This window comes from Trachurus japonicus, chromosome 6 (genome assembly GCF_045865225.1).
Source record: "Trachurus japonicus isolate A0001 chromosome 6, Traja_1.0".
In the NCBI taxonomy this organism is placed as follows: domain Eukaryota; kingdom Metazoa; phylum Chordata; class Actinopteri; order Carangiformes; family Carangidae; genus Trachurus; species Trachurus japonicus.
In genome coordinates this window covers 38,210,409-38,274,490 of record NC_140912.1, presented here as the reverse complement: position 1 = coordinate 38,274,490, position 64,082 = coordinate 38,210,409, and the positions used below count along the sequence as shown (strand labels likewise).

General features: G+C 43.0%; 2 protein-coding genes across 3 annotated transcripts; one reads left to right on the top strand and one right to left on the bottom strand.

Moving 5' to 3' along the window:
• Positions 1–3,652: 3,652 nt before the first annotated feature.
• rbl2 (retinoblastoma-like 2 (p130)) lies at positions 3,653–37,553 on the top strand. Of its 2 annotated transcripts, none has more exons than XM_085780328.1 (22): positions 3,653–3,811; positions 5,453–5,583; positions 6,809–7,009; positions 8,098–8,162; positions 8,332–8,460; positions 12,307–12,467; positions 14,264–14,328; positions 15,721–15,892; positions 17,039–17,202; positions 19,573–19,685; positions 19,831–19,934; positions 20,937–21,074; positions 21,974–22,132; positions 22,823–22,928; positions 24,503–24,751; positions 26,019–26,221; positions 29,782–29,958; positions 30,197–30,268; positions 30,694–30,775; positions 32,283–32,518; positions 34,611–34,775; positions 36,702–37,553. In XM_085780328.1, the coding sequence occupies exons 1-22, from the start codon at positions 3,743–3,745 to the stop codon at positions 36,873–36,875; spliced, it is 3,135 nt and encodes a 1,044-aa protein (XP_085636454.1). In that variant the 5' UTR covers positions 3,653–3,742; the 3' UTR covers positions 36,876–37,553. The 2 variants fall into 2 exon arrangements, with proteins under 2 accessions (XP_085636454.1, XP_085636453.1); XM_085780327.1 differs by having other exon boundaries at positions 32,280–32,518.
• Positions 37,554–54,750: 17,197 nt separating this feature from the next.
• On the bottom strand, positions 54,751–56,472 carry LOC146986669 (uncharacterized). Its single transcript, XM_085780421.1, has 2 exons — positions 55,018–56,472; positions 54,751–54,883 (listed from the first exon to the last, which is right to left on the bottom strand). The coding sequence occupies exons 1-2, from the start codon at positions 56,310–56,312 to the stop codon at positions 54,751–54,753; spliced, it is 1,428 nt and encodes a 475-aa protein (XP_085636547.1). The 5' UTR covers positions 56,313–56,472.
• Between the last annotated feature and the right edge of the window lie 7,610 nt (positions 56,473–64,082).

Below are 64,082 nucleotides of genomic sequence, written 5' to 3'. Positions count from 1 at the left end.
GTTGGACCAGAATCAACTGACAACACTACCTTATACCCAAATATATTTGTTTTCAGCAGAAAAAAGTGGTTTGGGGGTTTAGTTCCTCTTTAAATAACTCAATAAACGCTCCATGAAAAAATATTTTCTCCAGCGGATATCCTAGTTCCAACATGACTGAGCTAACTGGAGTAGTTTCATGTCATGTCCCACAACGGGAGGGTTTTAACAGCTGACGTCCTGCTGTTATCTTAGCTGCTGCTGTTAGCTGTCAGCAGCAGCAAAGCTAACAACTACGATAACCATGACTAATTACAAAAACCTGCACACAGAAATAGTAATGTTTGTTTGGTAATTCGTTTTCTAGACTTAACAAACATCAGATTAGTCAGGGCGGTTTTGGCAGCCCGGAGCCCCACATTTGGTGCCTAGACCAGTGGCTAACGCTACCAGTTAGCCGCTCGCTAGAATGCTACTAAACCCCACTTTCGTTGTGGATAGAAGAAGGACAGTTCTCAGCTGGTTTGATATTAAAACATGTTCAGGCTTCACTTTAACAGCTGGTTTCACTGTTCAAATCCAACAAACTTTATTAAATAAAGAACGGACTTGTCTCCACTGTTTCAGCTGATGATGTTCGAACTTTTACACAACTTTGAATTCAGCTTTATTTTTTTTTTAACAAAGTTGTGTCTTAAGAGAAGGAGCTAATGCTAATTGTGTTGTTTTTTTGTTTTTTTTCAACCTTTATTTAGCGTTACATACAAAACTAGAAAATGTCCCTTTAAGGTCAAGACAGAGCTGATCAGACACATGATCATCTGTGGTTGTGTTTGACAGAGACTTGAACTAAACCTGATGAAGGTGCCTGAAGCAATGGTATAAAAGTTAAAAAAGCAGCCCATAATAAGCACAGAGCTTTGAGAAAGAAGCCAACAGGGAGCAACAGGAGGAATAGAGTCTGACCTGAGAACTGGATGAAACCTGTTTGTGTGAATGAGGCTCAATCTGAAGGAGCTCCAGGCTGAAGCTGTGGATTGTTTATAAACATGTTAACGAGCTCCAGGTGGATTGTTTATGAAGTTAACGAGCTCTGGCCTGAGAATCAGACGTTACCACGGCAACTCGAGGTGGTTACCACGGCGATAGGGGCCCCCCAGGCTGAGACAGACAGAAACGTGGAGAAAAAGAGCGATTTTCTGCCTCTGCACTGGTCTTGCATTTAGGCTTACTGTGACAAAACGGTAACTCCTATCAGAACAAAACACAGATCACGTTGCTCTAAGGACTTACTGAATGATTTGGTACGATTTGGTGTTTCTACAGTAAGACAGTAACCCTAACCCTACAGTATGAGACTCGGCTCATTTTGGTCAATGGGAAAGGGGCTAAATGCCGATTGTTAGCGGGTCGACCCGCGTTTAAAAAACCTGCGTCGACCCCCTAATTTTAGTGGAAAAACAGCTTCAGAAAATCTTTGTATTGGAATCAATGAGGAGCAGAGACAGACGTGGCCGCACTCAGAGGCTGATAATTCAAATTCTGTAAATCTCTCTGGTATTTTGTCTGCAAATTTGGAAAAAAATCTTGTATAGAGTGTAAATTGTGGCTGGGAGGAATGTGGAAAGAGAAAAAATCTGGAATTTTTTGGGCTCTCTCCCACTATGGCCGTTTCATTGGTATGTTTATATGTTATTATATTAGTATGCCTATATAATTAGTTGCTTTAAAGATGTGTTTATGGTTGCAGGTTAAAACCAGTTCTGATTTTTTTTTTTTTTTTTTTAATCTTTATGTTCAACAATAAACAAAGTATAATAGTAGATAAATAATATATTCAAACTATCAGAAATAAATATGAAAAAAGACTAAAGAGACAAAAAAAAATCGTCCGGAAGATAAAAAAATATAATAATATTAAGTCGGAAAAAATCCACACAATAACAGTCCCTGGTCCCTGCAGCTATTTCATAGCTGTTGGGACCAGTGCCCGGTGCGCTTGCCCCGTGGCCCTAATAAATAGAATTAGATCAATAAATAGGAAAAAGAGAAGCGCAGACAAACTTAAATAAGGTATTCTGAATGAAATTGACAGGCTTATAAACATTTCTTCTTATTATAATCAATACATATTTATCAGACTCAAAATAAAAGTTCTGTTCAATTAAAAACAACTTAAATACTGAGGTTTAAACTATGGGTTTAAATCAATTTTAATAAATGTATCGTGAGGACAGCAGAAAACAGAAACAACCGGAAGCAGTTGTAGTGTGCGTGGTGACGTTGTCCACTATCTATTTCATAGCTGTAGGGGCCAGTGCCCGGTGCCCTTGCCCCGTGGCCCTAATAAATAGAAGCGTAGACAAACTTAAATAAGGTATTCTGAATGAAATTGACAGGCTTATAAACATTTCTTCTTATTATAATCAATACATATTTATCAGAGACTCAAAATAAAGTTTCAGTTCAGTTAAAAACAACATAAATACTGAGGTTTAAATCAGTTTTTATACATTTATCGTGAGGACAGCAGAAAACAGAAACAACAGGAAGCAGTTGTAGTGTGCGTGGTGACGTCGTCCATCCGTTTACGCCGGTTTACGCTCAGCTACGCACGTTTAGTGGGCTGGGGAGAGTTACGCTCATTCTCGTATTCGCTGACTCGGTTACGTAGCGAAGTGACGTTTCACTGCGTCGGCGCCTGCTGTCCTTACGTCGGCAGCGTCCACGCAGAACAACAGCTACAGGAGAAGAAGCTGTCAGTCAAAGGACATTTATGCACGTTTTGTTAATATAATTTGTCCTGCAACTCGAACCGAAAATCGTCCGGAAGATGAAAAAATATAATAATATTTGGCTAAGTAGGAAAAAATCCACACAATAACAGTCCCTGGTCCCTGCAGCTATTTCATAGCTGTAGGGGCCAGTGCCCGGTGCGCTTGCCCCGTGGCCCTAATAAATAGAATTAGATCAATAAATAGGAAAAAGAGAAGCGCAGACAAACTTAAATAAGGTATTCTGAATGAAATTGACAGGCTTATAAACATTTCTTATTATTATAATCAATACATATTTATCAGAGACTCAAAATAAAGTTTCAGTTCAGTTAAAAACAACATAAATACTGAGGTTTAAATCAGTTTTTATACATTTATCGTGAGGACAGCAGAAAACAAAAACAACCGGAAGCAGTTGTAGTGTGCGTGGTGACGTCGTCCACCCGTTTACGCCGGTTTACGTTCAGCTACGCACGTTTAGTGGGCTGGGGAGAGTTACGCTCATTCTCGTATTCGCTGACTCAGTTACGTAGCGAAGTGACGTTTCACTGCGTCGGCGCAAGCTGTCCTTACGTCGGCAGCGTCCACGCAGAACAACAGCAGGAGAAGCTGTCAGTCAAAGGACATTTAAATGGCCACGCCGAACCGAGCCGAGCCGAGATAACAACACAGAACCGAGCCGAGATAAGATAACAACACGGACCCGAGCCGAGTCAAGCCGTGATAACCTGGTACCGGTGCTCAGAGAGCAGCCAGCCGCCTCAGCAGCGTCTCTCCCCGGGCTCCGTGTCCACCTCCGCCCGCTGTCCGGAGCTCGGTACCGGAGCTCGGTGTCGGTCGGTGTCTATCGGTCTCGGTACCGGTTGGTTCCGTGGAGCCTCAGGATGAGCGAGGAGGACGAGGCAGCAGCAGCAGCAGCTGCAGCGGCGGCAGCGGCGCAAAGGGCCGCCAGGACCGGGTTCGAGGACCTGTGTCGGGCTCTGAACATGGACGAGGAGGCGAGCAGCGAGGCGTGGAGAAGCTACCAGAACATCAGCACCAACTTCACCCTGGAGGTAGGTAACGTTACGTTACTAGGCGACGTTACGTAACGTTACGTTACGAGCCCACAGCTCCGGTACCAGTCCAGTCCGTTAGCACCGTGGGGGGGTTAATATAACTTCTAGCTTTATTTTACAGACTCTAAGTCCAATAACAGGCAGACTGACAAGTAAACAACTTAACTCGGGTTAACTCAGGTAGCTGCTCCGTGTCGGTGCTAACGGACCAGAGCTGGTACCGGAGGAATAGAAAATAACAGAGTCACGAGTAAAGAGGGGTTTAAATATGGCGGCACACACACACACACACACACACACACACACACTCTACAGCAGTCGTTGTGAGGACACCCATTGACATAATGTGTTCCCTAGCGCCTTACCAAAACAAATGCCTAACCTTAACCATCTCTCTTAACCTAATATGAACCTAATTGTAATAATGTGAGGGTCTAAGGACAGAGGATGTTGTTATGATGCCATGTAAAGCCCTAAACTGGTGGTAAAAACGGGCTATACAAATGAAATTGCCTTGCCTTGCCTAATAACCTAGTTATTATGAAGTCGAATAACTAGGTTATCACAATTAGGTTCATATTAGGTCAAACAGCCTCGGAAGGAGTCTGAGTCTGAGAAAGAGGACCGGCCAAAATGTCCTCACTCTAATGGTTTAAAACTCACACTGGTCCTCACATGTAGCTGTACAAGAGCACACACACACACACACTGCTAACTGTCACCTAGTTACATCGTAACAACAACAGTATGACTGTGTGTGTGTGTGTGTGTGTGTGCAGTGTGTGTGTGTGTGTGTGTGTCTGTGTGTAACCGGATATGTCAGACAGGTGATCGATAAATGAACCTGTTCATTAAATCAACCTCAGGTTATTTATAGTCCCTGACAGCTGAGATCCCTCCGTGGTGCCGAGGCTCTGACCCATAGACATATAAAGATATATATTATATATCTTATATATTATATAAGATATAACCCTCTTCATATGTCTATCCTCTGACCCGCTCTCTCTCCGGTGTTACAGTCAAATAGTTCCTCCTCCTCCTTCACCTGAGACCACAGGTGTCACACAGTCCAAGTAATGTAACATATCTGAGCATTGTATTCAGTAGTAACGCAATAGTTACTTTTTCTGGTAATTAGTTACTTTAATAATGTAGTAAAACTAACTCTGTTACTTTTTGGGGAAAGTAACTAGCAACTGTAACTAATTACTTTATAAAAGTAACGTGCCCAACACTGGTCATAGCTGTATTTGCTATAATAACTGTGTCATTACTCTCTGAAATAGCTGTATAACTAGAAAATTTCCTCTGGGGAAATTTTGAAAGGGCCACGGGGCTACTGCCGGTTTTGCCATCGTTACCACGGCAACTCGAGGTGGTTACCACGGCGATAGGGGCCCCTCCAGGCTGAGACAGACAGAAACGTGGAGAAAAAGAGCGATTTTCTGCCTCTGCACCGGTCTCACATTTAGGCTTAGCATGACAAAACGGTAACTCCTATCAGAACAAAACACAGATCACATTGCTCTAAGGACTTAATGAAAAATGTGGTAGGATTTGGTGTTTCTACGGTAAATATTTTGGAGACGCTGGCAGTTTTAAAATAGTAATAACAGTATTCCCCCCCCCCCTCAGGGCAGTGAGCTGCACTGGCTGGCCTGTGCCCTCTACGTGTCCTGCCGGTCGGCCGTTCCCACCGTGGGGAAAGGCTCCGTGGAGGGAAACTTCGTCTCTCTGACCCGCATCCTGCGCTGCTCCGAGATGAGGTACGTACCCACAATGCACCTGTACCTACCCACAATGCACCTGTGCCTACCCACAATGCACCTGTACGTACCCACAATGCACCTGTACCTACCCACAATGCACCTGTACCTACCCACAATGCACCTGTACGTACCCACAATGCACCTGTACGCACCCACAATGCACCTGTACCTACCCACAATGCCCCTGTATGTATCCACAATGCACCTGTACCTACCCACAATGCACCTGTGCAGCCACTTGACCTGTGTTGGTTTCCTTAATATAATACATCCATGGTTGCTTTATCCACCACTTTCCGGAGAATGCCGCTGGGTGTTGCCATGACGATCCATTCCACCGTTACTGTATTGTTGATAGCATAGACTGGTTGATAGACATCGGCCGTGATGACTTTATTTATAATCATCACCTGATTTTAATGAGAACAATATGGACGAGGTTTTAGCTTTATGTCACATTTTCACGTCACTATATCACCGTTGTGAAGTACTCTGATGTTAATGAAGTCTATAACACGAATTGTTGAACAAACATTTTAGATTAGCTGGGGCTGGGCTAACCGTTAGCTGTTAGCCGTTAGCAGTGTCTTAAATAACTCAATAAACGGCCCATGAAAAAAATATTTTTTCCAGCGGATATCCTAGTTCCAACATGACTGAGCTAACTGGAGTAGTTTCATGTCGTGTCCCACAACGGGAGGGTTTTAACAGCTGACGTCCTGGTGTTAGCTTAGCTGCTGCTGTTAGCTGTCAGCAGCAGCTAAGCTAACAACTACGATAACCATGACTGATTACAAAAACGTGCACACAGAAATAGTAATGTTTGTTCAATAATTAGTTTTCTAGACTTAACAAACATCAGATTTAGTCAAAACGGTTTTGGCAGCCCAGAGCCCCCACATTTGGTACCTACACCGGTGGCTAACGCTACCAGTTAGCCGCTAACGCTACCAGTTAGCCGCTAACGCTACCAGTTAGCCGCTCGCTAGAACCGGTGGCTAACGCTACCCACTTCCTTTGTGGTGTGACGCAATGGATCATGGGAAAATAAAGTGGTGGATACATGAAGGTCTGATAAATGAATGAATGAATGAATTTATTTATTTAAAACAGGGACAATGCACAAAAAACATTAATCTTGTAAAACAAGAAGAGATGCTTTGAGCCAGGTTATAGCAACAATTGCTAATTTCCGCCTGTATGATGATGCCCCCCCCCACAGCCTGATCGAGTTCTTCAGTAAGATGAAGAAGTGGCAGGACATGGCCGAGCTGCACCACGACTTCCGCCAGAGCACCGACAAGCTGGAGAGGAACTTCACCGTCACCGCCGTCGTCTTCAACAAGTACGTGCCCATCTTCAAGGCCATGTTCAAGGCGCCGTCCGAGGAGCCGCCGAGAGTCCACCGCAGCCGCAAGCAGAGGTGAGACCCACTGACCGGAGACCAGGGACTAATGCCCAATTCCAATTCTATTTTTCATCCCTAGCCCTACCCCTAGCCCTTGCCCCTTGTCCCTTGAAATGGAGCTATAATTCGTAGGGGTTGAAAGTCGACCCCTACGAATTGGGACACCCCTTCAACAGTCACATCCGTCATCAGTCGTCTCTGCTGGCTTTCACATAAGCAGACGTGACGAGCTTTAGCCACAAATCTTCTATTCAAAACCACGTTAACTTAATAAAATAAAATAAAATTTAATGAAGACTGATCGGTTCATTGTGAAACATTTATTTCTTGATGTAAATGTGGTGGTTTGTGTCCGTAGGCTCCAGAGCCCCGAGGCAGCGCTGCTCTTCTGTCCAATACACACAGGAAGCTTCACTTTACATTCACACTAACTAATGCTACTGATACAGGTGTTAGATTTCATCACTGAGACCAACATTTATCTCCTAGAAATAATGTAACTACGCGGTGGTAAACCTCTAAAAACCTGCGGGTAAGTTAATTAGCGATGGTCTTTTCTCCCGGGATGACGACGGAGGTTGGCCGGCTGACCAGCTCTCAGGACGGGTGGTGTCTCTGTGACGAGCCGTTGATCTGCTCCACAGGTGGAGCTTCACTTCTCCCAAAAACATGGGAGCAAACGTCTAAACAGCCTCATGTGGATAAACCGACCGCACATTGGGATCTAAACAGCTACTTTCTCTCATGAAAACATATTAAAACTTAACAAAATGACGTAATAACAGCGCTACAGTGAGAAATAAAACAGCTGCCGGTTGCCGTGAGATGCATTCTGGGAAACTTGTCATAGCCCTCGGTCCGTAGTGTGCCCCTGAAAAATCTCCGTTTCGAGGGCGAGATAGCCAGACCACTTCCCCCTAACCCTCGTCTGAACCAGAATCGGGACACCCCTACCACTTCACGTGAACGCACAAAACGAAGGGTTAGGGCCAAGGACTAGGGCTGAGGGGGGGGGGCTGGAAGACCGACTGACCGACTCAACGGAGATGAAACCTCTGACCTGTGTGACCTGACTCTGTCTCTGTCTCTGTCTCTGTCTGCAGGCGTCATCCCTGCACCGTCCCCGAGGTCTTCAACTTCTGCTGGGTCCTGTTCGTCCACGCTAAAGGTGAGGCTGATTTCTCAGGACAGGAATTCTGTCTGAGATCTTCAGGGTTTCTTCAGCTGCATCTGGTTCCTCTTGTGACCTCCGACCCTCAGCAGCTCCTGTTCCTCTTGTTCCTCTTGTTCCTCTTGTTCCTCATATTCCTTGTGTTCCTCCTGCTGCTCCTCCTCAGGGAACTTCCCGATGATCAGCGACGACCTGGTGAACTCCTACCACCTGCTGCTCTGCGCTCTGGACCTGGTCTTCACCAACGCTCTGCTGTGCCACGCCCGGAGAGACCTGCTCAACCCCGACTTCACAGGTACAGGGGGAGGAGAGGGGGGGGGGGGGGGCAGCTGTTACACTCCTATCCTGAAAACTGTTGTTGGTTCTTGTGTATTTTACAAAAAAAACTGTTTATTAAAGCAGTACTAAGGTAGAGACTATTACGTTCATTTCTCCTTTCTAGTTCGTTGTTGGACACTCATTGTAACTATCTGAGCCTGTCAGCTTGAAAAAATGCAGGTTTATAGGGCGAACTTTTACGGAGCCACTTGCCCCGTGGTAGAGCGTTAGCTGGGCTGCAGGCTGCCTGCCCCGTGGTAGAGTATTATGGGCTGCAGGCTGCCTGCCCGGCTCAATACTGGAGCCACCTCAATAAAAGTATTATCCATCACTCACATATACAGAAAAACATATGAAAACAGGGCCCAGGTTGAAAAAAAACAAAGTTGCCCTTTAAGTGAGAGCCGGTGTCCTGCCATGCTCCTCAAAGCTGCTTAGTGCCAGAGAAAGAGATACAGACCATAATGATACAGACCCTCAGGCCATGACAGAGGTGTCATTCAACCTGTTGTAAGTCGATGTACCATCACAACAGTTATGAAAATATTATATGAAGGTTGAAAAGTTCCTTAGTGTTGGTTTAATCAGCAGAAAGGCAAGGCAACAAAAACGCCGACACAAAAGACACACGATAACGTTTTTAAAACGTTTTTCTCTGGCGTCCTTCCTCTACATCGTCAGAGTTCCAGCATGTTGTTTTTAAAGGAGTAGTGCTGTGTTTTACAACCTGGACCTGATTTCTGTCATAAAACCCGGCTGTTTATTCACCCATATACTGTAACTGTGGGACGATACTTAGATCCATCCAGAGCTGAACATGACATGATGATCTACGGATGAGCAGCCGTCTGAAAGGAGGATGTGGAGGAAGAACAAACAGCTGCACGTCCACTAACAGATGGAAACTGGTGGCGTCATAGTTAAATGTCAGCAATCAGGTTGTAAAAAACGGAAATTATCCTTTAAGTGGCGCCTGGTGCTGTGTTACTTAACGCTCTCCTACAGCGGGAGCGGCTCATCATGCTGAGTGTTTAACCTCCTGTCACTCAGAGAGGCGTAGGCTCCGCCCCCCTCGCCGTTATCAGAGCGTGAGCCTGCAGGAAGCTGTTTATCAGTCCGAGCCAAGATGGAGGAGCAGCTTCCTGCTCCTGTCGGCTGCAGGAAGTCTCTGCTGCCACACAGGAAGTGACATCACACTGTTACAGTTGGTAGATGTGGAAGTTTCATCGTCCTGTCAGTCACTGGTCGTCACGGTCACTGTTGGGCTCGTTACTGTTAAAAACAGGGTTCTTACGGATCCTTAAAAAGTCTTAAAAGGCATTGAATTCATTAAACTAAAAACAAGGCCTTAATTGGCATTAAAATGTCTTAAATCAGTTTTTCAAAAGTCTTAAAAATGTTAACACATGGTAAGTGGTATTTTATGGTTGTAATTAGTCTCAAATCTCAAAATAATTGGTAATATTTCGACATAGAGAAGTTAGTGGCGGCCGTCAACGCTAAATCTCTCACCGCCTCCAGCTCCAGAGTCAGTTTTTTTTTTTTCTGGACTTTTTCTGCATTTATTTTGAAAGGACAGCTGGAAAGAGACATTTATTTTGAAAGGACAGCTGGAAAGAGACATTTATTTTGAAAGAGACATTTATTTTGAAAGGACAGCTGGAAAGAGACATTTATTTTGAAAGGACAGCTGGAAAGAGACACAATCCAATGTTCATGTAGCAGTCACTTTACCTTGGATCACATAGGAAAGTGGGTCAAATTGTCCCTAACCCTATGTAATTGATGTGGGTTTTTTTTTTTCTTTTTTCTGCATTTGTGTTTATTATGAAGTCGGTCTTAAATTTCATTTCAAGTGGCTTTAAAAAAGTCTTAAAAAGTCTTAAATTTAACTTGGCTTAAGCTGTAGGAACCCTGAAAAAGCAATCAGTTGTAGTTACTAGTTACATTCCCCCAAAGGTTAGAGTTAGTAACTTAATTACTACATTATGAAGGGATATAATTACCAGGAAAAGTAACTATTGTATTACTTTTTTTTTTTAATATGTTAAATTACTCAACCTCGCCCCTCTAACCTCCGTTTATCTAGAACTAACCAACTCACTGTGACTTTTTTTCGACCAGTTGATGAACTGAAAAACAATGTGTAATCTATATAACATCCTACACTTTAAAGGGATAGTTCAACATTTTGTCAAATTGGCCCATTGCCATAATCCCTATAGTCATAGCAGTAGGTTCGTTACCTTTAGTTGTACAAGCCTCATCAAACTCATCAAATACACAATCCAACAACTCCACAACGCTCTGGTGGACAAGTTGTGAGCTGCACATTCACCACGCTATGAGATAATAACACAACGTTACCACACAGAGTTGTTTTAGAGGGAAATTCATGTAAAACCTCTGATGCACGTTGCCTTCAGGGACAGTTTTTCATCAACAGTCTCTGTATTTCCCTCTAAAACAACTCTGTGTGGTAACGTTGTGTTATTATCTCATAGCGTGGTGAATGTGCAGCTCACAACTTGTCCACCAGAGCGTTGTGGAGTTGTTGGATTGTATATTTGTGACCTGATCCAGCAAAATGAGTCGCAGTGACCCAAATTTCAAAATTGAGATTTTGGTATCAATGGAAAGAGGAGAAAATAAGCTTTAAAATGATACCCTAGTCAAAGTCATACATTGGATAGTTTTTAAGATATGGCGATTTTAATGATGGTCTTCCACTCACTGCTTTTGATTGAAAACCTGAGAAAAATGCGTTCAAACAATTTAGAACGTCTCTGATTTAAAGCCTTCCGTGAATCTGGCGTCTGTTCCTTACCATGTGATTACACATACCTTGTAGAGGCAACATTCAATGACCCTCGGAAAGCAGAATGTATCTATTCAGATGCTGTTTACAGCTCGTCTCTATCATAAACGGTTCAGAAGATATTTCATGTTTAGTAAAACATCTGCAAGCGTTAGCATGCTACGTTCGGTTTAGCATCGATGCTAACGCTCGGTTTAGCATCGCTGCTACCGCTCAGCTGAGCATCTGGCCCCGTACAACGTGATTTCACGTGGCTACCCTTGTTGTCATAAATGCACCATTCAAGGACCCTCGGAAAGCGGAGAATCTGACGATTCAGATGCAGTTTACAGCTCGTCCCTATCAGGTTCAGAAGTTATTTAGCCTAATGTTGTGCTCCTCTCTAGAGGGTTAAAAGTTGTAAGTCAACTTTAATCGTCATTTACGTGCCTTTCCTCAATTATCTGGACTATGAAACTTTGGGAGATTGTTTTTGAATGTCATTTCTTTGAAATTAGGAAAAAAAATTTTTTTTGAGTTTTTATTGATTTTCCACGTTATCAGCTGATTATCTAAAAATAGAACGTTGCGACTTCCGACTCATTTCGCCAGAGCGGGTCACATTTGATGAGTTTGATGAGGGAAACCAAGAAATCCCATAATGAGCCTCCGTAGCGTAGCTCTGAGCAGCTAACGGCTCTGCTCCGCCGTTCTAAAAATAGCTTGCACCGACAATTAAAGGTAACGAACCTACTGCTATGACTATAGGGATTATGGTGATGGGCCAATTTGACTAAATGTTGAACTATCCCTTTAACAGGTGTGTTATTTTATTATTTAGTGACTTCTTGAGTCGAGTAACGTCACATTTTATTGTCATGAACGGTTACGGCGTTATAACGGGGGAAACAGTAACTTTGTGGATTACTGTTACTGTAAAAAGTAGCGCCGTTAGTAACGCTGTTTATTTATCACGCCATTATTCCCATCCCTGGTCGTCATGGTAACGCCCTGCCCCCCCCCCAGGTCTGCCTGAGGACTTCAGCAGCAAAGACTTCCGTCCGTCGTCCGGTCCTCACTGCTTCATCCAGCAGCTGTGCGAGCTGCACGAGGGTCTGGTGCTGGAGGCCAAAGGAGTCAAGGAACACTTCTGGAAACCCTTCATCAAGAAGCTCTTCCACAAGAGGGTGGGTCGCTGCAAGGCATCATAGGAAATAATAAACACCTGTTACTGCAAGGCATCATGGGAAACAACCACCAGTTACTGTGAGGCATTGTCAGTGCCCGATCCGTACCCGGAAAAAGATCCGTTACAGACGCTTCTGTGCATGCGCCAGCAATGCTAACTGCTAGCCTAGCAGCAATGCTAACTGCTAGCCTAGCAATGCTAACTGCTAGCCTAGCAATGCTAACTGCTAGCCTAGCAGTAGAGCAGCTAAAAGTCGCCGTAGCACTGTTAAAACGTCACTTCATTCATTTAAAATATTTTTTTAATGCAAGAAAGTCACAGTTTATGGGGCGGTGCGTGGCGCAGTGGGTAGAGCGGCCGCCCCATGTAGAGGCTACAGTCCTCGCCGCAGGCGTCCCCGGTTCGAATCCCGCGTCGGGCAGACCTTTCCTGCGTGTCATTCCCCCTCTCTCTGCCTCCCCATTTCCTGTCTATCTCTACTGTCATCACTATCAAATAAAGGCAAAAAGCCGAAAAATATACTTAAAAAAAAAAAAAAAAAAGAAAGTCACAGTTTAGAGTCCTGATCTGTGGTCAGTTTATCCAACTGAGTTCTGTTTGGAAGTTTTGCTCCGAGGTTTTGGGAGAAGTGCAGAGCCACCGGGAGCTAACGTTAGCTCGCTGCTCGGCTCATCTCAGAGGCAGCAGCCGGCCGACTGAGGGGATCGAACCTGTGATCGACCGGTCACCCAGACGTCGTCATGCCGGTGGAGAAAGGAGCAGATTAATTTATGGTCTCATTGATTAGTTTGTGTAAATGAAAAGTGAAGCTTCAGGAGCAGAAATCACCACATTTACATCAATAAATAAATGTTTTACAATTAACTGATCGGTCACATTACATTTAATTTAATCAGAAATAGAACAGAGGGGAATTCATTGCGACTTGCTTGTGTTTTTCACAAAAAACGTCGCATGGGCAGAAGCGTCTGGAACAGATCGTGTTCCTGGTACGGATCAGGCACTGACAGGCATGATGGGAAACAATCACCTGCTCCTCTGACTGGCTGCAGGACCAGACCTGTTTTTATTGGCTCCTCCCCCCTCAGTCGGCCTCAGGCTGTGATTGGCCCAGCCAGCTGTCAGTCAGACTAACACTGCGTTCATAACAACCCGGAGGTCGGAATTCCCAACTCTGAAATTTCCGACTTCCGACATCATTGCGTTCACGCTGCAGGAACTCGGAAGAGAAAAAACATAGATACCCAAACTTCCTTTGGGTATCTATGGGCGTATTGTGGCTCATCGCTGAATACGAAAAATATATGCAGCAGTAAATGATGTTTATTCTGGAGGCAAATGAAGAGAGAGGAGACGTTACAGCCTTGATAACAGTTAAACCTTATTCCCGTCACATACGAGGAAACACAATTTCACACCATACAACAATCACAGCTTCATATAAACGTATTTCATATCGGCTACTGCAATAATACACAAAAAATATGCATTCAAACCTCAACAAATAACTTAAATGTCTAAATTCTAACTGTTTAAGACGAGGGCATGACGCCATGTTTTGATGTTGTCGTGACGTCAAGTCAGAAAGTCGGAGCTCTGATATGATACCTGAGTTTGTACGACCTGTAATTTCTGAGTTCGACGCCGTTCAATTCATTTTTTCTCGGAGCTCGTTTTATTCCGAACTTCCGAGTTGTCTTGAATGCAGCATAAGCCCCGCCCCCTTCTCTAAACCCCGCCCCTCCTCTAAGCCCCGTCCACAGTGACGAGTCGTGTCTCGTCGTGTCTCCACAGATCCTCCGAGGGAAGGAGGACAGTCTCACCGGCTTCCTGGACCCCATGAACTTTGGAGACAGTTTGTGAGTCTTCAGCTCCGTTGTTGTCATGTGTTTGTGTGTGTGTCTTTAGTTGTGTCTCTGTTTCCATGACAACCAGAGATGGACAACCAGTACTCGACCCCAGCACTTGAGTAAGGGTGTATTCACACCTGCAGTGTTAGTGCGCACTAAATCTGGTGCGCACTAAATTTGGTCCAGTTTGGGTCAGTGTGAAAGCACATCGCACTCTAATGCACCAGAACTAGTGCGGCCTGAGGAGGTGGTCTCGTCTCTGTTCGGCTCCAGCCGAACTCTGGTGCGCACTAGTTTAGGTGTGAAAGCAACCGCACTCTGGTGCGACCCAACTGCCAGGCGAACTCAACACGTTTGAGCTAAAAGGGCTCCTGTAGTCACTGACAACGGGTTAACGCAGCGGGGAGACGCCCGGTGCTCCGGTGCTGCGGAGCTCTGTCCCCACAAACGAAGCAGCAGCAGCGGGGCAGCCGGTCGCTGCGTGTCCGCTGAGTCCGCTCAGACACCGACAGGTCGGCGGCTCCGTCCCTTGTGTCCGCGGAGCAGCTGGTTACCGTGGTTACCGAGCAGCAGAGGTCCGCCCGTGTTTAACGTTTTAACCGGGAACAGGACCGAGCTGGGTGAACGGAAGTACCAAACAGAGTTATACATGCAAACAATATAGAAATAAATGACAGAGCTACTAACAACCGGCCCTACTGGAGTCTCCATCATGAAAGTTTTATCAATCAGCGCTTCCAGATTCCAACCGGTAGTCATGGAGACGTGACGTTCTCCAAGTTTGGTCCCGAGTGACAAAAAGCAGGTGTGAACACAACCGCACTAACTGAAAAATGAAACAATGTATCATTTTAACATTTGGTGCGCACCAGGGTGCCACTAAACATGTGTGAAAACACCCTAAGAGTACAAATACTACTGGTCAAAATTTACTCCGTTACAAGTAAAAGTAGCTCAGTCGACATGTTACTCCAGTAAGAGTAAAAAAGTACTTGCTTTTAAAGGTACTTAAGTATCCAAAAGTACATGCTTTTAAAGTTACTGTAAGTCAAAGTCAGAGTAAGAGTACATTTCTTATTGTCCACATCAGTGAATGACTCTAATAGTTTGTAAATGAATGTAAGGAGCTTTTAACTCTTGTTAGTGAGAATGAACTCTTTGCTGCTCAGCTGCACTGATGTGCTGCTTTTAGGGGTTAGGGTTTCCTTCACAGACAAACACAGCTTGTGTCCAATAGGATTTTAGAAAAAGACCTGAAAGTAACCAGTACTTTTCAGCCTTCCTACTAATTAACTCCAGTAAAAGTACTAATATTTGTCTTGAAAATGTATTCAAGTAAGAGTAAGAAGTACCAAAGAAATCTAATACTCAAGTAAAGTACAACCCCCCCCCCTCCTGCAGCCTGTCTCTGAGCCGGGTGTACGAGGAACACGTCCTGGCCACGGGGAGTCTGGATGAGAGGATCTTCACGGGCGAGGCGGCGAGCGAGGACATCGGGACGCCGGGGCCGTGTCTGTGTGAGGGGGGGGGCGACCGGGACAGCGCCGCCTACAGGCTGCACTCCAGCCTCACGGTGAGACACAGGCAGCCTCAAAATATATAACATCACATCATAAATCACACACCACATCCACCTCCTGTAGAGAGTTTCCTGTCAGCTGCCACAGTCACAGTTATACAGCAGTTAAAGGGACAGTCCAACATTTAGTCAGATCCTCCTCTCACCATAATCCCTATAGTCACAGCAGTAGGTTCATCACCTTTAACTAGAAAATTTCCTCTGGGAAATTTTGAGAGGGCCTCGGGGGGCTACTGCCGGTTTTGCCATCTCTGTCAACATGGGAATCAAACCCACGATCTTAAGGTCAAGACAGAGCTGATCAGACAGACACATGATCATCTTACACTGAGCTCTGATATGGAGGAGCTGTAATCACATTAGGTTACCTGTGTGTGTGTTTATAAACATGTTAACGAGCTCCAGGTGGATTGTTTGTGAACCTTAACGAGCTCTGGCCTGAGAATCAGAGGTTACCACGGCAACTTGAGGTGGTTGCCAATGACGATAGGGGCCCCCCAGGCTGAGACAGACAGAAATGTGGAGAAAAAGAGCGATTTTCTGCCTCTGCGTTGGTCTCGCATTTAGGCTTACTGTGACAAAACGGTAACTCCTATCAGAACAAAACACAGACCGTGAGTGTCACAAGGACTTCCTGAACGCTTTGGTGTGATTCTGGTGTTTCTACAGTAAATATTTTGGAGACACTTGCGAGTTTAAAACAGGGGTCCATTCTGCTTCTCTCAGAAAATCTTTGTATTGGAGTCAATGAGGAGCAGAGACAGAAGTGGCCGCACTTAGAGGCTGACAATTCAAATTCTGTAAGTCTCTCTGATATTTTGAGCACATGGTGAGAGACAGAACAAGATTGTCTACAAATTTGGAAAAAATCACGTGTGTAGAGTGTAAATTGTGGCTGTGAGCAGTGTGGAAAGAGAAACCACACCCATTATAATCTAATAATTTCTCCAAAAGTCATCATGGTCATTGATCAGGGATTGATCAAAAACTATATGACCTATCAAAATGTGGATTAACACACTAATACACAAGACTTATGTCTACTGTGTAAAGTTTAAATGGAGTCTCTAGGTGAAAGTATGCCTGGGGGGAAGACGTTTGAAAAACACTGATGATTTCTCTTTTTCGCTCTTTTTTCAGGCCTCGGCTCTGAAGGTGTCGACCCCGCTGACGGGGAGGAAGTTCGTCCAGGACAACAGCCTCTCGTCGCCCGTGTCCTCGGCCATGAAGAGCGTCGGACGTCTGCACACGCTGCTGTCGGGGACCAAACAGGGTCCGAGCCCCAAACTGGCAGAGACGCTCAGGTTGGTCCCGGTCCGACAGACACTTTGAATCACACATATTATTATCCACAGATGTACAGTCAAGCCCCGAAATGATTCATACCCCTGGCAAATACAGGGAATTTCTTCATTGTGTCAGTTACAGAGTAGTAATAGTATTTCAACTCAGATTTGACATAAATAGGACATTTTGGACAGTCTGGAGCCACGACCCATTTATTTAAGTAAAGTTACACTGTTAAAGGAGTTTATTTAAATGTTGAACAAAAATCACCATGTCCAATATTATTCCATACCCCGGTGATACCAGGACAAACAGCCATAGGATGTTGGAACAAACCGTTTTTTCAATGTTTCTGGAGGTTTTTTGACCAGTTTATTGACTGTCAGAGTTGACTTGATGTGACATTTCAGTCATTTTCATGTTAACGCAAGAATTGCTATGGCAAAGACCAGAGAGCTCAGTGAGGAGGACACAGTGTAAAAGCCAGAAAGGTGCCAGTGTCAACGGTGTAAAGTTTCAGTTTAGTTTATTTGAAAAGGGACAATGCACATTAATAAACATTGTAGAAAAAACACATGTAAATACACCCGAATTAGCTTAAAAAGCTAGTTTTCATCGCCTGTCCCTCTGCCAGATTGTACAAGGCAACCTTTAAAAAGAACAACAATGGAATAAAATATTGTACCACATAGGGTAGAACACATTCTATACACATACTAATTGTCCATAAATACATACATAATAAATACACATTTGGACAACGATAACAACATCATTGCTCACATCTTTATCATCAAGAAGTACCAAACCTTTAACACAGTGAAAACCCTCAAAGGATGATAGTGTCACCTCAGCGAGATGTTGGAAACAATCCAAGGACTTCTACCCAGACTGTCCTGAAGGAACTGAGTGCAAAGTGGAGTTGAAATTATAGTTTCATATTTTATAAGAACAAAGACGTTGAGAATGTATTCTGTATCACACACGGTGTCTGCGCAGTTGTAAAAGGTAGTGAATGAAATTAGCAAGAAGTAAGGCCATCTTTGTAACATGCACCCTCTCTGTCACTCTCTCTCTGTGTCTCTTTTTTTTTTTTTACTTCAATCTTTATTGAAATTCATCATCAATAACAAACAAATAACATTGAATTGAACATGGGGTACATACATTCGATTCAATAAGAGGATTTAAAGGCTTTGTGGAAAAATAAAAATGATAAATAAATAATTAAAAAAATCACAATGCAAAAAAAAAAAACATACATAAGCATCCAGAGCATGGGGTACAAAACACTTAGTTCACAGAGAGGATTTTAAGGTTTTGTAGAGAGTCACAGTCCGCATGGCTTTCTTGTTCGTCAGTCCTGTTAGTGTTTCAAAGTACATCCTCATTTCATTTTTAAATTGGTGGATATTGGGTTTCCTATCAGTCCATTTGCATTTATGAATATAGAATCATTTTCATTTCATTTATTAGTTTATTTGAGATGGGACTCCACATATTCATGAACATACAAAAACAATTATTTGATGTAAATATGCCAGATTTAGCTAGAAAGCTAGTTTCCATCCGTGGTCCCATGGTATACAAACAAATAAAATTACATTCAGACATTTAAAACGATCTACCATATAATGTAATAAGGTTTAACAAAAATACTTGACTTTGGTCCATATCTTTTTATTCAAAATAATATCTTTTTATTCAAAATAATATCTTTTTATTCAAAATAATATCTCTCATTGACAGCAACCTCTCATTTGAGGCGAACACTGATGCCATTTGCACAAAGGCCCACCAATGCATGTATTTTTATCGAAAGCTGAGAAGTTTTAAGGTAGACACCACTTTTATGAAGATATTTTATTCTTGTTTTATCGAGTCTATTTTAACCTTCTCTTTTATTTGTTGGTTTGGGTCCCTCACTGCTAAAGATAAAGATAGGCTCAGTAGCATAGTGAGGATGTGTGGCAGGATTGCAGGGACAAGTTTGGAGGAGCTCTCTGTTTTGTACAGAGCCAGGGCGACTAGGAAGGCTAAGATGATCCTGTCCGACCCTGTTCACCTGCTGGCCTCCCATTATAGGCTCCTGCCATCTGGCCGCCGGTACATGGTACCCAGGCTCAGAACAAATAGATTTCGGAATACTTTTGTACCAATTACTATTGGTTTTATAAATCAGCCACTGTGAGCCTGCCCCCCTTCCCCCCCGAGGCACTGGTGCCCGGAGTCTTAATGTTTGTGATTGAAATGCACTTGTTTTGTTTTGTATTTGACTTGTTTGTGTTTTGGTGTTGCTCTGCCTGTCGCATAACAAATTGCCCCCTCGGGGGATAATAAAGTTTTCTGAACTGAACTGAACTGAACTCTCTTTCTCTGTGTCTCAGGGCGTGTGCCAGAGACCCCAGTGAAGTCATCAGCCAGCGCCTGCGGGACATGTTTGACCTGTTTTCTCAGCATCATGACAGCGTGGGAGCAGAGAGGAGCGGGATGGGGAGAGGTAGGTGGACAGACACACTCTAGTCTGCAGCACGACGTGTGTGTGTGTGTGTGTGTGTGTGTGTGTGTGTGTGTGTGTGTGTGTGTGTGTGTGTGTGTGTGTGTGTTTGATCTCCTCTCACTTCTGCTGGTCGATGACATCACAGACATGGCGGTGAAGTACTTCCACCTGGCCGAGGCGCTCTACTACCGGATCCTGGAGTCCATCATCGAGAGGGAGAAGATGATCCTGGGAGACGCCGACCTGTCTGTGAGTCTCTGACCTCTGACCCCTGACCTCTGACCTTTGACCTTTGAGCCCCTCCCAAACACGACTTGTCACTGACTGTTTTCGAAACCGCATACTACCGTACTGCCTACTACATACTGCGTTAGTATGTACTGTATACTGCATACTGAATGTAGGATTCAGTCTGCTACTTCAGCAGACCGACACCGTTCACACCATAGATATATATAAGAACTAGATGACTCACCCGCAGCTGTTTCCCAATGACAAAGCGTAGCCAGTACGGCGGCCATCTTGGTAAGGTCAACTCTCTCCCTCAGAAAAAGGAGGGATTTTGGTGAAACCCAGCCATGTTTAGCTTGACTTTTCTCAGGAACGGAGGCACATAGAAACAAACGGTTTGTGGTCATTTGAAGCATAAAGTTAAACCTTTCAATTGAGCTACAGTTATGAATCGTTTTTTTAGTGCAGATGACTGGATCACCATCTACTGCACTGTAACTGCAGCCAGAGTCAGAGACAGTTGCCCGTCCTCATATGGCCGACTGTGAGCTACACCTGCGTGTAGTCCGATCCACCCCCTTGGTTCACACCACAGTAACAGTATACAAGTTTCCCAGAATGCATTTCACAGCAACCGGTAGCGGTAGCTGTAAAACAGGCTAAAAGCTGTTTTATTTCCCGCTCTAGCGCTGTTATTATGTAACTTTATTAAGTTTTAATATGTTTTCATGAGAGAAAGTAACTGTTTAGATCCCCAATGTGCGGCCAGTTTATCCAAACGACGGCTGTTTAGAAGTTTGCTCCGATGTTTTTCGGAGAAGTGAAGCTCCACCAGACAGCAGCCGGTCTGCAGAGCTGCTCGGCCGGCCAGCCTCCGTCCTCATCCCGGGGGAGAAAACCATCGCTAATTAACTTACCTGCAGGTTTTTAGAGGTTTACCACCGGCTGGTTACATTATTTTTGCGGTTTTGAATACAGCCACTGACTGACTGTGTGTGTGTGTGTGTGTGTGTGTGTCAGTGCATCCTAGAGCAGGATGTCTTCCACCGCTCTCTTCTGGCCTGTTGCCTGGAGATCGTCACCTTCTCCTACCGACCTCCAGGAGACTTCCCCAACGTCATCAACGTCTTCCAGCTGCCGGCCTACCACTTCTATAAGGTATCAATACTGCTGATCGCTTTCTATCAATACTATTGACCACTTCTATAAGGTATCAATACTGCTGACCACTTCTATAAGGTATCAATACTGTTGACCACTTCTATAAGGTATCAATACTGCTGATCGCTTTCTATCAATACTGCTGACCACTTCTACAAGGTCATTTTATTTAGCCTCTAATTTTCATTTAGCCAGTATGCTAAGTTAGCCGAGCGGCTAACAGCAAAATGTGATCAATGATTAAATGATAGAAAATGCTTCGACTACTATATATAAAAATACAAACTGAACGGACTATACTAGTAACAACATGTAGAAACATAACTATGAATGTAGAATGAGAGAGTTATATTGGGTGTAAAGTGTTAGATGTAGCTAATCTAAATACAGCAGCGCTATGGTAAAGATGGCCGCCAGAAGTGAGCGGACCGTAACTTCTTAAAGGGGAAGTACGTCACACTACGTTGTGCAAGTGGTCCATACGACTGATGGTATTGATTATTGATCATGTCTAGGTGATCTGATCGTATTGATTATTGATCATGTCTAGGTGATCGAGGTGCTGGTGCCTCTATAGGGTATCAATACTACTGATGGTATTGATTATATTATTGATCATGTGTAGGTGATCGAGGTGCTGGTTCCTCTAGGGTATTGATGGTATTGATTATTGATCATCTAGGTGATCGAGGTGCTGGTTCCTCTATAAGGTATCAATACTACTGATAGTATTGACTATATTATTGATCATCTAGGTGATCGAGGTGCTGGTGCCTCTATAGGGTATTAACTACTGATGGTATTGATCATATTGATTATTGATCATCTAGGTGATCGAGGTGCTGGTGCCTCTATAGGGTATTGATGGTATTGATTATTGATTATTGATCATGTAGGTGATCGAGGTGCTGGTGCGGTCGGAGCAGAGTTTGTTCCGTGAGGTGGTGAAGCACCTGAACCAGGTGGAGGAGTCGGTTCTGGAGAGTCTGGCCTGGACCAGCGGCTCTCCGCTCTGGGACGGGCTGAGAGCGGCTAAAGTTCCCACCTGCCAGCAGGTCAGTGAACGCACCACACACTCACAGCTCGTACCACGTTGAAAAGTCTGTGCATATCTGTCTGTGGAGTGAAACTTTGGAATAGCTTACCAGAAGATATTAAAGATAGTAAAAAATGTTGCCCATTTAAAAACAATGTTTAAAAATAATATTTTTGAAAAGTACAAAATTGAAAATGTTGAGAGCAACAAAGGGAAATAATTAACTTAATTTTGCAATAAACATGAAGTTTTCTTGTTTGTTTGTTTCTGACTGTTTTTGAGCGTATAGGATTGATCTGGGATGTGTAATGTAACCTAGGAAATTTCGACCTGTTTTGTTTTTGAGTTATGAAGGTTTGTGGATATAGGATGGTCGGTGGAGGATGTACTGTGTAGGTATATGTGTGTGTATATGTGTGTGTGTGTGTGTGTGTGTGTGTGTATGCATATGCGCCATTCCCATCAGACTGCTTATGGTTTTTATAATGAAATGAGAAATGAGGGTGCGGCAGCTATGAGCTTTGCTTCAGCCGCAACCCTCTTCGACCAGCTGTATAGAACTTGTTACTACCTTGAATTTGTTTTGTTGACATTTTGATCCTGTGATCGAAATAAACACTCATTCATTCATTCATTCATTCATTCATTCATTCGAGGTCAGTGAACGCACCACAGACTCACAGTGACAGAGTGTGTGTGTTGTGTTCAGGTGATGCCTCCTCAGTACCTGGAGCAGAACGACGACAGCAGCACAGGAAGCACCAACACTCCCGTGACCCACGGACCTGAACTCACCACCAGCAGCACCATCAAAGGTGTGTGTGTGTGGCCTTAATTGGCATTAAAATATCTTAAATCGATTTTTCAAACGTCTTAAAAATGTTAACACTTGGTAAGTGGTATTTTATGATTGTAATTAGTCTCAAATCTCAAAATAACTGGTAACATTCTGACATAGAGAAGTTAGTGGCGGCCGTCAGTGCTAAATCTCTCACCGCCTCCAGCTCCCAAATCAGTTTTTTTTTCCCCCCAATCATTCATGGTAGCAGTCACTTTACCTTGGACCACATAGGAAAGTGGGTCAAATTGTCCCTAACCCTATGTACAGTAATAGATGTGGTGACGTTTTTTGATTTTTTTTGCATTTGTGTTTATTGTGAAGTCGGTCTTAAATTTAATTTCAAGTGGCTTTAAAAATGTCTTAAAAAGTCTTAAATTTAAGTTGGTTTAAGCTGTAGGAACCCTGTGTGTGTACCAGTGTTACTCCTCTGATTTAAAGCTGATCGATACACCTATATTTCCAAAATAAAAAGCCCTGCTGTATTAGTTGGGTCATTTTCAGAAGTTCCGTGACCGTGGAGAGCGAAGGTTCGTTTCTCACTGGATTTGTTATCTATGAAGGTTAAATAGAAAATTTAGCTAGGGTGCCCCGCCCAAAAATACAGACACTTTGAGGAATTGGGGCTGACTGATTTGGGAATCACTGCAGAAGACAACTTTAGAGATATTTTATGCTATGGAGAAGTGCAAAATGATTTCCTGGTTCATAATGAATTGATGGGACCACTGACCAACACAGTTCAGGTAACTAATGGAAAAGGACATCAGCAAAGTTTGTTTCTCACCACAAACCTTGATCTTTTTGACCTTTGAGATGACTTCTGTGTGGCCTACTTGTAATTCTACTGTCCTAAACTGAACTCAGTATGAGCAGAGCTTTCATTTGAGCCTAATATTGAGGCTCTATGACGATTTTGAAAAATTGCCATTTAAAGGGCCAAAAATTGGCGTCCATCTTGAATTTGTAAAATTTTGAAAATACTGGAAGAATGTTATGTCAAAAATGTAACATGCAGAAAAAATGAATATGTGAGTATTGGGGGCGGGACTAGAATGGTTTTCGGTCATGTGTATTGTATTAATTGGATTGAGATGATGTGTGATGATGATGACTAATTGACATGCCCGAAATGAACCAAATAAATAAATAAATAATAAATAAATAAATTTGAAGGTCAAAAATAGGTCAAATCAATAAATCTACATCATTTATGAACTTCTTGACCCAAATAGTCATAGAAACCATGTATTATGCAGCACTGTGGGCCAAACCATTGAAAAGATCATTTCCAGCTTGGCGGATGGTAGCCATTTTGGATTTAGGGCTCTCAAAAATTTTTTGGGCGGGGCACCCTGGCTAAATTTTCTATTTAACCTTCATAGATAACAAATCCAGTGAGAAACGAACCTTCGCTCTCCACGGTCACGGAACTTCTGTAAATGACCCAACTATATTAGTGCAGTCTCTCAGGGGGCGGAGCCAAACACCTCATTAGCATAAAAGTCACTAATTATTGAAGATGATATTATTAATGACCCCCCCCCCCAGGAGTGTCCCCCTCCCCCACCACGCTGCTGGACCGTTACAGCTCCTCCCCCACCGCCGCCGCCGCCGCTCGCCGCCGTCTCTTCGTGGACCCGGTGGAGGGAGAGGCCACGCCCACCAGCGCTGCCACGGCAACCAAGACCCGACAGGCCAGCCTGGTCACCGCCATCCCAGCTGGGCAGACCGTGGTCACCATGGCAACCGCCACCGTCACCGCCAACAACGGGCAGACGGTCACCATACCCGTGCAAGGTGAGACACGTTGAAGGACAGGACCAGTAACAAGTAGGGGTGGGAGAAAAAACGATTCACATAAATATCGCAATATCTTTTTTGACGATTTTTAAATCGATTTGTTTTGTTTTTTATCGAATTTTTTGAATTTTTTAAAATATTGTGCAATGTGCATTTGTTGGCCTTTTTTACATCCAGAGAGTCCAGGTTTTGAAAAGGGTTTAAGTTCACTTTATAATGGAGTATGTTAATTTATAGGCATCTACAGTGTTTGTGTGCAGATAAATGTGTGGCGGCCTGGGAAAACCCGTCGGAAGTCGCTGACGTTCTATTGTGGCAAATAAAGCACTATTTCAATGATTTTGATATTTTGTGTGATTCTGGTACTTTGAACTCTCTACTACATCATGGTGAAAAAATATTTTAAGAAAACAAAACGGAAAGTACTTATTTTTATGCTTTTGTGGCGAGTAAAGCGTTTCATTTCCAGCTGATCTGCAGCAGCAGCGCTAGAGGAGACAGGTCCGTTGTTATTGTAGAGGAAACATTCAAGGACCCTCGGAAAGCAGAGAATCCCACGATTCAGATGCTTTTTACAGCTCGTCTTTATCAACAACGGTTCGGAAGTTATAATGTGTTGTTGATGTTTTGTAAAACATGTGCAAGTGCAGATGCTACGTTCTGTTTAGCATTGATGCTACGTTCGGATTAGCATCGATGCTACGCTAGGTTTAGCGTCTGTTCCCGTACCACGTGATTACACGCACCCTATACGGTCCCTTCTTGTCACAGAGGCACCATTCAAGGACCCTCGGAAAGCAGAAAACCACACGATTCAGATACAGTTTACAGCTCGTCTCTATCATAAACGGTTCAGAAGCTGTTTAATGTTTTGTAAAACTCTCGTCTTTAGAGGGTTAAAACAGCAACGTTCTAGTTAAAGCCATTTTTCTCACTTTTCAGTTTTTTGGTCACAATAGATTAAAATGCCCATAACTTTTGATCTGAGAGGGCTATCTCAGTTATTCAAACAGTTATGAATGGCTGAAAACTTCTAGTTTATGGAAATATAAAAAAATGAAAATGTCAAAATCCCACCATATGAAGGGTTTTCCCAGGCCACCACACAAATATTAAAAATGCAGACTAAAAACCGAGAGAATCGGCACTATCATAGAATCACAATTTAAATCGAATCGCCATCCAAAAAAATGGTAGAAGAATCGAATCGGGAGGAAAGCGTATCGTCCCTCAGCCCTAGTAACAAGCCCCTCCCCCTCTGCAGGTATAGCCAATGAGAGCGGAGGAATCACCTTCATCCCCGTCCAGGTGAGCGTGACCGGAGGGGGCGGGGCCACGCTGCAGCCGCTGTCCGCCCACGCTCTGACCGGCGCCCTCACCGTCCAATCAGCTGCCTCCAAACCGGCCGCCGCCAAACCAGCAGGAAGTCCCCTGAAGAAAGGCTCGCTGTCGCTGTTCTTCAGGAAGGTACGAGTCACCTCTCTACCTGTCTCACCTGTCTACCTGTCCACTTATTATAACACCTGACACACTGATTTGTTAGAGGTTAGGGAAGAAGCTAACAGGTTTAAAGGACAATTCCGGGCAAATTCAACTCAGGCTGTATGTTCCTAACATTTTAGGTCTAACAGAATGAATCTGAAGGTTTTCAGTTTAATGTCTCCTGTTTTGCGGTAGTTGTGTCTGTCCCCGCGTCGCCACGACAACAATGAATGGGAGCGGATTGAAGTTCTGCTGCTTAGGCTGTTTCCATCCCTCAAAGCCACAGACAGCGTCAGATGGAGACTCAAACATGCAGCCAGAAGTTTATTTACTTCAACAAGCCGACATGTTTGTAAAACTAGATCTAATTCAAAGTCTGGCGGAGTCGAGACCCAAGTTGACGCTCGGTGTGTTCAGGTGCAGTGGGAAGCTCCCGTTTGTGTCAGAAACACAGGAATATCAACTCTGGACTTGAAGCTTCAAGTAAATAAACTTCTGGCTGCATGTTTGAGTCTCCATCTGACGCTGTCTGTGGAAAAAAATGTACACTTGAAGCAAGTCCAGAGTTGATATTCCTGTGTTTATGACACAAACGGTAGCTTCCCACTGCACCTGAACACACCACGCATGGCAACTTGTCGGTGGCAGCGCAGCGTCAGGCAGCGCTGCCTTGCTCGCCGTTCACGGGAGATCCTAGATCTTGCTGTCACCCTCTGATCAATGGCTGTTGAACTACTGTACGTGCCCCTGGATTACGTAACGTTGATGACGAGCTGTGATTGACTATTTGACCAACGCATTGTGTTTTACTTTGAAAGGGGGCGGAAGTTTATTTTGTTGATTCTGTGTCGGACTTCCTGTCTGGTGCAATCTGCTCTGTTGAGCTTGACGCGATTTAACAACGGCTGCGTCAAAAATAGAACTGCTACGGCAGTGGTTCTCAACCTTTTTTGAACCAACGCCCCCCTGACCATACCATGGTCCTCTGACCGCCCCCCCCCCCCCCCAGAAAAAAAAAACAAAAAACAATGTTACAAAATTTCGCTTTAAACTTGTTTTCTACACTTATCTGTTACTTTATTCATAGGCCTTTTTCACTGCTTTCGTGAAGCTAAGACTCTGTTAAACATATTTCAAGCACCAAAACAGTTTGTCCTCATGACGTGTTTTCACAAGGGATTTGAAAATTTTCAAAAAGCGGACTTCAAATTTCCAGCATTTGACCTAAATTATTTATTTTTTACAGGTCTCTAGAACAAAAACTGCCCATAATGATGGTAATGATGACGGAGCTGTCCATGGTTACTTAACCAAAAGTTTCTTGACATATCAAACAAAGAAAACTATGGACTATGGAAGTTTTAATGCTCAAAATACAAACAATATCATGACGTGAACCCTATGTTGCGGTTTAAAAAAAAAAAAAAAGATTGTTGATTTGGTGCTAGAATGTCCAATTGTGCATGCAAAATTTTTTTGAGGATGCCCTCAAATCACTTATTTTGGGCACTAACTGGGGACCAAAAAGTTGGTAAACTGAATTTCAGAAACATTATCTTGGCTAACAATGTGGAACAATAAGGTGGATGTATTTCAAAAAACTTATTTCACCACTCCATATATTGATTTTTCGTGGCTTCATTGTAAACAAATGCACATGGCCATGTATTGATTTTTCGGCTTCATTGTAAACAAATGCACATGGCCAGGGACTGCTAGCAAAACAGCGGGAAAGCAGCGGACTTCCATAGTTCCTCTTTGATTAAACATTTGAAATCCCTAGTTTAATGTTACACTGCTCTCACATTTCCATTGAGGTGGCTCCCCTCCCCTAGCACAGACTTTTTTTTTTTTTTTTTTACCCCAAGCACAGACTGATGCAGGCAAGGTGCGCGTGTGTGCGTCAGGGTGGAAGAGACCACATCCATCAGAAAGGAGGGGGGTTGTAATTTTTGGAAAAAGGCAATGATGTATTTTTGAGATGGACTATGGCATTATTTGTAATACATTTCACTCAATATGACCACTGATCATAGCTAGATGGTAAAATAATAAGTAAGGTAAAGTAAGTTAAAAAAAAAAAAAAAAAATCATCCATCAAATCTGATGGGGCACCTGCCCCCTCGGTTTCTATTGACATTACGCCACTGGTAATTTACGGGCTTCCCTCTTCAAACGGGGTGTTTGTGCAAGACGGCGACGCTATATCTAAAGACCCAACATGCACCCTGTAACTATTAAGGTGGCGGCCAAAAATCACCTTGGATCGGCAGGAAAACCCTGTCGGGTAAAGTCGGGCGGACATGTGCGTGTGCTTCACCTGTAAAGACGGCGCCGCTAAAAAAAAAAAAAAAAGACGGCTCGGGTCACCTGCTCCTCGCAGGGACGAGCAGTCATAGGAGCTCTGCTATTCCTCTTTCTTCAGCCTGTAGCCTACACTAATGTTTGGCTGTACTTGGTATAAAGAATCCATCTAACTTCATTCAGTAGCCTATGGGTAAACTATACAAAGACGTGTGTGTCATTTAAGTCAGACCGTCTGACGCAGCGCTCCTGTAGTGCGCACTATGGTTGGTTTGACATGTGTGCGGGAATTTCCCGCATTATGAGTGTTATATTTGCGGGTTAAATTAGTTGAAAAGTAGGTTATTTATGTCGGTTATTTGCACTTAAAAAGTTGGGAAATCATTAAAGTTGAAAAAGTAGAGCTCAAATGAACTTTGTAGGAGCCAAGTTGTGGCGCCCCCCATTTTTGCCTGAGCGCCCCCCTCTCAGCCCTCACGCTCCCAGCGCCCCCCACAAAGTTCAGAACGCCCCCCAGGGGGCGGTACCGCCCCCGTTGAGAAACCCTATGCTACGGGTTGATAGCGCTGCGGCGCAGAGAGCCGCTGCTGAGACGAGCCGCGCCTGATGGAATTGACCTCTGGCTAAGCCCCGCCCCCTCCACTCACTCGGACAAACAGTCAACATTCGGTGACAGTTGCTATGGCAACAGCTGTCCCAGCAGGAGACATTTCACAGGAGGCAGTTGATGGTTTTTGGAGACAGAAAGATTAAATATCATCTGGAAGTCACCAAAACTTAACTTAACTTTACTGCTATGGCTGTCGGTTGCTGTGAAACGCCGATAGCGATGGGCTAATGTCTGTTAGCCTGTCTATGGGGTTTTACATTATACGTTAGCATTAAGCTAGCGGACTTTATGCTTAGTTGTGATGCTGGCTAACATCTAAACATCTCTGACAATATGTTGCCTCAAATACGTTGTTGACTTAACTTAGAACAGATGTAGACATCCTTGTTAAGTTTATCCAGGTTTAGTTGGTAGTGTTTAGTGTTGTGTTACTTCCTGTGTGTTAGTGTTGTGTTACTTCCTGTGTGCAGGTGTACCACCTGTGTAGTGTGCGTCTCAGAGACCTGTGTGTTAGTGTTGTGTTACTTCCTGTGTGTTAGTGTTGTGTTACTTCCTGTGTGCAGGTGTACCACCTGTGTAGTGTGCGTCTCAGAGACCTGTGTGTTAGTGTTGTGTTACTTCCTGTGTGCAGGTGTACCACCTGTGTAGTGTGCGTCTCAGAGACCTGTGTGTGAAGCTGGACATCCCAGCCGAGTTAAGGAGGAAGATCTGGACCTGCTTCGAGTATTCGGTGGTTCACTGCACCGAGCTGCTGAAGGACCGACACCTGGACCAGCTGCTCATGTGCGCTGTCTACGTCATGGCCAAGGTAGGTGTGTGTGTGTCTGTGTGTGTGTGTGTGTGTGTGTCTGTGTGTGTGTGTGTGTGTGTGTGTGTGTGTGTGTCACAGTGTGTCTGCTCAGTGTGTGTGTGTGTGTGTGTGTGTGTGTGTCTGTGTGTGTGTCTGTGTGTGTGTGTGTGTGTGTGTCACAGTGTGTCTGCTCAGTGTGTGTGTGTGTGTGTGTGTGTGTGTGTTGAAGTAAAGGTGTGTGTTCTGTGTGTGTCAGGTGACCAAAGAGGACCGATCCTTCCAGAACATCATGAAGTGTTACCGCACGCAGCCTCAGGCCAGCAGCAACGTAAGCCCCGCCCACAGCAAGTACACACACACACACACTTGACGTCACGACAACATCAAAACATGGCGTCATGCCCTCGTCTTAAACGGTTAGAATTTAGACATTTTAAGTTATTTGTTGAGGTTTTAATGCATATCTTTGTGTATTATTGCAGTAGCCGATATGAAATACGTTTATATTAAGGTGTGATTGTTGTATGATGTGAAATTGTGTTTCCTCGTATGTAACAGAAATAAGGTTTAACTGTTATCAAGGCTGTAACATTATATGTGCACTCATCTGCAGCGTCTCCTCTCCTCCAGAATAAACATCATTTACTGCTGCAGTGATTTTTACTATTCACTCCGAGTTGTAATGAACGCAGCATAAGACACAGCCGTCTCAATGTGTGTGTGTGTGTGTGTGTGTGTGTGTGTGTGTTGCAGGTGTACAGGAGTGTGTTGATCTCCGGGAGGAGGAGGCGTGTCTCCGGCGGCAACGACCCTCCTGACGCGGCTCTGGATCCAGGTGACGCACCACACTGATCAATATCTTCACGTTTAGTTTAGTTTATTAGTTTAATAAGGGACAATGTGCAATTACATTAATCATTAAAGGAAAAAAAGAAAAGATGGTTGCACCAGATTTAGCTCCCAGCTAATTTCCATCTGTAGTCCCTACACATGACATAAAAGTAATAGAATACACAGAATACAAGCTACTATACAAAGATGAGGTATAAACAGACACAGACAGACAATGGACAACACTTAGACAACAACATGTGTGAGGTAGACAAAGTGCAAAGTGCTTATAGCAGCATGATTATTCATAGTATGATAATAATAAATAAAGTAATAATTAAAGCAGAAGTAAGTGGTCCGGTCGTTTTCGCTAATGCTGCGTTCCAGGCAGGCTTTTGAAACCGTAAATTACAGCTTCAAGTCACAACTTACGACTTTGTAGCGTTCCAGGCAACCCACTCGTGTTTCTCCGACCTGTTTTACCTGTGAAAGTCACTATAACGGCCACTCGTAACTTCTGACCCGTGAACTCGTACCAGATCGAACTGGTACCACTTCACAGGTCGGAAAAATACGAGTTTCCTTGAACGCACCATAACAGTCCTCGTCACTACGTCACCACATTCACGGCGTTCCTTGGCTGCACACACAGCCCTGCATGCCGTTCTCTCTCCTCATTGGATAAAAACTGTAGGATACGAGAAAAGTTTTCTCCTGGGCTCAGAGCAGAGCAGAGTGACTGACAGACCCGTGTTTCAGACCAAACACTCTATAGAAGTGATTGCTGTCGGAAGATACAACTATTTAAGACTTAGATTAACACAAATATATCACTTACTTCTGCTTTAAGATAAACCATGAAAGTGGCAACAGTGGCAGATGTAATACCAACGATGGTAGTTCTCAGTTACAAAAAATAAAAAGTTAGGTTATGGACGAAATACATATTATGGAACATCTGACTTATAAAATAAGGACTCAAGAGGATCAATACTGCCGGAAGTGGGAGAGATGGACTGAATACATAAAAACGACAGGACAAGGACCATCACATTGACATTGAAAAATGATCAAACTGTAGAAGCATGGTGATCCAACATGTTCTTTTTCAAATTTTATTTTATTTTTATTTTATTTTATTTTATTTTTATTTGTTTGTATTGTTGTTGTATAATGTTTATGCAATGCTAAAGAAAAACAATAAAAAGAAAGTGTCAAAAAATAAAAAATAAAAAGTTACCAGCTATGGTGATGTGACAGGTGTATCTATGGATATCAGATGAAAACAGAGACAAGAAGTGCTAACGAAGAAGAGAAACAGCCTAATGAGTCGGACAGAGAGCCTGACAGCTCCATCTAGTGTTGGCAGCTTTGACGGCTAAGGAGCGTTAATCAACCAGCCAATCAGCTGCTCTGTGGGGACTTCCTGTCTGGTGGGTTTTTCACAATAAAAGCTCAGGTAGGAGCATGAATCACAGCTCCTCCTCCTCCTCCTCCTCCTCCTCCAGCAGGTGGAGACGTCAGTCCAGTCCCGGTCCGGTCCAGCTCCACGTTACCGACCCCCCGGCCCGGCAGCGCCCCCCCCACCCCCAACAAGCCCCTCCCCCCCTCCTCCCCCTCCCCCTCCCCCTCCCACCCCGGTGAGGAGGAGGAGCGAGGAGACCTGATCCACTTCTACAACAACGTCTACATCAAACAGATGAGACTCTTCGCCCTCAGATACTCCCCCTCCTCCCCCCCAGCCGGGGTGAGTCTCACACACACACACACACTCACACACTCACACACACACACACACACACACACACACACACACACACTCACACACACACACATATTTACAATATTAAATGTAAATTGATAACAACATTAAGATAATCACTTGGTCAGGTGATTATTTCAGGCTTCTGATTGTGAACATGTCAGTTTTACATTCTGTATAAAATGGTGATAAGACTTTAAGAGTCAGTTAAAGGAGAATTCCGGCCATTTTTGACCCCTAAATCGTTGCCCTGATGGTCACCCAGTGTTTGGGGCAAACTGGAGTTACTATGGTGTAACTCCGGTTTGCCTGCATCAATTTTAGACGCGTTTTTTGCCCCCAACACTGGGTGACCATCAGGACAACGGTTTAGGGGTCAAAAATGGCTGGAATTGACCCTTTGTTGGCCTTCTGATTGGTCTGCTGATCCACCAATCAGAGCGCTTCTCCCCATGTCACGTGTTGCGCAGCGTTCTAAGGTTGGACAGCGCTGGGATGAAACACTATGAGACCAGATAGGTAGACAGCAAAAACTACTTTATAATTTTTCAATATGGTTAAAATGTTCCTGAGGTTCCTGTAGTAGAGACTCACGATATCTGGAACGTATTGGAGTCATTTTTATCCCATTCCTCAAACCCAAGACATCAATAAACATACTTAGCTTATAACATATACATATTACTTTAACCTTCAAAGTTATATAGCAAATGTAACGTTACCGTTGCTAATGTCTTTTGAACTTTGTGAAGTTTTATGAGGAGAAACGGGAGATCGGCGGAGATTAAGAGTTAGCTAGTAGCTAACGTTAGCTAGTGTCGTTAGCTACTAGCTAGCATCGTGACCAAAACAATGATTTTTCACCACTTTTCAGAAAAGTCAATAATGCCGTTCAACCGTTCTTTAGCCACGTCTGTCTTCTATCATGACACCATTTTTCTGATGTAAGTTAATAAAAATTTTCCTTACAAGCAATTTAAATCTGCCTAATTTTCAATGGTTTCCAACTGGAGTTAACCCTTAGTGACCATTGTTTGTCCAACCTAGCAACAGTAACCGTGGAGGGCGGGACTTGACAAAGGGTCAATTCTCCTTTAACTAGCACTTTGAGATTACTGTATGAAAAGTGCTTTACAAATAAAATGTATTATTATTATTAGTAGTAGTAAATTTGGTGAATAATCTACATGAAAGACCAACGTCTGGTACGGCGCTACGGCGCTACGGCGCTACGGCGGCGCCTCGTCCTCCATCTTCCCTGCAGACGGGTCAGAGGTTCACTGTGTGCAGGGACGTGCACATGACTATAGAGGGGCAGGGGCTCAACATCAGAAAAGGGCAGTATCTACAATTTTTTCAGGCCTTAATATCAAAATAAATAAATAAAAATAAATTACAGTTACTATTTAGTCGGTAGAGAAAGCCTGCACGCCTTCAGGACTGCAGTCAACATGCTGGACCAATTTCCCAACTTCCCGAAACAGAGTCATGACTTCTGAACTGGTGGCTAAGGCTAATATGGTATTGGGTGCACATTAACATTGCAGAAAAAAAAATCATGTGAGTGCAAGTGCAAAATAGAAGTAGGCTAAGCCTACAGGCTACACACACAAAACCAAGGAATGACTACTATGACTGCTACTGTGCATATTTCAGAACAGCAGCAATATTTACAACAGCAAAGTCACAATTACCAGTAACTCAACATCTGGAAACAAATTCAAATAGTCAGTGAAATCAAGCTGAGTGAGTGATTCCTCCTGTTGCTGTTGTTGTTCACTACATTCAGGTGATGTTAGACAGAGGAGGGGGCGGGGCTTAACTCTTAACAAGCAGTTAGCTAAACAAACACAAATGAGCACTTTTCTGAAATATGACTCATATTAAACTCGTTGAATAAGTGGACGGTGACTTGTCAGAACCGACAGGAAGTGATGTTGGTGGATTTATAACTCACAAGATTCGACACACGTCGCTCCACTGTCACGTCTCATCTATGTGCGGCAGGGGCTCAAGCACCCTTTGGGCCCTATGTGTGCACGTGCCTGACTGTGTGTGTGTGTGTGTGTGTGTGCAGGTGGAGTCCCCCTACCCCTCCCTCAGGATGGGCTCCCCCCGGCGGATGCTCCTGTCCAGTAAACACTCCATCTACATCTCCCCCCACCAGACGGGAGGCCACGCCCCCTCGCCCCCCACCCCCCGGGACAAGATCCACTACTACATCTGCAGCAGCCCCCCCAACGTGAGACACACACACACACACACACACACACACACTTAGGCTTTTTGCTGTCCGAAGTTTCTCCTCATTATTCGGGAGCTTTTTTTCTTTTTTTGTAATTCAAGTTTTTATTTCTTTTATCTCTGGTGTCTGACAGTAGAACATTTTACATTTTCAGACGTCTTATACACGTTACATGTGGGGCGTCAGTGGCACAGCAAAACAGAAATAAAATAAGAATACCACATAAATGATGTAGGCTAAATGATATAAATGATGCAATGATGTATAGGGGACATATTGATGCATTCACATAGCTGGAGAACATATACAACAGGTGGATACATACACACTGCAAAAACTCAAAATCTTTCCAAGAATATTTGTCTTATTTCTAGTCAAAACAAATCTCATTCTACTTAAAATCAGACTCATCACATTAAAAAGCAGCTTGTTTTTAGACACTTTTTACTTCTTTCAAGCAGATTTTTACTTGAAATAAGTAGAAAAATCTGATAGTCTGATTACAAGCACAAAAAACTTGATTTTTCTACTTATTTCAAGTGAAACTTTGTTTGAAACAAGTGAAAATTATCTAAAAACAAGTTAATTTCTAGGTGATGAGTCTTATTTTAAGTGGAAAGAGATTAGTTTTGACTAGAAATGAGACATTTTGACAAGAAATAAGACAAATATTCTTGGAAAGATTTTGAGTTTTTGCAGTGCATCATGTTGGATACACTCAGAAAAAGGTGTTCAAGCTGTAGGATCATCAGTCATAGTGATGTGAGTCCAAAACAAGTCCCAGACTGGAGTCATAACTTCATATTAAGCTGTTTTCACCATAATGTTTATCCACTGGGAGCTTTTTCCTAAAGAAACAGAAGCGTTTGGATCAGCAGCAGCAACATAACCAGTGATTCTGGTTCACACTCCAACACAGTAGGTGGCGCTAATGCACTGTAACGTTGGTGCGCTGCCATAGAAACACAACACCAGTAGAGTGCCTGTTTCATTTGTGTCTAGTTCACGTTAGGGTTGCTAAGAAACAGCAACTCCCAGCATGCATTGCATCACAGTAGACAGGAAGTGCTCACCGATACTTCCAGCATCACCGTTCAACAACTTAGCATTTTTCTCATTGACAATAATGGGAAAAGAAGCTAGCGGCTATAAAACAATGGAGTGTCACAACCCCGCGAAACGACTCGTTTCACTACCAGAATTTGATCCATTCAGTCCGATTACGTTTGGACAGTCTAGAACAGTGGTTCTCAACGTGGGGTTAACTTTTTTGTTTTAGAAATGTTACCACTTTTTTTTTTGAAGTTTTTTTTTTTCTTTAACCACTTTTTCTAGATTTTTTTAAAAACTTTTTTGTTTTAGAAATTTCACCACTTTTTTCTAGAAAGTTTTTACTGTTTTATTTTTATTTTGAACATTTTTTACGAGAAATTTTACCACTTTCCACTATCAATTTTTTATTTTTTACTTTACTTTTTTTTGAATTTTTACCACTTTTTCCTAGAAATGTTTAAATGTTTTTGGAGAAATTGGACCACTTTTTTCCAGAAATTTCTCTATAATATTTCCAAAAATTCACGCCATTGGCCCTAATATAAAAGTATAAAAAAGTAATGTTCTTCAGTCTCAGAACAAATATTTGTGTATTTCTGGTGTTTACTTCTAAATTTGGTCCAATGGGGGTCCGTGGTCTAATTTGTGTCAATTTAGGGGTCCTTGATGTACAAAAGGTTGATATCCACTGGTCTAGAAGAGCCGCACCATTAAATTATTTTATTCCCGTCTAGTTAGCCCAGAGTTACAGCTGAAGTTAGCCAGCTAGCTCGGCTGAAGTCGGTGTGGCCACTTCCGGTTTCTTCCCGAATCTGAATCCGAATAGAGCACTGGCTGTACACCCCTAACACACTCTCCCCCCCCCCGTAGCGGCTGCAGGAGATCAACAGTATGATCCGCACCGGGGAGACGCCCCCCAGCAGGAAGCGCAGCCTGGCGCTGGACGACCAGACGTCGCCCAAGAGGCTCTGTTGCCCTGACAACCACTCGGCTCTGCTGCGCCGGCTGCAGGACGTCGCCAACGACCGCAGCTCCTCACACTGACACACACACACTGAGACACACACTGAGACACACTGAGACACACACACACACACTGAGACACACACACACACACTGACACACACACACACTGAGACACACACACACACACTGACATACACACACACTGACACACACACTGACACACACACTCCAGAGCTCAGAGTGTGTGATGTCGTATTTTATACAAGTTGTAATAATAATAATAATGTTCCCATGACAGAGCGACAGGAAACTGGTTGAACCTTCGTCTGGTGTTCAGGTCGGTTCAAGTCTTCAACCTGCTGCAGAAACAGTAGAAACAGTTATTTATCATCTCATTAGTTTCTCTTCTGTTGTTACGTTGTTGTTGCTTCCTCGTCCGTGGATTGTTGGTTTTTTAGTTTAGTTCTTATCGTTAGAATCGACTCTAAGGGCCGTGATATACTTGCTGCAAACAACGCAAACGCGAGCGCATCATACAATACAATACAATACATATTTATTTATATAGCACATTTAAAAATACAACCCAGGTTGTCCAAAGTGCTGTACAATAAAACACACAAGCAAAACTAGTGGCAATACAACTAGATGGGATACAGGTAATGTAGCTACAATAAAAGCATGCAATAAAACAATAAAACAAGAGTGGAGACATATAAAACTAAAATGCCAAGGAAAAGAGATGAGTTTTTAAAAGAGATTTAAAGTGCTCGAGTGTTTGTGCAGTCCTAATATGCAGAGGTAGGCTGTTCCACCACAGAGAATGCCCTGTCTCCTCTCGTTTTTAGTTTTGCTCTCGGTGTGGTTAAGAGCAGCTGATTAGCAGACCTCAGTGCTCGGGGGGCCATGGTGAAGAACAAGAAGGTCAGGAATTTATCAACTTGTACTTGTGCTTAGGAACGTGCGTAAATTTAAGCACAACTCTGACCAGGCTGAGTTTACACACAAAATCTAGTGGTAGAGCAGTGAAACTCCAAATACAACCCAGTGGAGTTGTCACAGTGTTCAGCAATCTCAAACTTCACACATGTTCCCTGTTTCCTAATTTAAAAAAATTCTCAATTAGTAATTTAGCAGACATTTTGAATGATTGGTGTGACAAGCTATAAAGGTATTCAGGTAGATTTGTGTCGTTATTATTCAATCAAAAAATATATTTTCAATTAAAAAAAAATTTTTTTATTATTGAAGTGAATGTTTTTTTTATTGAAAATACTGTATATTTTTTGATTGAAGAATAAAGACACAAATCTACCTTCATATAAAAGACAGCTTTTTTATTTCTCAGTGATCTTTCCTCTGACCCAACAGAATTAACAGCAGCTGTTACTTTCTCCATAAGCAGCATTTTATCTTTTGTTGGTCACACCTGCAGCATTTAGTTTTCCAAACAGTATTTTTTGGTTTGATTCAACTTCTCCTACAAGTACGTCAATCTCGGTATCAGAGAAACTCCTCTTCTCTGCCCTCTTGGCCAACGCATTAAAAACCTAAAAACTGGTCAGTGCCGACCCGAACACAAGAGGAAGGTTAAACCAACACATCAGGACTTTTATTTTGAAGTTCTGTAAAAATGGACTTCCTTTAAAAAAAAAACAACCAGTTTCCTCCTTTAGAAAGTTTGTTGTTAAGTCTGCAGGTCTGGGGTCCGTTTCACAAAGCAGCTTTAGTGAAACTCTGAGTCTGTTCACCCTGAAATGAGGCAAACTCTGGGTTTTCCGTTTCAGAAAGGGAGGTAACTCAAACCAGGGAAAGAGGAGTAAGTCCAGCCCGTTTCACAAAGAGAGGTAACTGAAGCTCAGAGTCAGTTACTATGGCAACACACTCCGTGAACCTAACCTGGTCGGGAGCAGGTTTTCTCCAACTAACCCTGAGTTTCTCCTTTTTATCTGAAGCTGCAGACTGAAAGCAGCGGCTGACAGGACGTGTAAACTCCTCAACTGGATGTTTTATTCTCCATGAGGATTAGTCTGATCGTTCCCGTTGTTCTGCACCGTCACTTTATCTGAACAACCCTCACATGACACGACACGGACACGCACGCAGAAGAAAATTGCACTTCTCTTTCTCTCTTATTTTTTTCCTAGTAGATCGATCCACTTATGGATTATTTCCAGGTGATTGATGACTACACCACATCCCCGTCACGTTATAATGGAGACAAACTTGAACATATCAAACACAACATTCGGAGTTGCACCTTCTCAAACACACAATGTTGAATAACTCTCCAGATTTCTTTTTTTAGATTAATACTCACGTATCGTCCCGCGGTTAAAAAAAATAAATAAATCCGAGCTCACGTCCATTTGCCGCTGCGACAGAATCTTTTTTTTTTGGGGGGGGGGGGGCGTTTCATACGCCACTCCACCGTGAGAAGTGGGAGGGGCGAGGCTTTTTTTTGCTGGTTGCCATGGTGAATCATGTTATCTTTGCTCCATTGATGAGGGCTTTTCATCTCCCTGTAACTCAGGGTCAAGTTACTCAGAGTTGAATGAACTGTTATCACCTGTTCTGAAAGTTTCCTGTCTCAGAGTAGATCAACTCAGAGTTCAGGATTAGACTCAGAGTTTGTTGAACCTGCTTTGTGAAACGGACCCCTGAAGTGATGATGAAGATCCAACGTCGTCTTCTGCTCCATGTTGTTGTGTGTGTGTGTGTGTGTGTGTGTGTGTGTGTGTGTGTGTGTGTGTGTGTGTGTGTGTGTGTGTGTGTGTGTGTGTGTGTGTGTGTGTGTGTGTGTGTGTGTGTGTCTCTTAATTCCGTCCGTTTCCTCCGACACAGGAAGTCACCTGAGTTGTGTTGTTGTTGTTGTTGTTGTTGTCGTTGTCCTTTACTTCCTGTTTTTACTGAACTAACAAACAAACAAAACGCAGTCGTTTAGTTTCTGTAGTTAACGAGCTTCATCGTCATGACGACACCGGTCAAAGGGCTCCGATGGATTATGTCTAGTGATTGAATCTTCATCATCATCATCTTTATCATCGTCGTCGTCACCGTGGCAACAGCAGATGACGTCGTGCCGTGTGTCTGTCTGTAAATATCTGTACAAAGAGAAGAGAGTTATTTTATGGAGGATGTAAGTTAAAGTTAAAGTTAAAGTGCCTTTTATACCCGACACCTGTTGGTTTCTTTACAAGCAACAGTTTGACTTTTAGTAGATTTTCTTGATTGTAAAAAAAACACACAAAAAAAAGATGTAATAAAACTTTTTAAAGTGACCTGTTGTTTCAGTGTGTGACCACAAGGGGGGGTACACACACACACACACACACACACACACACTCAGGACCGAGGACCGGCCAAAATGTCCTCACTTATAAAACAGGTCCCCACTCTGTTGGTGAAAAACTCGTGCCGGTCCTCACAAGGTAATAAGAACAAGAACACACACACACACTGATGATGTCACAGTCTAGATAGAATAAGACACGCCCACTGATGATGTCACAGTCTAGATAGAATAAGACACGCCCACTGATGATGTCACAGAACTAGAATAAGACACGCCCACCGATGATGTCACAGAACTAGAATAAGACAGAGAGGGACCTGTGTGCAGGGACATGGGCGCCGCCATTAGCCCAGCTGATCCATACCGGAAGTCACGACCGGAAGTTGCTCTTCTTCGTCTCTCTCTGGCCTGTCTAGCCTCTACCTGCTCTTTTTACTAAACTTAACCAACTCCTTTCTTCATTGCCTAACCCTAACCAAAGCACTCACCAACCACATTTCATTTATTTTTTCTCTCTCTCTCTCCTGGTCTGCTGTCAGCAGGAGCGGCGCTAGCCGTTAGCCTTTAGCCGCTGGCCGTTCGGCGCTAGCTGTTAGCCGTTAGCAGCGTTTTTTAAATAACTCAATAACTCAATAAACGATCCATGCAAAAAAATATTTTATAGCTCAATCATGTTGTAACTAAGATATCCGCTGGAAAACAATATTTTATTATGGACCATTGAGTTACTGAGTTATTTTTTTTATCTACATAGAAATGATATACATGAAGAAGAGCAACTTCCGGTCGTGACTTCCGGTATGGATCTGGGCTAATGGCGGCGCCCATGTCCCTGCATACGGGTACTCTTGATAAGACACGCCCACTGATGATGTCACAGAACTAGAATAAGACACGCCCACTGATGATGTCACAGACTAGAATAAGACACGCCCACTATGATGTCACAGACTAGAATAAGACACGCCCACTGATGATGTCACAGACTAGAATAAGACACGCCCACTGATGATGTCACACAACTAGAATAAGACACGCCCACTGATGATGTCACAGCTTAGATAGAATAAGACACGCCCACTGATGATGTCACATAACTAGGATAAGACACGCCCACTGATGATGTCACACCCTAGATAGAATAAGACACGCCCACTGATGATGTCACAGTCTAGAATAAGACACGCCCACTGATGATGTCACATAACTAGGATAAGACACGCCCACTGATGATGTCACACCCTAGATAGAATAAGACACGCCCACTGATGATGTCACAGACTAGAATAAGACACGCCCACTGATGATGTCACATAACTAGGATAAGACACGCCCACTGATGATGTCACACCCTAGATAGAATAAGACACGCCCACTGATGATGTCACAGTCTAGAATAAGACACGCCCACTGATGATGTCACATAACTAGGATAAGACACGCCCACTGATGATGTCACACCCTAGATAGAATAAGACACGCCCACTGATGATGTCACAGACTAGAATAAGACACGCCCACTGATGATGTCACAGACTAGAATAAGACACGCCCACTGATGATGTCACAGTCTAGATAGAATAAGACACGCCCACTGATGATGTCACAGACTAGAATAAGACACGCCCACTGATGATGTCACATAACTAGGATAAGACACGCCCACTGATGATGTCACACCCTAGATAGAATAAGACACGCCCACTGATGATGTCACAGACTAGAATAAGACACGCCCACTGATGATGTCACAGACTAGAATAAGACACGCCCACTGATGATGTCACAGTCTAGATAGAATAAGACACGCCCACTGATGATGTCACAGACTAGAATAAGACACGCCCACTGATGATGTCACAGACTAGAATAAGACACGCCCACTGATGATGTCACAGACTAGAATAAGACACGCCCACCGATGATGTCACAGTCTAGAATAAGACACGCCCACCGATGATGTCACAGTCTAGAATAAGACACGCCCACCGATGATGTCACAGTCTAGAATAAGACACGCCCACGGCCCGTTGCCCAGATACAGGACGAGCTGCGGGTGCTGAGGGACGCGGAGCGAGGAGAGGTCACGGCCCGGACGCTGAAGGAGCTGGCGGTGCAGGACTTCCTCTGATTGGTTCAACATTCACGGTTTCTTTAAAGGGACAGTCTGTAACTTATTGGGCTTTTTATGATCAAAAATCAAATCTGTCTTTCATAAATACGTATTAGATAGATATAGATATAGATAGATAAGCCCTGTTCCCTTTCAGTCGATTCACTCGGTACAACACATATTGTATGGGATATCACGCCCCCACGTGGCCTGCTGAAGTAACCTCTATTCACGACGTGGTGGTGACGTATGTGAGGCCCCGCCTGCATATACGTGCTCCACCACAGTCATCCTTCAGTTCTTACGCTCTTCACCTCGCTAAGAACACCTCTAACCCGAGTCAAGCTTGGTCTTGTTGTGGCTACTGCCTACTAGAAATTAGCTTAACTGCCCCTGTTGGTGTTAGCTGCTGCTACCCGCGGAGCGCTGATTTCATCTGCTTGTTCTGGTTCGTTGTGTCTGGATATGAGCGCGCAGCCTAATTGAGCGAAGGGAAAGTCTTCTGTTCGCCCCTGTCCTCAGGGGTGCGGCTTCTCCCTGCACGAGAAGGCCCTCCACGAAGCATGTCCAGTCTGTCTGGGGATTGTCCACGCTCGGAGAGTGCTGGCTGAGCCCGGGTCTTGTGACTTCTGTCACCAGCTCCGGAGCTCAACCCTGGAAAGGCTCGGCTCCGTCCGAGTCCGGCGACAAGGAGCTCCTGGCCGGAGACCCGGTTGAAGACTGGGCGGGCCACATGGAGTGTGCTAGCGGGTTAGCTGGGTCTGAGCCGGGCCCCTCCGAGGGTGCTAGCCAGCCGCTACCCGAGTTAGCCTGCTACCAGGATGAGGAGGACGTCCTGGACATCGGCCTGGATGTGCATGGTTTGTCGGAGGATGAACAGGAGCTGTTGTCGTCGGTTGACCAGGTCGACACGTCCTTCCTCTCACTGTACCGTCGTGCAGCTGAGAGACTCGAATTGAACTGGCCCTCTCCTCCACCGGCTCAGAAACCGTCGCGGTTCTCGGGGTTTTTTCTTCCTCCTGAACCGACGACGGTGAAGAACAACCTGCCCATGTTCCCTGATTTTGTCACGGAGCTCACCTCGACATGGAACGCCACGGTGCCCAGCTATGGACAGTTTTGGACCTGGATGGAGCTGAAAAGGCTGGTCTGGTCAACCTCCCTCCCGTGGAGGCGTCCCTGGCAGCCTACCTGGCCCCGGCCCAGAACCACAGTGATGGTCCCACTACGCTCCCCTCCAAGCACTGCAGGTTCTCCGCGTCGCAGCTGGAGAAGATTTACCGTACACAGGCGAGCACGGCCCGTGCACTGAGCTCCGTCATCATGCTCCAGACATATCAGGCGAGCGATGTGTCTGGCGGAACTCGGGTCACTCATGTCTCGTGACAGTCCACTGTCCCCTCTCCTGAACGAGGTTCGAGTTGCCACGGATTACATCCTCCGTGTGTCCCGCTGTGCAGCGCTCTCTCTGGGTAGAGGGATGTACTACACAAGCTGTAGGTTGTTCTTGTACTTGCAAAATCTAAACTAAGAAAATGACTTAGGCTCTTTCTGCAGGTCAATGCAGGGATACTCGGTGGGGGGTCGCGGGATGTACCAGTCGGTGTGTAGTGTATTTTATACCTCCTAATTTGTAAGTAATTTACCCTGAGAGTTACTTTTGTGTTTAGTATAAAAAGAGACGTTCACCGCCAACCCACATCCATGTCCCCTGAGAGACAAAGAACATCAGTGTAAGGAAGTGAGGTCTTTGGTCACTGGATTGACTGAGCTCGTAGGATTTCATATATGAATACCTGGACGACGAAGCCTCCCAGCCATGCGGCGCCCACACCATTTGACCTTATCCTCTGCTGGAGGAATCTTTCCTCTTGGGCGTTGGTGACCGAGGCCAGGTGACCTCCAATGATGTTGCAGGAATCCTGATGGACAGAGGAAGAACAAAGGGACTAAACTAAACAGATCTCAACTCACTTCACTTCATGACTCTTTTGTCTTATATGTGAATGTAAAGCTCCTCTTCTTATGAACTGATGGTGACAGACTAAACTAAACTACCAACATATCATCACTATCCAGAGGCTTTAGGTGAAGACGATCGTTTCTGTTGTAAACTTTGATGAAGATAACACAGTCAATATGAGCTATGTGTTTGATGTTGACGCTTTGTACAATTAATGGTCGTCTGAATGTAACAACAGAGAGCAGTTAGAGCAGACATACCTTAGCAGCCCACCAGGACTTGGGGCCTTTGACAAACACGAAGCAGCGAGAGCCGAGCCGTTGCCAGCCATCTGGGCAGGCTTTCCGAGTTGCACAGAGAAAGAGGAGGAAGAGAGAGTGAACTGTCTTTTAGATGGCAACATTGCTCCCACACAAGTGTGTAAGTGTGAGTGTGAGATCTGACCTGCAGATGCAGCATAGAGGCAAAGAGCCAGGAGCAGGACAGTCTTCATGCTGAAGATCAACGATTGTTCTGTGGAGAAAGAAAAGATGTTGGTTAATGTAGAGAGAGAGAGAGAGCAGAGGCATCAGCTCCAGTGAAAGAAGAGAAACCTGCAGCAGCAGTCGTACCTGTCAGGTAGATGTGAGGAGGTTTGTTCAGGTATCAGCTGATGGTGCAGTGATGACAGGAGGCTGCTCTCTTCTTATATACACACCTCAACTCCTCTGAGTCACGGTCATGTTGCAATGTGGCGGCAGAAAGTGCTGACTTTCTTTTGTGGGTAACACTTTACAATAACCATAGTTTATAAATGGTAAACAGATAGTTTACTAATGTTTAATCATCATTTATAAACAGCATATAGACCAATTATAAATGGTAAATAGATAGTTTTTTAATGTTTAACCATCATTTAAAGTTGGCAAATAGGTAGTTTATTTATGTAAGTTAATAGTTAAAGCAGAAGTAAGTGATATATTTGTGTTAATATAAGTCTTAAATAGTTATATCTTCCGACAGCAATCACTTACATAGAGTGTTTGGTCTGAAACACGGGTCTGTCAGTCCCTCTGCTCTGCTCTGAGCCGAAGAGAAAACATTTATCGTATCCTACAGTTTTTATCCAATGAGGAGAGAGAACAGCATGCAGGGCTGTGTGTGCAGCCAAGGGACGCCGTGAATGTGGTGACGTAGCGACGAGGACTGTTATGGTGCGTTCAAGGAAACTCGTATTTTTCCGACCGTGAAGTGGTACCAGTTTGATCTGGTACGAGTTCACGGGTCAGAAGTTACGAGTGGCCGTTATAGTGACTTTCACAGGTAAAACAGGTCGGAGAAACACGAGTGGGTTGCCTGAAACGCTACAAAGTCGTAAGTTGTGACTTGAAGCTGTAATTTACGATTTCAAAAGCCTGCCTGGAACGCAGCATTAGCCAAAACCACCGGATCGCTCACTTCTGCTTTAATTTACCATTAACAAGCAATTATATTATGATTAATAATGTTTATTAATTATTAATGGACTGTTTATTAACTGTTTATATAGGGTTTAAATATTGGTTGTAGAACATCTATAAAGATTAAAATGTGTATCAGTGGCACTTTGTAAATGGTTAAAGGAAAGGGAGGCAGAAATCTAGAAAAAAGCTTTGAGTTGAGTCCACACGGTTCTCATCCCCTCAGCCAGAGCAGCGAGTAGAGAAAAAACGTCTCTTTCTTACGTTTTAAAACGTCAAAATAATACGAATAAGGGCTGCTGCTCTGTGATTGGTCAAAATCAACTGTCACGGGTAGATTCTTTGCAGGCTGAAAACAGAGCCTAGGGGAGACGCAGACGTCTGATCTTTTTTCACATCACTTCATTTACATTATCCCCAAGGTTAGTGTGTAAGTTTTTGCCTAATACTGTCAAAAAAAAGCTGCCTCCCTAGCCTTTAATATTTGGTTTATAAACCATCTATAAACATAACTTAGATGGTTATTGTAAAGTTGCAACATATGTTTGTAATACTTTGTAAACGATTAACAATTGGTTTATAAACCATCTATAAACATTACTTAGATGGTTATTGTAAAGTGGCGACTTATGTTCATAATTATTTAAATGATTAATACACTGTTTGTACTGTAAATCATCAAGTGGCATTTATTTGACTTATTTTAATGGTGATCTATAACAGTGATTATTTTTTGCAAAAGAATAGGGTCTGATCATCGTATTGAACACATTTATGAGAAGTGGGAGAAGTGTCAGAGTCCTCCATGAGTCCTCCGTGCCTTCTCTGAGTTACAGCGGGGCTCCCCACAGCACTGCATGTCCATATGATGGTTGCGAACGAGGCTAACTTTTCTTTGTACAAAAAGACACACCAAAAAACATCTAAATACCTCCACACAGCTTGTCTGTAATGTCCCTCTTGTTCTTCTTCCCTTCTGTGCAAATCTCACGCGATTTGCACAGGCAGAGCACTGAACTGAGACACAATTTCGGAACAATTTCTCATATTGGGGCTTCAATACAAGAGGGACATTACAGACGAGCACTATGGAGGTATTTGGTGTGTCTTTTTGGACGAAGAAAAGTGAGCCCTGTTCGCTACCGTCATATGGATATGCAGTGCTGCACGGAGCCCCGCTGTAACTCAGAGAAGGCACAGAGGACTCTGAAACTTCTCCCAGCCCTTAGTCCACATGAGGGTGAGTAGATAATGAGTGAAATTTCAATTTTGGGTGAACTATCCCTTTAATTTTAAAGTGCAGTGTGCCTGAATATTGTATCATCAATTCAAATTTAATCATCAAATTTAAAATTACGTTGTCATTGTGGTGTTGTAATCCCACCATTTTGCCTACCACCATGTTTATCTGTGGTACAGTGTTGCATGTTGTTGACTCTGTTCATAAATGTGTTCAATATGATGATCAGACCCTATTCTTTTGCAAAAAGTAATAAAATGGTGATCTAAAAATAGATCACCATTAAAAGAAGTCAAATAAATGCCACTTGATGATTTACAGTACAAACAGTGTATTAATCATTTAAATAATTATGAACATAAGTCGCCACTTTACAATAACCATCTAAGTAATGTTTATAGGTGGTTTATAAACCAAATATTAACGATTTACAAAGTGCCACTGATACACATTTTAATCTTTATAGATGTTCTACAACCAATATTTAAACCCTATATAAACAGTTAAAAAATAGTCCATTAATAATTAATAAACATTATTAATCATAATTTAATTGCTTGTTAATGGTAAATTAACTATTAACTTACATAAATAAACTACCTATTTGCCAACTTTAAATGATGGTTAAACATTAATAAACTATCTATTTACCATTGGTCTATATGCTGTTTATAAATGATGATTAAACATTAGTAAACTATCTGTTTACCATTTATAAATGGTTAATAGACCATTTATAAATGGTTAATAGACCATTTATAAATGGTCTATTTACCATTTATAAACTATGGTTATTGTAAAGTGTTACCCTTTTGTGTTTTGGGTAACACTTTATTTGGTAACACTTTATTTTAAGGGGTCCTTGTTCCTGTGTATCTACCTAATTAATTACATTGTAATTACCTATGTAACCGTATGTAATAACATGTACTAACATTGTAAATACATTGTGTATTTTGGTGTACTTACAGGTCCTTGTTACACTTGTAATAAGAAATGCTTGTTACAATACTTTGTCAAAGTGGCCACTCTCTTTAGGGAAGGGGTACATCTGCAAGAAAAATGGGTGAAACCACAACCCATGTTGCCTGGGCAACCTTTTCCATCAATCTTCCTCCTGCCTCCTGAGTCTTGGAACATGAATGCTGTTACACAACTTAGTCTATGTAACAGTTGTGTTAGTACACCGTTGTTACTCTTTGATACAGTGAAATAAGCACATTAAAATAAAGTGTACCTGCTGGGATACCACAGTTCTTACACAAGGTTGAGTCCCAACTCACATTAATTGCAATAATCAGTGTCTTCGATAGTGTACCACATGTGCTGTTACACAACTTAGTATATGTAATAGTTGTGTTAGTACACACTAGTTACTCTTTGATACAGTGAAATAAGCACATTAAAATAAAGTGTACCTGGGTCGGGATACCTCAACTCTTATAAATTAACTGCAATAACCAGTGTCTTTTTACTGTCTTTGAGGGTTAAAAAAGTTAAAGTTCATGAGTTGATAATTAAGCAGGTTTAAAAAGTATGTGCTTTGGTTCAAAGAAACCGCGTCCGAGTGAGTGGTGTATTAAAGAGTAACAACGGTGTACTGACACAACTGTTACATATACTATGTTGTGTAACAGTACACGTGGTACACTATCGAAGACACTGATTATTGCAGTTAATGTTTAAGGACTGAGGTATCCCAGCAGGTACACTTTATTTTAATGTGCTCATTCCACTGAATCAAAGAGTAACAACGGTGTACTAACACAACTGTTACATATACTAAGTTGTGTAACAGCATACATGTTCCAAGACTCAAGAGGCAGGAGGAAGATTGATGGAAAAGGTTGCCCAGGCAACATGGGTTGTGGTTTCACCCATTTTTCTTGCAGATGTACCCCTTCCCCAAAGAGAGAGGCCACTTTGACAAAGTATTGTAACAAGCATTTCTTATTACAAGTGTAACAAGGACCTGTAAGTACACCAAAATACACTATGTATTTACAATGTAAGTACATGTTATTACATGCAGTTACATAGGTAATTACACTGTAATTAATTAGGTAACTACACAGGAACAAGGACCCCTTAAAATAAAGTGTTACCCTGTTTTGTTTCTTTGTTGTTTTTTCTTCTCCTTGTCAGCCCTGTTTCCTGTTGATGGACGTGATTCAGCAACCACTCAGATCAGACCTCAGCATCCATCCTCCACTGTTCATTCCTGTGATGGAGCTCTCTGTACCTGTCGTTTGTCAGTTTGTCACGTTGCTGATCGTGTTGTAATTTGATTTTTTGTTGTTTTTTTTTGTCAAAGATTTGAACCCAAATAAAACAATATACCTTTACATCTCTGTGCAGCGAAACTGATCCTTTTTTTTTTCTCTGTTTTTTATTCTACAGCACCAACCCCGGAGCCTCTGATTTTATAAAGCTCAAATAATGTGTTAATAATGTGTTAGTATTGTTAAACAGAGAACTAATCATGATTATTTAACAGTAATTTTCTAGCTTCAGCTTTTCCAGTGTCAGGAGTTGCTGCTTTTCATATTTTGATCATTCTGATATTTTGATTTTACACTGCGCTGTTTTACAGTTCTATGACTACCGGTATATACATCACTTTGGAATTTGCGAAAACTGAAACTGAAACGTAGAAACATCTGATATGAGACAAAGTGATTAATTAATCAAAAGATAAATTATTTGGAAATAGTAATTGGCCTATTTATTTAAAAAATGTTTAAAGTAAGGTAGCCTAAAGCCTTCCACCAATGTGTACATCTGCTCCCTCTTTTTTTTTTCTCTTGAAGAAGTTTGTTGTGGAGCGTATAAGATGAGCTCAACACTGCCCCGTGTGGTTATTTAGGAAAATGCAGCCAAAGTAACTGTGGATCTCTACTTCAGTGACGTTATCATCCTCAGGTTGAAGTAAGGATCACACGCTGTGCCATTCACATATTACTTTATTAGAGAAAACAAACTTCAACAATCACAAACAGAAATGCTCTGATTCAAAAGTTACTGAGTGATTCACATTTTAATGTGTTAGGAAACACATTGGACAACAGAAGAAAAAGAGGCAGAAATCCAAGCTAATTCCAGCTGAGACCCGAGATGTTTAGCCTGGATGCTAACAGCCTTAAAAATCCTTGGAGCAGGTGAAGAATTTTTGGACATTGAAACAGTCTGCGTTTTTCCAACTCTCTGAGGTTTGATTTAAAAAAAAAAAGAGAAAAAATAATATTAATATAAAATTGATACACCACAGTATCTATGGCAACAGTAGTTAACTATTTCCACAGAGGAGGGACAGTTGCAGCGTGACCTTTTGACCCCTGTCTAACTCTCTTTCCTGTCAGACAGATGCAGTTTAGTGCCCTTTCTTTGCTGCACTCAATCTTTTTGTTGTCAGCTACAAAGCTACAACTCCACAGTTATATTATCATATTCACATTCAGATAAAACAAGTAATCTTTATGTCTGTTGTTGCCCTCTCTGGAAAAATAACCTGGTAGCACTGAAACATGGTGAACATGAATGTCCCTGCTCCACTGGTATTTGCCATGGAAAATTGACATGAGAAAACAGGTTAACAGGACACCAATTGACTGATGTATCTAATATCAAACTAAAGCAAACCAACTGTTAGTTGTTCTTGCACTGACTATGAAAAATCTAAAGTAACTAAGAAAGTGACTTACTGTCGGTGGCTTGGTAAAGGCAGCCTTCGTTTGCCAGCCCCGTCACGCGTTCAGGATAGCTCATACATTTACGGTCAATCCACACCCATGTTGTTCCCTGAGAGACAAAGAACATGAGTGTAAGGAAGTTTGGTCTTTGGTCACTGGATTGACTACTTTCATAAATAAATAGGGGAGAGTGGGGTAAGATGAGTCAGTGGGTAAGTTGACCCACCCCTTGTTTCTAGGAAACTATAGGAAAAAATTAGCATGTGACCAAATATTTGGGAGGCAGGCATCATTTCATGGAGTCTGTGAAGGTTAGAACCACGTGAGTTGTAATATATGAAGTGGACGAAGCCATGTTTTTTCAGTCTACCGCTGTCTTTATTCTGTGGTCTCAACACCAGCACAGTTAAACAATACAATACAGCTACAGTGCCACCTATGGACCAAACTGAGTATTACACTTATGGTACTCCAATACACTACATCTCCTTTTTTCAAGATTGTTTTTTTTTTTTCTGTTTCTATGCAGAATATTGGCATAACAGTTATGAAACACATGTGATATATTGTCTTCAACCACGTTTAACAAAAGCACTGTAACAAACACACTGTAGTCCTGATTAGACTTAATTAACCAACCAAAATGCCATCTGATATTACTGATCAGATAAGTCTGCACATTTACATACACATCAGAAAACAATTGACTTAACTGAACTATATGAATTTCAGTTTTAACAACACATGTACCTTAAAGTCATGACTGAAATGTAAAAGATTACAAGGCAAGGCAAGGCATCTTTATTTATATAGCGCATTTCATACCAAGGCAACTCAATGTGCTTTACATAAAGACAAAACATTAAAAAAAAGAAGCATAAGACAGAATAAAAACAAACAAAACACTAAAAACAGAGTTAAAAGCAAGAGCAAATAAAAGTAAAAGAAAAAAAAAATAGATAAGTTTAAAGTTCTCAGCTATAAGCATGTGAAAAGAGAAATGTTTTTAACCTGGATTTAAAAGTGCTGACAGTTGGGGCTGATCTCAGTTCTGCTGGTAGTTTGTTCCACTTGTGAGCAGCATAACAGCTAAATGCTGCTTCACCATGTCTGGTCTGAACTCTGAGCTCCACGATCTGACCTGAGTCAGTAGATCTCAGAGCTCTACTGGGTTTATACTCTACTAACATGTCTTTCATGTATTCTGGACCTAAACCATTCAGTGATTTGTAAACCAGGAGCAGAACTTTAAAATCTATTCTGTAGCTGACTGGGAGCCAATGTAAGGTCTTAAGAACCGGGGTGATGTGATCTGATCTCTTTGTTCTGGTTAAAACTCGAGCTGCAGCGTTCTGAATGAGCTGCAGCTGTTTGATACTTTTTTGGGGGAGACCAGTCAGAAGACCGTTACAGTAGTCAAGTCTACTGGAGATAAAAGCATGAATCAGCTTCTCCTGATCAGTTTGGGACATAAAACCCTTAATTCTGGATATGTTCTTCAGTTGATAAAAGGCTGATTTGGTAACTGATTTGATATGGCTGTTGAAGGTCAGATCTGAGTCTATCAGCACGCCAAGGTTTCGGACTTGGTCTTTAGTTTCTAAAGACAGTGACTCAAGGTGTTTACTGACAGCAACCCTCTTCTCTTTATTTCCAAAAACAATGACCTCAGTTTTTTCTTGATTTAACTGAAGGAAATTTTGGCTCATCCAATTTTTGACTTGCTTTAAACAGTGACATAATGACTCTATTGGACTGCAGTCATCTGGAGACAGTGCAAGATATATCTGTGTGTCATCTGCATAACTATGATAGTTGACATTAGAGTTCTGTAGAATTTGACCCAAAGGCAGCATATACATGTTAAACAGAAGGGGTCCAAGGACTGACCCCTGAGGAACTCCACATGTCATAGCCACTCGATCGGATTGATAACTACCAATGGTCACAAAATAACTCCGTTCCTCTAAGTAGGACCTGAACCATTTTAGGACTGTCCCGCTGAGTCCTGCCCAGGTTTCCAACCTGTCCAGCAGTATACTGTGATCCACAGTGTCAAACGCAGCACTGAGATCCAACATGACCAGAACTGACACCTTGCCTGAGTCAGTGTTCAACCTTATGTCATTTAACACTCTAATAAGAGCTGTTTCTGTACTGTGGTGAGGTCGGAAGCCTGATTGAAATTTGTCAAAGAGTCCACTGGAGTTTAAGAAGTTGCTGAGTTGATTAAAGACCACTTTCTCAACGATCTTGGCTATAAAGGGAAGATTTGAGATGGGTCTGTAATTGGTTAAAATGGTAGTATCCAATGTTCTCTTTTTTAAGAGCGGCTTGATGGCAGCTACTTTCAGGGGTTTAGGAAACGTGCCTGATTGAAGTGAGCAATTTATTATTTGCTGCAGATCTGTTTGGACAGAGCTTATAATAGTTTTAAAAAAGTCAGATGGTATTGTGTCAAGACAACATGTCGATGTTTTAAGATGCTGAACTGTTTCTTCTAAGGTTTTTTGGTCAACTGTATTAAACTCTGACATTACAGTTGATTTATTCCTAGGTGATTTTAGGGATTGCATCATTGTATTATTTTGCTGATTTGCGTTGATATTTAGCCTTATGGATTTGATTTTTTCATTGAAGAAGTAAGCAAATTCATTGCATTTTTCTGTGGAAAAGAGTTCTGAAACTATCTCTTTTGGGGGGTTGTAAGCTTATTAACCATAGCAAACAGAGCACGAGTGTTGTTGATATTCTTATTAATCATTTCAGTAAAGTGTTGCTGTCTAGCCTTGAATAGCCCATGGTTAAAATTACAAAGACTTTGTTTGTAGAGGTCATGGTGGATTAGAAGTTTAGTTTTTCTCCATTTACGCTCAGCTTTCCTGCATTCTGTTTTCAGAGCCTTTACCATCAAAGTGTTTCTCCATGGTGTTCTCTGTCTGGCCAAGGTCATCTTAGTTTTAATAGGTGCAATGGTATCAATGACATTTGAAATTTTGCAGTTGAAATTATCCAGGAGTTCATCAACTGTCTCTGCACTCACAGTTGGTGACATGACTATAGCCTCCATAAACTTAACACTGGTATTCTCATTTATGAACCTTTTCCTAACAGATACAGAGGGTAACTGCATGTCCGGAGTTATCTGTAAGTCAAAGAACACACAGAAATGATCAGAAAGAGCCAAGTCCTTGATATCAACAGATGTAATGTCAACACCTCTACAGATAACCAGATCCAGAGTGTGGCCTCGGGTGTGTGTGGGCCCTTTCACATGTTGGGAGAGGCCAAAAGTGTCAAGAAGAGAGCATAGTTCTTTGGCATTTGTGTCCATGTTATTGTCTATGTGAATGTTAAAATCCCCTGTTATGATAAAAAAGTTGTAGTCAGTGCAGATAACTGACAGCAGTTCGGCAAACTCATCAAAGAATTTTCCTGGGTATCTTGGTGGTCTGTAAATAATTAGGAAGAGAACTTTTGGATCACCCTTTACTAAAAAACATAGATATTCAAAAGAGCTAAAATCACCAAATATAGTTTCCTTGCACTGAAATACAGATTTAAAAATGGCAGCAACTCCCCCGCCTTTCTTACCACTTCGACACTTATTCATAAAACTGAAATTTGTTGGTGCAGCCTCATTGAGAATGGTAGCACAGCTACATTCAGTCAGCCATGTTTCACTAAGAAGTAAGAAGTCTAGATTATAGGTCATAATGATGTCATTTACTAACAAGGATTTGTTGGCTAGTGATCTGATATTAAGTAGAGCTAACCTTGTGGAGATAACAGGAGACACTGGTGAGTTTCGAGGTTGACAAGCTATACTCACTAGATTGGTAGATTTAATTGAACCCTTTTTATTTCTCACCAGTTTGATCACTTTTCTGTTACCCGTCACCACAGGGATTGAGAAAGCTGCCTGAACTCCATAGGGCCCTGACTTTTCCTGGGAAAGAACATTCTTGATATCAGTATTGCAGCCTGGACCCGGCACATATCATTCAGATTCAATGATATGATGATTCAGAGGAAGTGGGGGGGCTCGGTGACTTTTGGTCGAGGGTTGTTTCTGACGTGGTGGAATGCGAGGGGGTGGACGATGTGGGGGGTTAATTGGGGAAAATATGAGACCCTGGCGTGGTGTTAGTTGGATTCCACTAGTGAGAAAGCTCTTCATCCTGTCAGGGAAATCCAGAAATGGGGAGTCAGGACTAGATGAAGAGAGTTGGGGGCTGGATGGGGTTCGGGGGGTTGAATGTTGGGAGTCTCCTGTTGGGGCCGGGGGAGACTCCCCCTTTGGGGCTTTTGGGGCTAAGGGAGACTCCTTGTGTTGTGTTGATGGGGCTGGTGGATGATCCACTTGTTGGGGTGCAGATGATGACGTTGTTGGGGCTGGTGGATGATCCACTTGTTGGGGTGCAGGTGATGACGTTGTTGGGGCTGGTGGATGATCCACTTGTTGGGGTGCAGATGATGACGTTGTTGGGGCTGGTGGATGATCCACTTGTTGGGGTGCAGGTGATGACGTTGTTGGGGCTGGTGGATAATCCAGTTGCTGGGGTGCAGATGATGACGTTGCAGGTTCTTTCTGAGTCTGCTGTCCTCCGTTGTCAATCCTTATCTCAGCGCCCTCACCAGAGTGCCGTCTTATCTGCTGTTTTGGATTGTTTTGTCTCTTGTCCTTGACAGGGACTGCTGGTGCCTGACGCAAAAAGTAAAAGATGTTGGCACTTAGCAGCTGTACTCCTGACTTGTTAAGGCTAAATCCATCTGCCTTAAAGAGGTGCCTGCGTTCCCAAAAGATGTTGAAATTGTCAATAAAGTTCAGTGATTGAGCAGTACATGTATCTTTAAGCCATCTGTTCAGCATCATCAGCCTGCTGAATCTCTCATCTCCTCGCCGAACTGTTGGCAGAGGTCCACTGAAAAACACCTCAGTATTCAAACACTGAACTTTGTTTATCAGTTCCATGAAGTCTCGTTTTAATAGCTCTGATTGTTGCTTCACAACATCAAGGGCTCCTGTGTGTATGATGAGCGATTTCAATGTTGGATGCTCAGCAACAATCTTCAGGATCTTTTTTGAAACATCAGACACCATGTCATTGGGAAAACACAGTACCTTGGTGTTGTTCTTGCTGCAAAAGCGTTTTATGTCATACACAGCTCCGTCACCCACTATCAGAGTTTGAGGCCCAGTGGTTAGCTCTCTTCGTAGCCCTTTAGCATCAGATTTAGCCTCATACCTTTCTCTGGTCCTGGGAGATGAGCCTTCTTTTGGGGAGTCTGGGTCCTGTGAAAGTGGAGCATATCTGTTCTCAAGTAGAATCCCTGTGTCTTGGGGCAGTTTGCTCGTAGCCTTGGTCCGTGGTTGTTTTCTCCGTGGTTTTGGGGTTGAGGAGACAGTCCTGTGTGATGGCAGTGCAGGCCACTCGGTGTCGTAATCCATCTCTGAGTGCTGGGTTCTGCCTGATAATCGTCTTCCCATGTTTGAGGGAGGTATTTTGTGGTGCTTTGGCTTAGCACCAAGAGAGTTCCAGGGAGGACTGTTTGATTTACTCCCATTTACACCTGGCTCCGGCCGTGCCTTGGTTGTGCCCGTTAGCCTTGTGTTAGCCTGCTCCCTTTCACTGTTTTGGAATATCGGCAGAGTAGTATCATTTCCATATTGTCCATTTACCTCCACGTTCACTTCGAGCCGATGCATTTTTGTTTCCAGTACTGCTATCTTCTGGAGCAGTTTGTGGTAGTCCTCCGTGGAAAAAGGAGGCATCTTGCTGCTAATTAGCTTCTGTTAGCTGAGCTCCTCAATCCCGGTCACGACAGTGCCGGGTTGTGCTGCTGATAAGCCACACTCTCAGGGTAAAACAGTTTAAAAAACAGTCGTAGCCTCCAGTAACTATCATAAATTAGGCTTCCAGTGATATGTAGGTATCCAGGAAAAAATACAAATAAATTTCAAAAGGAAAAGATTGCAATGGGAAAAAAAAGAGAGAGTGAAGCGGAGAGCAAAGGAGTGAAGCGTCTGCACTCAAGCAAAGCAGGAAGTAAGTTGTGTACACTCGGTACACAACAGCTCAATGTGTAACACTAACACCAACCACTGTGTGTATTATTTTTTCTTTTTTCTTTTTCTTCACAATTCTTTAATCAAACCTTGAACTAAACCCATAACAGTCCTTAAGTCAGCCTGTTCTGGTTAGACCAGATAACGCTGCGGCACTCTTACAGGCCTTCCACAGCGTGTTGTTGTCACAGGGCTGTTTGTACACACAGTATTGTCAGTCACCACTTTTGGACTCGGTGGTACAGTGGAACAGTCTGGAGTAGGACCAGGTGGATCAACACTTGGCAAAGTGTCTTGTTCCACATGACATGGGTACTCTGATGGAGTGTCAACAGTCCCTGGAAATGAAGTCTCTTTAGTTTTGAGCAAGTGTCTGCGATTCCTCCTGTACACTTGTCCACTTGGAGTTTTAACTATGTAGGATCTCGGCAGGTTGTGTTTCTTTATCACAGTGGCTGGTTCCCACTTGCTGCCTTGTCTGATCCTCACATTTTCACCATCTCGGAGATCAGACAGTGTCCTGGCGCCTTGGTCAAAGTATTGTTTCTGTCTCTGCTGTCTATTCACAAGGTCGCTCCTGGCATTTTTGTAGAGAGCTGGCTGCAACAATGTCTTTGTCACTGGTAACTTTGACTTGAGCCTTCTCCCCATGAGCATTTGAGCAGGTGAGAGACCAACCCCGCTCAGTGGTGTATTCCGGTACTCCAGCAGGGCGAAGTATGGGTCACCAGCGCTGTCCTGTGCTTTTCTCAGCAGGTTCTTGACCGTTTGGACAGCCCTCTCAACTTGCCCATTTGACTGCGGGAAAGTCGGACTGGAGGTGGTGTGTTTGAAACCCCACTCAGCGCTGAAGTCCACCATCTCCTGGCTCACCAGCTGTCTCCCATTGTCTGAGAATAACTCATCCGGCACACCATGCCTCGCAAATATAGACTTGAGTCCGATGATGATATGTTTGCTTGAGGTTCCATTCAGTTTGACAATCTCTGGAAACTTTGAAAAATAATCCACACACAGTAAAAACTCTGCATCATTGAAGTGAAACAAATCCACACCTATCTTTGACCATGCTCTCTCAGGCACTGGATGTGACATTAGTGGCTCTTTGGAATTATTGTTCTTGTGTGTGTTACATACAGCACAATGAGCCACAACTTCCTCTATCTGTTTGGCCATGCCCGGCCAGTACAGTACATCACGGGCTCTCTCCTTACACTTTACCATACCCATGTGTGACTCGTGGATTTTTCTGAGCATTTCACTTCTCAGTGTGTGTGGTACTACCAACCTTGAGTTCTTGAATATGAGTCCATCCACATAAGCCAGTTCTTCTCTAAATGTCCAGTACTGTTTGATTTTGTCTGGAAGTTGACTCTGTTTTTCTGGCCATCCTTTCTGAACTGCATTTGCGACCAGTCCCAACTCAACATCTTCTGCTGTTGCTTTTTTGAACTCCTGCAATTTTCCCTCTGTTACTGGGAGTTGGTGGTTGACACAGTTGACTTCCAGTTCTTCATCAAGGAGTTTCTCATTGTGTTCTTTCAGAAACACTCTGCTTAGAGCATCAGCGATATGCATCTCCTTGCCTGGTTTATACTTGACCTCAAGACTGTACTTTTGTAGCCTCATGAGCATTCTTTGCAGTCTGGCTGGGGCGCTGAGGAGTGATTTTTTGAATATCACTTCCAGTGGCTTATGATCACTTTCTACATGGACATGTCGTCCATATAGATATTGATGGAACTTCTCGCAGCCGAACACTATTGCAAGCAATTCTTTCTCGATTTGGGCATAACGTTTTTGACAGTCAGTTAATGCCCTGGAGCCATATGCTACTGGCTGCCCTTCTTGAAGTAGCACTGCTCCTAGGCCCTCAGAGCTTGCATCAACAGATAATGTAACTGGCTTGTCGACATCATAATACTTGAGTACTGGTGCTTGGCTGACGAGAAGTTTTAGTTTGTCAAAACTTTGTTGTTGTTCTGTCCCCCAGTGCCATTCCACGTTTCCGTCCAGCTTCCTCAGAGGGGCACTTATGTCCGAGAGGTTGGGGATGAACTTAGAGAGGTATTGTAGTAACCCAGTGAACCTCTGGAGCGCGGCTTTATCCTCTGGTGCAGGCATGTCTTGAATGGCTCTGATCTTTTCAGGATCAGGCTTGAGTCCCTGCTCACTGAGTACATGTCCAATGTAAGTGATTTCAGTCATTCTTATCTTACACTTACTTCTGTTCAGTTTCAGATTAATGCTTCGGAGGCGTTCCAGCAGTTGCCTCAAACGACGGTCATGCTGCTCTATGCTCTCTCCCCACACTAGGATGTCATCTATAACATTGACTACACCCTCTAGCCCTTCTAGGTGTCTGGCTATGCACCTCTGGAACACTTCAGGTGCTGATGATATACCAAATGGAAGTCTTCTAAATCGATATCTTCCAAATGGTGTGTTGAATGTACACAGGTGAGAGCTTTCTTCGTCTAGCTGGATTTGCCAAAATCCATGATTTGCATCCAAAACTGAAAAGAATTTGGCTTTTGGCATTTCAGCTACCACTTCTTCTATTGTGCGCAGTGGGTGATGTTCTCGTTTAATGGCAGTATTCAGATCTTGTGGGTCAATGCAGATCCGAACTTTGTTAGGTTTTGTTACAGTCACCATACTATTTACCCAATCTGTGGGTTCTGTTTGTTTGGTTATCACACCTAAGCTTTCCATTCTTTTCAGCTCTGTTTCAATTTTGTCTTTCAGCGCGACAGGCACTCTCCTGGGTGCATGAACAACTGGAGTGACTTCTGGATCTGTCTTAATGTGGTATACTCCCGGTACGCAGCCCAATCCAGTGAATAGATCTTCAAATTCACCAAGAATGTCACTCTCTGTTTTAAGCACATGCAGTCTCTTGACAAGACCCATTTCCTCACATGACTCTCCTCCCAGAATTGCAGGTGCCTTGTTCTTTATTACTTCAAACTCAACATCATAGTTTTTATCTTTGTACTGACATGTCAACATGATTTTTCCTTTAGCTTGAATACGGTGGCCTGCATAAGCAACAAGCTTGGAGTGAGATTTGCTCACCTTTTTGTCCATTCTCAGCTTTCTGAGGTCACTCATGGAAATGACGTTACAATCAGCTCCCGTATCCAGTCTGACTTTCAAAACGTTCTTGTTGACAATCAGATTTTCATGCCACTTTTCTTTCTTTGCATCCACAGTATTAATCTGCGAGACTGGGTGGTCATGTGTTTCTGCTTGGATTGAGCCAATAAAGAATTCTTGGTCATCTGCCTCTGCCTTGTTTATTTGTTGCACTTTATGGTTGTCTGTGTGTCTTCGTGAGTTGCACATTTTTGCATAATGATTTTTTCTATGGCAGGCTTTGCACACTTGTCCGTAGGCAGGGCACTTCCTCGGCTCATGCCTGTAGCCACATCTGGTGCAGTTTCCTTGATTTCTCATCTTTGTGCTCTGTGATGTAGCACCATTATCTTTCTTTTTATCATGTTGTTTTTGCTTGGTGACTTTATGAACAGGAATTTCAACCTCCTCATGTAGACTTTTGAGCTGACTCCGGCTTAACTCACTGGCTCTACAAATGTCTATTGCTTTGTGTAGCGTGAGGTCAGGTTCTCTCAGTAGTCGTCCTCTGACTTGATCATCCGTGATTCCACACACGATTCTATCCCGAATCAGTGAGTCGGTAAGATGCTCAAACTCACAGTCTCTTGCTTTACTCTTTAAATCAGTCACATATGCATCAACAGTTTCTGATTTTCCTTGCACTCGTGTGAAGAATAGGTGTCTCAAATATGTCACATTTTTCCTTGGCTCACAATGTCGGCGGAACAGCTCTTTCAACACGTCGTAATCATCGACGTCCTCATCGAAGTCAAACGTGTTAAATACCTTAATTGCTTCGTCCCCAGCCACATGCAGGAACGTGGCTCTTTTCACTGCGTCGGACTTTTCACCAATTCCGCTGGCGACAAGGAAAAGTTCAAATCTCTGGATCCAGACCCTCCAATTTTCCGCTAGATTTCCTTCTAGACTTAGTGAGGTCGGCGGTTTCATCTGCTCCATTTTCTTCCTTTTTCTTTCTTTCAGGTTTCACTCTGACACCATGTAATATATGAAGTGGACGAAGCCATGTTTTGTCAGTCTACCGCTGTCTTTATTCTGTGGTCTCAACACCAGCACAGTTAAACAATACAATACAGCTACAGTGCCACCTATGGACCAAACTGAGTATTACACTTATGGTACTCCAATACACTACATGAGTAAAGTGGTTTAACATTTATGACCAAAAAAAATCTTTTTTCACTCAAAAGTGAATTTCATTTCATGAGAATTGTGTTTAGACCAAAAGAGATGATTGTAAATGTGTTTGTAAATGACCTTTAATATGAGCATACTATTCTTATAAATGTGTTTTTATGTTTACTTATTGACATTCTTTAAGGCCAGGCTTTTATTTTTATACATAGACACAGTCGGCAAGCAAGGAAACGTCACTTCCGGTTAGGGCCGTGGAGGAAAACAAACCGCGTCCCCCATACACACTCATGCAAAAACGCGGCATTTTAAACCTTTGTCAAAGGCTTTTTCGCCGTCCTGTCTTAGTTTTAATCACATGTATATGCTGACAGAGAGCTATATTTTTAGAAACTCATCACGATCTGGGTCGATTGTTGTCCGTACATTTAAAAATATTAGGTATTTCACAGTCAGTCATATTTGTCTTCCCCCACGGCTCTGACGCTCTCTTAGTCGCCGCCGGCCGGCTCTAGACACTCGTAGACACTGCCTGAGTTATTGTGTATTATTTTGCACCGCAAATAAATTCAAAAACCACAACCTGAACTTTTATATCGGAACTTCGCTCATCTTCTCCAAACGTGTAACGCTCTGACCGGAAGTGAAGGTTGCCGACCCTGCTGACTCGGTGTAGGCTATGGCTGTGAAAACTTTATATTTTAAGATGTACGGACAGCAATCGACCCAGATCGTGATGAGTTTTCTAATATATAGCTCTTTGTCAGCACATACATGTGATTAAAACTAAGACAGGACGGCGAACAAGCGTTTGACAAAGGTTTAAAATGCCGCCTTTTTGCATGAGTGTGTATGGGGAAAACGGTTTGTTTTCCCCCACAGCCCTAACCGGAAGTGACGTTTCCTTGCTTGCCGACTGTGTCTATTAAGCAAACGGATATTTAGTGCTTTTATTTTGAAAGTGTCTCGCCGAGACCTCGTACACATCCGGTGCTTCGGACTTTACTGGCAGTAGGAAAAGTGTGTCTGCAAGGCTAAGAGTGTGTCTTCAATGCTAAAAGCAAGCAAAGTGTGTCTAACCCTCATGAAACGCCCTAGCACCTGGCTAATAAGGGGCACAAGGTTTGTTTTGTTACCATTTCATGCCATATTTATGTCCGGCTCAAGTTTGGTTGCCGTGGATATTTTCATGTGTGGAACGTATTGTGGTTAGCGGTAGCTACTATTAGCATCGGTCAAGTTGCCGTGTCGGTCTGTATTGAAGTGAGATGAAGCTATAAGCTAACTCATAGGTTGTTTTAGTAATGCAACAGGGTGTATTTTGTCTGTTTTATATAAGGTCTGCTAAGGTTAAAAACTGTTTAGTGGGTTAAAAACGAACGGTTAAAAATGCTAATGTCATGTTAATTATTGTTTTATATTGCACTCTATGGGAGGTTGTCTTTCAGTTAAAATGTGAATTTTCCTTCATGACTGTAACATCAATCGTAGCAGTTAAAATATAATTCATAGAGTAAAAATTGTGAGTCTACAATAAGTTTATTAGATAAAAGGAGAGTCAACTTACATGATTGTTATGTGATAAGGGCAGTTAAAGGGTAATTTCAAGTAAGAGTAAAGGTAACTGTATTTTGTTTTCTTCTTTTCATAGCTCTTACGGTGTGTTTACATTGAATACGGTCCAAGGAATAAAACATTGTGAACCATCAGTTTGAGAGTTCGACCATCATTTAGCCGGGGATGCTACAGTGTTTTATACATGGGTTGTGGTATCTATGAGCTACAACATGAGGTAGTAGGCTAAACGTAGGCCTAGTCCACACGAGCCCGTTTGTTTTTGAAACCGAAGTTTTGTTCCACGTCCACTCGAGTGGCGTAATAAAAATACTCCGTACACACGCAACCATGGAATCCGCTACCAAGTGACGCAGAGCACGTGTATGAGAGATAGAGAGAGAGAAACACTCTCAATCAAACAAGGTGGGGAATGAGAAACTGCGGCGCTACTATAGCCTATATATATATAAAAGTAGTTTGCTAATTTTAAAAACACACTGGCAGCAGCGCCCGCGGATCTGTACTGAGACGTGTCACGTGTGTTTCTGTAGTAAATGATGCTGTGTGGAAAACCAGCTGTGGTCTGTGATTGAGTTGCAGACGGGTGAGTTTGGAGGTGACAAGAGAATCGCCCTGGCCTGACGACCGTTTCGTTATATTTTTCTCATCAAAAAACTATACAAGTGGCATTTAGATGATGTTCTGCATAAAAAACAAGTGAAATAATAAAAATCCACTTTGTCACCTCCATTTTTGCGAGTTCACGTCAACTTCTGCAAACCGCTGCAAACAACCTCTGCAGCTGGCAGTGTTTACATCAGCACGTGTGCAGCTATGACGTAAACGAGAAAAACAATCGTGGTTGCCGTGTCCACACGCACCTGGTGAAACCAACCCCGGCCCAAAACCCCACCCTGGACTTCGGTTTCAAAAAACCACGGTTTCAGGGTTCCAAAAGCACGGTTGCATGTGGACAGGACATAGAACCGGGAACATATGTTCACGGTTTCAAAAATACCCGGGCTCGTGTGGACAAGGCCTTATCATGAAAGTGCACCATATACAGTACAGTACATGAGTAATAAACCCAAGCCAAGGTAGCTGTGGGGTACGTTCATCTATCTGGCCAAGGGTAAAAGTTGAGCCACCTATATCCTATACACTTAGTGAATGTATTTTGGCTGTATATGTCCATATTATTAAATCAAGATAACGAAGTATGTTCCTGAAAACAGGAAAAGTTGTTTATAGTGAGGCCAAACTTTACTTTCAAAGAAAAATCTCTGGGATTCTTCCCAAGATGCAGCGTAGTTTCAAAACTCCCCAAATCTCAGTAACTTGGCAGGAAGTCCCTGCAGTTTGTGTTCACCTGTAACCTGGACAGATGAAATATTAAGTAAAGGGGGAGGTAGGAGATGGATGGAAGGAAAGAAGGGGGGGTTGACCAATATACCCCAGTAAGACCACTTTTTTTGAACAAACAGTTATATTTACACTCAAATTTGTAGGGATGCAAAACATCCTAAAATATATGCAGATGAGTTAGCAACAAAACTATAATTGTCTTGATGTAGTGATCCTGAATACAAAAAGTGGCTCAGCTTACCTGGTAGTGGCCTCCCAGCCATACCTCGTTGTGACCGG

What these genes read in the sequence shown, in the direction of transcription:
- rbl2 (XM_085780327.1), top strand. Translation starts at nt 3,743, where the DNA reads ATGGACGAGGAGGCGAGCAGCGAGGCGTGGAGAAGCTACCAGAACATC. An exon ending in GCACCAACTTCACCCTGGAG is followed by an intron (nt 3,812 to 5,452) that starts GTAGGTAACGTT and finishes CCCCCCCCTCAG; the next exon opens with GGCAGTGAGCTGCACTGGCT. An exon ending in ATGAACTTTGGAGACAGTTT is followed by an intron (nt 14,329 to 15,720) that starts GTGAGTCTTCAG and finishes CCCCTCCTGCAG; the next exon opens with CCTGTCTCTGAGCCGGGTGT.
- LOC146986669 (XM_085780421.1), bottom strand. Translation starts at nt 56,312, where the DNA reads ATGCCTCCTTTTTCCACGGAGGACTACCACAAACTGCTCCAGAAGATA. An exon ending in CATCCACCAGCCCCAACAAC is followed by an intron (nt 54,884 to 55,017) that starts GTCATCATCTGC and finishes ATCATCCACCAG; the next exon opens with CCCCATCAACACAACACAAG.